General features: G+C 39.2%; 1 protein-coding gene across 1 annotated transcript; it reads right to left on the bottom strand.

Annotated features, from left to right (window-relative positions):
* Positions 1-23,732: 23,732 nt before the first annotated feature.
* TRMT9B (tRNA methyltransferase 9B (putative)) lies at positions 23,733-51,230 on the bottom strand. Its single transcript, XM_075149157.1, has 5 exons — positions 51,071-51,230; positions 48,149-48,346; positions 30,860-31,014; positions 27,632-27,805; positions 23,733-24,766 (listed from the first exon to the last, which is right to left on the bottom strand). The coding sequence occupies exons 3-5, from the start codon at positions 31,011-31,013 to the stop codon at positions 23,733-23,735; spliced, it is 1,362 nt and encodes a 453-aa protein (XP_075005258.1). The 5' UTR covers position 31,014; positions 48,149-48,346; positions 51,071-51,230.
* Positions 51,231-72,089: the final 20,859 nt, after the last annotated feature.

Raw genomic sequence — 72,089 nt, 5'->3', positions numbered from 1 at the left:
GCTGAGTGGGTGTACAAGTTGGGATAAAAATTCGTTAATGGAAAATCTGAGGCAGAAGGAAAGGAAAAGGCATTTTCCACACAGCAAGAGGTCTTTGAGGCTGTGGGACAATCTCTCCCTGAGAAGCAGCAAGAGCGTAAGTCATTTAAAACTGCGCAGGCTCAAACCCTGGAATCATTCCTGCATTAGCTTCCATAAAGTATCATGGAGACCTAAGAAAGGTCCTCTCTGCATTATTTGACACGATTACAGGACTTACAGGCCACCAGTTTTCACCTGAAAGTGTCAGGTAGTGCTGCCTTGCTGAGTAAGAAACAATATGGTATCAAAAATAAAGTTACAATTAAGTAACTCAATTATTTTGGAAGTTGCTAATGAGCAAGTCTTTCTCTAAGAATTACATTGGAGGTTGTGGAGTGCCGTTTGCTTATGTTTTATAGAAGTGGACATTCATTTAAATGAGAAGATGCAATGCCTGCCGGTTATGGGCCAAGAGCATGGAGATCAGGATGGGGAGGTTACCAGACAGCAGGGAGAGTCTTTTGCTTTTCTAACATTTAGTCAAAACCCAGAAAGATCTATAAGTGATAAGCACGATTTCCCTGTCAAAGCGTGAATCAAATCCACTATTCCATAGGCTTAATTGTTTTTTGTTACTAGAAGGAGAAGAAAAAGCCCTACAGCAAGTGTGTTGTATATGCTTCTCCAGGTACCAGTCTTCTGCTAGTCACTTTATTAGCTCAAGTAATAAAATGGTGGTGTGGTGGGTCTGAACATCACAGTTTATAATGCTAAAATCATACATCACAGCTTTATAACACACACAGCTTTATAACACTATATACTTTATAACATCACAGCTTTATAACACTAAAAATGGAAAAGCCCCTTAGGAAAGAATTCTCAGTGAATGAAAGAATATTACTATTCCAAAAATCAAATATTCAAAAGGTAAAGTGTTAAAAGTGCCAGTGCAGTTATGTATGTATTCCAGGGAGTGAAATTAAATAGCATTTTCCATGATATGATGAGATAAGCCTGTTATAAGCATAAAGACAGGACGGTATAGCCGAGATGGCTCTGGTTTGAGGGGGCTTGTGCCTCGTTTATTAGAGAAGTTGGAAGTCTGTTAGCAAATGAAATGGGAATTTCAAGAAAGGGTGGTCTCAATTAAATCACTTGAGCGTCACGTTAGAGAACTGTCATTTTTTTAAATAAGCCAGCTAGTAGCAGAAGTAAATCATGTTCATAACACAGCCCAGACTAAGATGGTGTGCAAGGTGTGGGAAATAGAGGAAGGGTTCTTCTAAAAGGAAGAAGAGGACCCAGTTGGCCAAACACTTCCGACATGTTTAGTGACACAGCAGTCTGAAATGTCTATTCAAAACAAACATGTCATCTGGTAAGAATTCTCTTGTGTTTCAGAAACAGTTAAAAGAAAATAAATTTCAGTCAAGGCATCGTTGTGAGCTGGTTAAACATGTAATCTTCAGCTAGGCTATAATTCAAGTTTATAGGAACACTGACGGTATGGTTAGCAAAGTTCCTATAGGCCTCTTTTTTACTCCTACCAATGTGGAAAGTTGTACAATAGAGCATATTTTAAGTAGTCCATTTAAACATTTGGAAAGGAATGCAAAGATGCTAAAATATTTGTTTTAACTCAATCATTTAGTCTCCAGCAGTCTATACTCTTTTCATTTCTCTCAATAGCTGCCAGCACCGCAGCAGCACAACAGAATGTCTGAAGAGCACACATGGGGTTTTTCACTGACCGACAGGAATGTTTGTTTTTTGTTGTTGAAACATAAAAAGGGTTTAGGGAATTTTGCAATCTTTGCCCTTAACATTTCTAAAATGTACAGTCCTTACTACCGCTGCCCACAGGATAAAAATTCTTATTGATGTCACCTACATCATTTATCAACTAGGGCTTCTAAAGCATACAACAAGTAATAAAGCATTCAGTAATGATAATACAAGTAATAATCCAAATTGATTTTGAATATCCCACCTCAGTGACATTCCTGCAAAGCTAGAACTACATTAAAATCAGTACTCAAGTATAAGCAAGAAAATGGTAAAACTTCACTACCCAGGAACAATTTCATTCACCAGCAGATAGCAATGAAAATTGCTTTGTGATGCATAGAAAAGCAGCTTTGAAAGCCTTGCTAGACCTTCTTAAAAAGAAAGGGAGGTCCATTAAGGTAAAGTGTCTGGGTAATCTTAAAGGTCTTTTCCAACCTAAACGATTCTATGATTCTATGAAAACAGCACCTGCCCTCCCTCTACATAGACACTATACTCCATTATCTAAGACAGGGAGAAGCACATACAGAACACTGAAACTGCGCAATTCTGGTGCTGCCTCCTGTAAATCCTCAGCAACGGTGAGGCATCCACCTCCCAGTGATGGGAGAAGCAGACGAAATCAGAGGATGCTCTGTCTTAGTGGTGAGAACTAACAGTGATTCTCTGCCCCCAAGGGCATCCCATCTCTGTGCCACGCTCCTCATCAGATGGTACATGCAGCATAGAAACACATATTCCTAGTAATGCGGGGCAAGTGTTCAATTAAAGTGGAAACAAATCACATTTAGAAGGGGTCATAATCACTCCGTGACTTCCAAGTCTGTAACGGTGCATTTCAGCAGCACTAGAGCTACACAGCGTTGGTCTGCAAGCTCCCTGATTTGGCTTTGGAGGCCTCTGAAAACACATTAAATTGTGTTTGGAGGCCTTTTAAGAATGACCTTGAGCAAGTAGCAAAGTAGAGATTGTCTATGCCTGAACCATAGTCTAAAAAAAATACATTCATGTGTGCTTTCCTCCCCTTTCCAGTGTACGACAAGAATAAATGCTTGTGTATAAAAATAGCATATAACCTTCTAGGTAAAGCGCTCGCCTTGTGGCGTTAGTTGCAAACAAGATAAGGCAGAATAGTTATTGAACTAGGTTCAATTCGTCAGACACATTGGACTGGGGAAGGAGGAAAGGCTATGCCCCAAGCATCCTACTGGATAAGGCAAGATTGAGGAGGGAATGAATGACCCGTCAAGAGCGGTGATGGAGTTCAGAGGCCCCGCCGCTGAGGAGCACAGAGGTTTTAGCAGGCCAGTCATGGCTAACAGACTATTAGGCATGTATTTGATAAGAACCTAAGCAACTGGCAGACCTTGGGGAGTTTTAAGTGTCTAAAGTTTTAGGCTTGGATAGAACCATATCCCCAGCTTACTGCTAGAAACAGAGCCCAGAAGCACTGATGCAAAATTGCACCAAGTTGTCTGAGGAAAGAAGGCAAACCAAGCTGATTTCTGGCACCTTCAGCTCTGTTACAGAAGTAATTATTTTCAGTGTATCATTAACATTTGGCATTCACTACTAGTCTTCAGAGATGGGCTTTTTGCAGAGCTTGGAGACAAATATATTTACAGAAATTCCTGTTATTTTTCTCATGCTTCAATTTCTGCACTAGCCACTTGGGCTTACCTCTGGATATATTTTTCACAAGAGCCTGCAGGAACTTTCTTGCGCTGTTTTCTGAACAGTCTTGCAATGGTCACTGTCAGAGAGAGAGCATTCAGTTAAATTGACTGGCAGCACGATCTGGGACATGACATGATGCTTATTGTGCTCCTGTTTATAATGCACCATGAAGAAAGGCAAGCCCAACATGCTTTTCTTTTTTAATTCCTTGAAAACCGCTACGTATTTTTTACTGTTTAAACACTCTATCTTACTGATTTAGAGATTTTCTATGAGGCTTTATACAACTTTTTTTTTTTTTAAAGCTTCTTTCCTGTGCCTCCTCTTCCTCTCTTGTTAAATTGCTAAAACAGTTTCCAGGGCCAGCCGCTTTGTGCAGTGGTTTGCTGGTTTCTGATGAAAGAGCTGCTGCCAAATTTTATAAAGAATGTTCCCTGGGGCACAGAGGGGAGGGAAGTATTCTTCATGGCCTCTGTTTTCTTCCCATATTGTTTAACAAACAAGCAAACTGCCCTGCAGTCGCTCTGACCCCTATTTAGACATATCCCTTTCAGGCAGCCACACAAATGAACTAGGAAGGAAGTGCCGTCACGGCCCTTAGAAAAGATAGAGGGAAATAAAGGCAAACATTGTGTGTCTAAACAAACAAGCTCACTCTGCTCTGCCCTTGTCTTCTGCCTAATTCTTACAGGAACCGGTCCCAGAAGCAGCAGTTGGGGCAAGAGTATTTCCCAGGGCTCGGTTCCCTGCCCGCTCCGTTCCCACCGCCCTGCCAGGTTTTGCCCCAGCCTCAGAGATGAGTGAATAATCCAAAAACCTTTGGCATAAATGGGAACTCAGCCCAGGCTCTCTGAATGGCTTAAGCCTGTCCCTCAGTTCTGGTTTCCCACGTGGACCTCGTGCCCTGTGTGCCTCGGTTTCCCTAGTTAGACTTCCCCAGAACTTCAAGGGGGAAAAAAAAATACGATTTTTGTGCTTCAGTAATCATAAATTGAAAGTGCAAGTTTTGCAAGAAGCTGAAACAAAAATACCTAGAGGCCAAGCTGAGAACAAGTTTTCCTTTGAGCTGCTTCTTGCCTATACACAACTCCAAAGGATTTCTAAATCAAATTACTTTTGATAGACAAGAGATGAAACAGATGTGCTATTAACCCCATTTTGTGATGGGGAGCTAGAGCATAATGGATTTTGGAACTAGAGATGCAACTAGAATATTCGAAAAACCACCTCAGTGGTGCATGCAAACCATAGGAACAAGTTTTGACATATCAGAGCTGATAAACCTGGTTTAAAGAATGCTTAGACAAACTGGAAAAAAAGAAAATACAGTAATTTAAAAGATTACGGGGATGATTTTTAAAGTATTTCCACGTTTCTCTGGTAACGTCCATTCATAGTAGTCCCAGCTTGCTGAAACCACAGGTGGATTACCTTAAAGTGGTCACTGAATCTGAAGTCCGCACTGGCTGACAAAGACGCGGCGTTGCTGTAGGACCACGACCCAGCACAAGCACCGCATCACCCACACACCCCTTGGGCTGCTGCAGGTGCCCTCTGCTCTCCAGGGCTCTTCTCAGTGCCGCAAACCTTGGGGCCACTTTTGCCCAGCCATCAGCTTTAGCTTGACCGAAAGACAAGAAATCCAATTTCAAACAAAATACTGAACTGATTGTAAGAGCGAAGTCTTATTTGAAGCCTACGCTCATGCTCTGTGGCTAACACAGATTTCTAGACTTTGTTTAAAATTTGCCAGAGGAGTGCATGGGAGAGCAACCCAAACATTTGTGAAGGATTTGTCAAGAGCGTTGTTTTGCCCTTGCTCCTAGCTCTTTGTCGATAGTGCCACTCAGAGCAGACAGAAAACAGAGCTGGATCTGGTCGTCATCATGCACGGACTGCGATAGGTGCGTATTTGCGCCTGAGGAACTACCTATCACTGTGATGAATGTCATCGTATTTAACTATCTCCTTAAAGCGATAAGATGCTGTAAGTTTTTATTATCAGTTGTGACCAGATTTGTACCATTAAACAAAAAAATGGATTAATATTTTTAAACAAATCAGATTAATGTTTTATACCCATTATCATGCTCCAGGGGGTCATAAACTGGGATAAAAAAATATACATATAGTTTGCAGTTGTTTCAAGCCATGAAATAGGGATGCCCTTTGTAAGGAAATGTTTCCTAGGATGCTGCTCCCTAGGTCTCACCACTCTCAAAATATTTTTTCTTTCTTTACCTTGATTATTAATCAAGCATACTGTATGTGATTTAAAGATGCAGTCTTCATTTCACAAAAGCACCAACAATCCCCCAAATGCTTCCCAACCACAGATAAGACGTTCCTGTTGCTCTCTGTAAAACACCGCAGGAGTAGGCTGAGGCTGAGTAGGCTGAGCAGCTTCTGAAATCATTCGCTGCTGTTGCAGCCCTCCTGTTTTCTGTATTGCCACTTTCTGTTCTGCAAACCTCCTGTTAGAGCCTGCAAGCTCTCTTTTTCAAGCAGTTCTCCACTGCTTGTGTGTTTTGCCTGGTTGCGATGGTTGCTCCATCCCACCAGAGCCAGCACTGCAGCCAGGTCGGGCTCAGTCCTTGGCATCTCATTTCCTTCGCCCTTCACCTGCCCTGATCTGATGCAAAACCTTTCACAGGCGTACGCACAGCTCAGGCTAGGTGGCCTATTTTGCTTATAGATTGCACCATGTTTAGCAACACTTGGAGGTAAGGGGCCTGTCATCACCCTCTTGGAGAGCTCGAGTTCTGAACAATCAGCCTTTCTCCTAAAATGCGTGAGTTTCTGCAAAAGGAGGGATTGTCCAGAAGTTTCTCTGGTTGGGACAAGAGGAGAACTTGATCAGAACTTGATCAGAAATGATAAATAAGCCTTGCTACTTATTTTCAAGTATGGAGATTAAGTTACTAAACAAGGCACCCACAAGTTCAGGATCATCAAACGGTATTTGTCTGTTCTAAGATATTTGACTATTTTTGTCCGAGAGTAAGAAACCTTTAGCTTCTGATGTGCCCTATACCACGACTCAGCTGCTCCGGGTGAACTGAGACCCACTCTGGCAATGAACTGGCCAAGCATACTCTTCTGTCAGCCTGGAAAAGCAGACGTTACAGCTCGTGTCTAAACCTGGTGTCTTCAGAGAAGACAGCTGCCTCACAGTGCACTGCTGATGGTGGCAAGTATTGCACCCAGTCACTTTTAATCGGGAGGGAGGCCAAACTGCGAGAGCCCAGCCTCTCTCCGGAGCTGCTTTCTACTGATACCGCCCGTCCAAGTGTTTGAGGATTACCCGCTGAGGGGTCAGCCACTGTTCAACAGGGTACTTCTGGGCCTGGTAAAAATGAACTTGGCTTTCAGCCATCTTTTTGGCTGTCATGTTTCCTGTGATATAGCTATGATGGGGGGAAAAGTACTTATTTTCTTTCTCGGTAAACATGAATAAGCCTAGGCCTACTGCTCCATGGATGGAGATCCCTCCTGTGGAGATCTCTTTCCAAATTGACTCATCCTGTGCTTTTGGTAGTCACCTATCGATTTCCTCAAGGTCATGCAGTGACCTCAGAAGAACAGTGACAATACGGATCCCCTCAATCAGGCTTTTTCAACAGCTAAATTTGACACTCTTCTGTGCATGTTCTAATACTGCAGCACCTTAGGATTCAATCCTGTTGCCCTTAAAATGAGGGGGGAAACACGGGACAGGACATTCAGTGCCAGCAGCTTTCCTCTGGGGAAATACTCTGCAAGAGACAACCTTACATTAAGTTTAACCTGTTTCCTGCCAGAGCCTCACTCACAGGAATGTTTCTGACTTTCTTTAATCGGACTGATATCTACACACCCCAATTCCACATTCTGCCCCACTGCCCTGCTCTCTTCTGATGTAGAAAACATACCTGCAAGTTGGGCAGGTGCCTGGCTCCAGCTGAAAGCAGATCTACCAGGTCCCTCCTCCCGCTTTGCAATGGCACGGGTGGTGGGGGTGGCGATCATCGGCAGCTTTACTTAGATTTAACTTAAAAAGGTTTATTATTTAAAACCAGCCACATACATACAATGACAAAGGAACATAGCTATGATTTCACCTTCTACTTTCCCTGCAGACAAACACTTTGCCTCAAGAGGCCAACTGTCCTCTGGCTGTTAGCTCTGGGACAGCTGGGAGGCTCGCCGAGGCATACAGAATAGCAATGGAGGAAGCTGTTCATTAAAAGATATCTCAGACCCTCCCTTGGTCATTTTTACGCATCACTGCTCTACAGAGAATAAGAAATATGCCCCCTGTGAGAGTCAAATGCAACACCTATAAATTAATCCCAGTCCAGATAAACCCGCTGAGCTAGCTCAGAGGGTATTTATAGCCGAGACACAGCTTCCTCAGGGAATTACAGTCTCCAAATCAGTGCAGTTGTTCCAAAAAAAATCTGAGAAAAGCTGCTTCTTTCTCCTTCTCCTCAAGCATAGTGAGTTCCTTTCACCACAGAATTGCAACTATGAAATTCACTCTCAAATGCAACCAGCTGGCTGAAATAACTTCTTGTTTGTGTGGCTGCAATGCCATGTCCAGAAACCCTGACCATCACTAACTACACAGTCATATTCACATGACAAAAATATGGTGGCATTAATAACTTGTGCTGGCATGCCTTCCCAATTGTCAGGGCTTTACATAAATATAGAACTTGGTCTATAGATTTGTTTCAGAGCCTTTTTATATCTGGTTATGGCTCCAGGCAGATCATAGTCTGTACAGACACGGTAATTAAGGATCGGTAATTCTGTCCAGCGGCCAGTATTCCCTGCAGTGAGAGGCATATGATGGGTTTTCAGCTGCTCAGCGTTTCAGAGGCTCACTGGAAGTCAGCTATGAGAAAGCTGCGCTGTACGAGGACAGAGCACCAGCTCTGTTTTCAAAGGAAAACAGCCAGCAAGCATTTCCATTTCAGCATCTCGGCAGGAGAAAGCGGTTGCCCTGAAGACCTCTATAGGAAACAGTTTTACTTACATTGCTCCACAGACGCACATGGAAAGCCATAGCTCCCATGTGTTAAACAGGGACAGGCACTGGGAGCCAGCACTTCCCTCACGCCTCCATCTCAAACAAGTATGCAGCCACACCGTTTCTTGGGAACGAGCTGGATACACACAGAAAAACAAAGGAGGGTTCTTAAATTTCTGAAGTACGTGTCATAGAAATAGCAAATAAATAAAACATCATAAATAAAAACATTTTTCTGGAATGATTTCACAGAGGTGAGAATTTCAACAGCAACACAGAACTTGACTGCAGCAGATCCCAAGTTTTATTCCCATACTTCACAGCCAAGGTTTCTGGCTACTGGGAAGAAAACACAGCTGAGCTAGAAATCATGGATGTTTGTGAATAGTGGGAAGAGAGCACAGGGTAATAGCAGCACCTATTCCAGCACCGAAGACATCAGTCTTGAGAAGCATTGCAATTTTAACACAATCAGCTAATTTTGTTGGGTTTTGGTTTCTGTAGGTTCTGTAGGTTTGTTATAGGCCAAGTCACACATGGCAAGGCAGGTGTGAAGTCCCCCATGGGCACTCCTGGCTCATCCTGAGGCCATCGGCCCCTTCCTCTAGCCCTGCACTGTCACAAACCAATACCCCTATATAAATAAGCTCTAAGAACCTTTTGGCTGAAACATTTGTATGAGCTTCAGACTAAAGGAAGAAAAGTGTAAGACTTGAAGAAGTATGCAAGAGCTAAACAATTGAGTTAAATAACTGGGGGTAGAGGGAAAGGTGGCCCTGAACTAGAGCCTCCAGCTCATACGGAAGAGCCTTCCCTAAGACACATGTGACATTCAGGTCCCAAACCTCCCACATTTACCACGCCAGGAAAAACAACCTTCTATCGGCTTGCAGCCGAGCTATTTGCAGACTCACAGCTTAGTGGAAGAATGGCAAAAGCCAGTTCCCGGTGACCTCCAAAGCATGGTCTATGTTAGATACACGACTTTAAAAATTGTTAGTATAACTCTGCTATTAACAACAGTACCTGAATACGTTTCCTGGCAAGCCATAAAGAACACCTTCCAAATCAGCATGTTTCTGGGAAGAGTCTTCCCATGTCTGATCCACCGGGAAAACTTACTGTTTACTACAGTACTACGGGCAATATGAGACAATTTTAACCTTCTTCAAGTCCCTGAAGTTACACTACGAGGCTCCTGGTGTTGGGGCTTGAAAGCACACTGTGAAGATATGAGCTGATTTTATTCTCATCTTCCAAGCAGGGAAGCTGAGCTGAATGAAGATGGGTGAAGAGAGTTGCTGAAGGACAGCACAGAGACGTTGAACTCCTGGCTCCCAGTTCCTCCTGCGAAGCCTTGCTGCTGCTCCCTGTTCCTCCTGCGAAGCCTTGCTGCTGCTTCCAGGAGGTGGCCCAGGTACCTCCTGGCTCCCATGCCGCGCTGCCCCGGCCCCTCTGCCAGCCCCACCGCTGACAGGCAAGAACATGGAGTGCTGTTTGCTTTTCTTCTAACTACCCCTCCTCTGGCACAACGGATTCACTCCATCTTTTGTTATGTAAAATGAGATACAGCTCTGGGTATTTCAGAGGGAAGAAGAGCAAGCCAAGAAGCCTGCAGGATTTTTGTAGCTGCCGTTGAGTCTGCCCATTCTGTGTGTCTTGTAAAATTGCACAAACAGACCCACAGAAAGATTCTGTTCTTTCTCCATTGTACATAGCCAGGCCCAAACCCGATACTTAAGCAACAAAGAAGAGCAATGCAATAAGAAATATCATAACCTAGTTTTTAGATTCTTGGGGGGACCTATGTTAAAAGACATTTTAATTCCTCCACCAGATTATTTTAATAACATTCCCATCACTGTAATGGCCACTGGGAGAAACCTGACGGCGAGGTGAATGGGATAGCTGCACAGCGGTGAAAAGAGGCAGCCCAGCACACATGAGCGGTAACTTGGAAAATAACACACAGGTAACACGAAGAGCAGAAGTGAAGAGCATGTGAAAGAAGGGTTTTTCTGCTACCCAGATTCTACTGGGGTAAGAGACCTCTGTGGATTACAGGAAAAGCAGGCAAAAAAGTTCTCTATCTGAGGAGTAGAGCCAGGGGTCACGAAGACAAGACTGATGCCGATGCCACTGTAGAAAATACACGCTGGACAATAAAATACCACATTGGCGGTTCCTTTTGGGTCTCTGCTTTGCCAGATCACGCAGCCCAGCAGCCACAGACCCAAAGCAAAACAGAGACCATCCCAACCGGCTCTCTGGGCAGCCTGGGGAGCCAGTCCCTCTCCCCTGCCACCTTTATGGACATTGCTCACCAGTTCCTCCAGTGAGGGCTTCATCTTGCCTGAGCACAATTAGTTTTTAACTCATTCCCTGGTGGACACAGGATATAAACTGAATTGATACCACAAAACTGCTGCTCTCTTTTAACAAGTACCTCTGACTTTTGCATTATGCCCCTTGATCAGATTTTCTCAGATCACTGTTCCCATAGGCACCCTGCCAGTCTTTACCTGGCTGGAGTGGAGAAGGACCCTGCAGCTCTCAGAGTAATGGTTTTACAGAGGTACAGAGGTTTTACCCCCTCAGGGATTAGCAGTCCTGATTTACACACGCTAATGCATCTACCCGGGGCACAGTAGGCAAGGTAAGAAGCTGTAGCCCATGTGCATGTAACCTGTTCAGAGCAGCTGCACGTGTGAAACGTTACTATAAACAGCGTATGTGGGACACAGACTCACGCAAGAGATGGGCTCTTTGGTTTTTATGAAGCTGGACTGAAAATGCTCTATTTGCTTTCTTTCTTCTTGCACTTTCTGTATCCACCTCTGGCTCACTTTGTCCAGTTGGCACGTCTTGCTCTGCACCATCATTTTTCTTTCCTTTCCTGTATGCCCTCCAGGTGCTGCCCTCCCCACAGCAGCCCCTGTCTGCTCAAGGCTGGCTCAAGAAGTGGTCGGTCATCTTCAGTTGCCATTATGGCCAGCGACGTGGGGCCAAGGCTACCATTAGGGAGAATCACGTCTGGCTTCCCTTTTCAAATCCATATTGACACACTCGTCTCTCTGCGTCTGTCTTTTCTTCTCTCCTCCCTTTGACAATCATTTCCCGGTTTATGTTTCTGCACTCTTCCTGCATCTCAAGATCTTTCCCAAGGACCTTACCATGCCTTGCACTGTGAACGGTGCTGTCTTCTTTTAGTGCAATGGCAGCTCAAAGGCTTGATGCTTTGGAGCTTCCTTGAAAGGTGTTGGATTCTGCTTTCCATCGCAAGGAGAGGTATCTGAGGCAACCTCCCTTTGAAAGGGTCAAATCCTCCTGCTGCTGGCTCAGGACTGACATGAAATAACCAAGCGGTGCCTCCATAGGCAGGGCCAGCCTGCCCCTTCTCTCGCTTTCCACTTTCCCCGGAATTGCTTGCTCATGGATCAGCTGTACCAGGTTTGGAGTTTGTGGGGTTTTTCTTGACTGCTGCTAAATGGAAAATGTAAAGCAAACAAGAAAACATAGAGGCACAATTAAAATACAAAAGTCATCCATTTGGTGTCATTCTTTCAAAATACTTCTGGTTGGTACTCACAAAAAAACCCACTATTTTTAGAGCAGCTCTGCATCTGCATTTTGCTCTCGATTCTTTTCTGCACAGATCTTATTTAACCAAAGAAATAGATTGACTGACACCTAGTGGAAAATTGAAGCTTTTCTTTCTCTTATTCTGCTGAGTGAAACATTTTAGGCAGTATTTAAATCGACTTTGTACATATTACCATTACTGTAGAAAACAATATTACCAGATAGCCTGCATTTTATCCTTATTTTATTAGTGTACACAGATATTCAGTATAACCAGACAGGACAATCAACAACAATTCATTTTAAATGTATACAGGTTCTTTGATTAATGAAGGAGTCTGTTATTAGACCACAATACCTCCCTTCCTCTCATTTTGCAGATCAGCAACACATAGCTCTGGGAGCCCCTAAAGTGCTAATAAATAAATACAAATTTATTCTCAAAACTCACAGTCTTCTGGAGTTGTTGTTTCTACTAAACCAGAATTATTGATTCCCTTATTAATGACTTATGTCATTAATATTTAAGAACTGAAAAGTAAATTTTTTCCTAAATTTTGATTTCTAATGGCCTTAGAGAAGTTCATCATATGGTACCATTTATTCTGACTAACGATAAGAATGCGAAGACGATTTTGCTTTGTCATTAGGATTTGTAGATGCTTTAGACTCTTGTCTCAGTGGTCGCCTAATGTTCAGCATCTGTGGAGGGATTTTGCAATGCAAGACAAATGCCAAACATAGCTTAGCTGACTGCAGAGTTCCCACAGACTGATGTAGGTACCATCACCCATATGTGCTTGTGACTAATAGATGTGATTGGTGCAATGCTGTGCTTTACAAGCCTTGCTGAGAAATCACTTTACAAGGTCCAGCTAGAGAAGAATTAAACAGAGGGGATTCTCTTGCAGGCAAAATCTCTAAATATAATTCCGTTCTAGTGAGAGGCTTTTGTATTCACTTCCTTAGGACAGCACGGCTGTTCTCCCAGTACCTCTGTTTGTACTTTCCAAAATAAGCTATCTAAACTGTCAGATCCCGACCCAGAAAATCCATATTCCTCTGCCTTGCTCCTCTGTCTCAAATGAGTGGCGTGTGGGTGTTTAGAGATAATCTTTTTTAATGAGAACTAGATCATATAGTAAGTAGCTGAGAATAAAACTTGATACTACCAGCAGTGCCATTTACACCCAAATGCCAGAGATCTGAATGTTAGGTTTGATAATGATTACACAACTTGATCTGAAGTCACTATATATCTAGGTTCTGAGAAGTTATGTATAAGCCAGCCCTTTTTAAGGCACTGCTACACAACAGGTAATTTTCCTACATAAAAGCCCAGACTAAGGACCCCATAAAAGCTTCTGCACTCCAGCCACACAGTGATCAGATCTTACTTCTAATTTTGCCTATCAAAATAATTAATCACATTGCATTACAGAATCAGTTAGTCTTCATGTTCTCATTCCAATTTGTCAAATACAATTTTAATAAGGCTAAGGCAAATATTAAAAATTTAATAGTTACTTAAATGGGCATTAAACTCTTCTGACTATGTTCCTACAAAGAAAAGCAAGGACTTTAGATCACAGCTGTAGATCCTGTGTTTGTATTCTGTCTTTCATAACACTTTTAGCTACTTTCAGTTGGCCTCTAGCTGGATATGGGAAAGTCATCCTTTTCTGCAGAGTTTTGAGTTTTTTTCAGTTTGGCTCATTTACCATCTCTCATTTTCCTCTGTCCCTACTTTTGGTCTCTGGGAACAGCAGAAACTACAAAATGTTTTTGATTATCCACTTAATCCCCTCAGGCAGTGTAGTGTCTTTAGTCTAGACTTCAGTGAAACTACATTTATTTGTTGAGCTTTTAGTTCTCAATTAAAAAAAAAAAAGTTGAGAAACTTCCTGTGGTCCCTTGAATAGACTCTTGGCCAGTTTATATGAGAAAAACACTGCCTTATATTTCACGTTCGTATTTTTTGTTCCTTTCCCTTAATATTTTTTTAAACTACTTTATGTAATTTTTTTTTCTCAGTTGTGGCATTCTCCAGCATGGTTACCAATATTCCTAATTATTGCTTTTTCATCCTCTCTCTCTGTCTTCCATTTCTGAATCCTTCCGACTTATTTGTTCAAACCTTTGCACTTGTTCTGAGGGGAAGCTGGCACACAAAGGCAGGAGACGGCTATGACGGCGTTAGCAACGACCTTGGCCTCGGCAGGAAAATGTCATTTCACGTTGTTCTCTGCACACACCCAACCAACCCAGGAACAGCCAGCTTTGGAACATACAAACTGTAGGGATCAAACCAGCTGAAACATAGCCCCAACTTGTGTGCTGGTATTTCCTTGATTATGTTACCTTTCCCTATAATCCCCTTGTATTTAAGAAAGAACACGAGTCTCTAGATATTAAAGGCTGCAGCAATGATTTTCATACTGTCAACTCAAAGTAACCAATGTGGCCTTCAGTGAACTAACATCTCAGAGAAGCCCACCCTACCCCTCAACAAGGATGCAGCTCAGATATGGACTATGCTGATGGTTGAACACCATCGTCGTTCATAGCTCGCTCCTCAGGATGTGAGGAGGACACATGAGTGTCTCAGAGCTGCACCATTCCCCAAGAGTGACATCTCTCCATTGATGTCCAGTGGGTCAAGTTTAGAAGTCTGGGAATGTGCAGTCATCTCCCCCTTGTTTCACCCTCCTTCCATTCCATGGTTTCACACAGGCATCCTATAGCCTGTTCCATATAGGGAACAACCCTTCTGACCCAAGCGCATAAAGATACAACTTTCTCCTACTTCAGTTTCATCTGCCAGTGATCCATTTCCATGTCATCATCCCTGAAATCTCCATATTTATTACCATTACGTGGCTATCACTGCACATGGCTTTTTCTTTATTTCAAACTTCAATGCAAAAATGTTAAAACTGTTTATGTAGCTGCTGTATTAAATCTCTTTTTGGTATTTATCCACTTAAACATGTTTTTTGATACTCTGTCTCCAGTGAGTTCTCATTTATGCTTCTTTATGCTCAATAAGCCAGAGCCTAATATGTTACCACAGAGACATGACACAATGCAGGTTGAAGGGCTCATGTGGGGAACCTGCTCAGAGACACTAATGTTTAATATTTCATAGATATGTCAATTCAGGCCGTATTTGAAAGGCTTCTTTGCACAGCACCAAATTACTTCACGTTTCCTGTAAGGTCTTTAGGAGAACTGAGGACACGTGGGGTTGCATACAGACATTTCCCTATACTGGCTCCAGAAGACCTGCATCCCAATAGCAGGCATGCACTCTCTGGGGCAAAATTCCCATTTAGGAGCTTGACTCAAATACCAGCAAAGTCAGTGGATGAAACTCAAAGCAAACTCAGGTACAGGATCACAGTTTTTGCACAGGTAAATTTGAAAAGTTTCCTTTTACTCCAGAATTTGGTATCTCCAGCTGAGCCTTAGGTATTTTTCATGGTGGCTAAGAATATGGATGCAAGGTTTCGGTGCTTTGAATATCCAGCTCAAGGAGCAGGTGAGAACATGTCACAGCCCCAGTCTGCCCGTCGTGCTTGGATTTTTATTTTTATTTTCATATTTCCTCATGAATCTCGGGTAGAGGCTGGAGAGAGAAAGGGAGTTGGGTGTGCCTGTGGCTCACTCTTCAAGGGACTATGGAAACACTCCTGGGCAACTGTGGTCAAACATTTGTTCCACTGTTAAACTGACTGGTCTACTATTTATTTAAGCACAAAGTAAACCTCCCAGGGATCTTTGTTTCTCGTCTGAATCAAAGAAAGGAAAATCCCAGGGTAAACAGGCATTTCTGAGAACAACTAATACAAAGACCAGGGAAGTCAATGGAAGACTTTGAATCAGATTTTGAGGTAATTACTCCCAGAATCAGGTCAGACTTCACAAGCTTGAGCAGCTTTCTGTTACTCTTTTAATGTGGTTCTCCTAACACCCTCCCCTTCTTCCCTACTACCTCCATCCAAACACGCCCTGGCTGGCAGCTCATTGGTACTGATGGCTTAGTCCTTTCTTCCTCATCGTCAAATGGTTTCTTTACCTTTCAGAAACTGCACTAAGCACTAGCTACCATTGTATTGTAATGTAAGTAAAACCTTTAACACATGCAGAAGGAAAAAAAAGAAAACAAAATGAAAAATGTTTCCATCAAAATCTATATACATGTTATTATTTAAAGCTCTTACTCAGGAGTTAGAGTAACCTTTTTAAATGGTCCAGTGGTCAATGTTGGAACAGCCAGTCTTCATAAAGTGGAGGGGGCCAGATCCCAGGAGGCAGTGAGCACTCTTGACTCTTACTGATGTTGATAGGCGCTGCTACTGCTCAGTACAGGCAATGACCTTCATCAGGCTATGTCATTGAATAAAACATCAATTTAAAGCAGCCTGGAGATGCTGTGTGTGACTTGATCTCTATTAATTTTATCACTGTGTCACCTCTGGTGTTCTCTTGGACACACTGGAAAGCAGCTTTGGCCAGTGAGCCACAAAACATTCTGTTTTCCCTCTTTTTAAGTAGAAAGTTTTAACCTCGTGTTGAACGGCTGTGCTTTCTCTGCACTAGAGCATTTGTTCTTTCCAAGTGGCTAATTCCTCCTTTCGCAAGGAACACTTTGTTTTACCCAGTCCAAATGTTCAGAACTAAATCTGGCCGTCCTGACAGTCCTGTGGTAAGGAAGCAGACCTGTCAAGGGTCAATTTATTCTCAGTAATTCTGACACGTAGTGTAGTCTCTTCTGTAAAGACGCAGAAGACAGACACAGAAAAGAACATGATGTTGCCTCACCAGAAAGCCTCCCGTGAATGACTCTTATTTTTATCCCACGCAAGAGGAACACCAGCTTTCAGTCTGACTGCGCACACACAAACTTCTCTGTCAGCAAATCGGTAAGAGGTGATGTTTTCAGCTACAGGGTGAACATCTGCTTGTTTATGCCCCCCTTCTTTATCTTTGTCTCTTTTACTCGTGACAGTTTCAAAATGACAGAAAGCCATACAAGCAATCCTTTCTTCATTCAGGAAAGAGGATTTTAGATGCTGTACAAACAGTAACAACAAGCAGTTAGTATTCTGCAGAAATCAACCTACTTTGTCACAACAGAAGAGGGCAACCTAATACCATCTCACTGTTCCCGCGTCCACTGTCCCATCCACATACCCCTCATCAAAGCAGAGTGTAGCACCTTGTCAACAGGGCTAAAGGGGATGAAGAATTTCTATCCAAGGATCCTTTCAAAGCTAGGAGCACCACTATCCGTATTTTCTTTCTTCTCCCACGTTTCCATTTCAGTTTGGATATGATCATAACTGCTGAAGCACCTCCTACTAGGGTTTTTTTTATTGTTGTTGATTTTGGGGGGCTTTGGTTGGTTGGGTTTTTTTTAAATCAGGTTATTTGGATTCTATTTAAGACAACTTTTCTCTGTTGGGCACTGGGAGAAGCAGCAGGCGCAGGTGCTGAATTGCCACAACAGCAACAGAGGCATCTGCTGACCTCAAGCACCCCAAGCTCTAGGAAGATATAGGCATAGCTTAAAGGGTTCAAAAGATACATAAGTGAAGACAATGATGAATAAAAAACAGCTGAGAAAAAAGGAGGAAAAAGAGAATTATGTGTAGATGATACCATTACGTTTTGCACTTTTAGAGATTTAAAGTGCCTATAATCCCCAAATGAGGTTTGCTATGATGCTTTGTGGTATTAAGGGTTTTTTTTTCCAGCTTTTGTTTTCAGCTGTCAGAGGTAGAAATATGAAAAGAGCCTGGAAATATCATCACAAACAGAGATTTAAGGATAAAAATGAGAAATACATACATATTTGTGGTAATCTGAGTGCCATATTTGCCATAGTTGTTGTTTGGCTGTATCTGTCTGAATAGAAAGGAGGAGGGTTGAAGTGGAGAGTCTTTGGAAGGAAATGCTCAGAAAGAAGAAAACAAATGAAATTAGAAATAGAAAGAAACAGAAATGAAATAAATAGAAATAGTGGAGCCCTTGATTATTAGTCAAGCAAAGGGGGCTGTGCAATCACATTCATCTGAATGCAGAATGCTAAATATATTTACTACTATAGTAGCAATCCAAGTATCAGGTAGTTCACTTTAGGCAGATCTTGACATTTATCTAAGTACCAAAGATGCAGGTATGTGCCTGGTACATTCTTCTATGGCATGCACATACCTAATGTGTTAAGGGGGAGTCTCAGAGCAATCCTTTTGTTACTCTGGATAATATACTTTAGTTACTGTACAAATAATAACAGCAAGCCATTGGGATCCATTAACTGCTGAAAATATGCACTTTTTTGTGCCTTAATACTTGTTTAATCTGTCCCTACAACCCTTTCTACATGCTTGTACCCGTGCAGCTATATTGGTAGGAGAGGTAACTAAGTAAAACAAATGCAAGCCCAGACTGTGGGCATCGTTGAGCAAGGTCAAATCAACCAGAGCAAACTGAAGCACTCAGCAAGAATAAAAGGAATCAAAACAGAACATGCTGCAATGAAGTGATGGAGATATAAAGGGAGGAAAAATTGTTATTCCTAACCGATCTTCCTCTGTATATGCCTAGCCTTGGAAGTGTACAGGAAAGAGCATTGAACTCCAAGTGGTGGGAAAAAGGTGCATTCCTCCCTCTGCACATGCTCATGAAGTAAAAGAGCCAGGAGATATCAACTAGAGCCTCCAGAAAGTAGGAGCAGTCAAAACAGGGACCTCTGCATATCCTAAGAATATCCAGCAGTGTTGATTGTGCTTTCTCTGCTGTGATTGCTCCCATCTTTGCCATTCCCCTTCATTTCTCTGTATACTTCTTATTTTTGCTCTTTTTCCTTAGCCTTTCTCAACAGTTTTCTTTTTTCTTTTCTGATTTAAATTGGTGCAAAAATAACATCGACAATCCAAAATAAATACTTCAGTGTTATCTTATACCACAAAGCTTAGTCCTGGGTGACTGTAAATAGATCAGAAGGAGCAGGAAATGTAGCTCTGTAGCAATTAATTCTGCTGATCATCCTGCTTTTTTATCATCAACAGGATATATAGTACTGATGTGGTTAAAAACCACATTTCATCACCTTTATTTACCTAGTTCAAATGACCACATTTATGGCTAGGTTGACTATGGCTGTGTAAAGTAAAGACAGACTCCCTGGCCTCATAGCAAATCACTGTGCTTACCTGCTCTGCATCATGCCCATGTGGTCTAACTTCCTGAGCAAACAGCACTAACAGAGTCTTCTCAAATTTAGCATTCATTAAGAACTTTCCCAGACACAGAGTTTCCAGTGGCTAATATATTTATTAACTAATCTGAAAGCACAGAAGTTCTGTAGGAAATGATATTTTAACCAAGTAGGATTTATTTTCTGTCGAATACTAGAGAATAGGTTCTATTATGGACAAAGAATTGATTACAGAGCAGTACCTAAGCATGGTTTTGACCAGCAGGAAGATAAAATCACGGGTAGCTGCCAGAATTCATATACTGTAAGAATAAGAAATGCTGAACTCACAAAAGAGATATACAATTTTATATATTTAACACTGACACACTTCATTTTCCTGGAGTACTAAAGTAGCCACAAATCCTGTAAAAGTGCTGAGCAAGAAAATGGGTAGACCAATAGATTCAACACAATGTCGATACTAATACAGCCCAACAGTGATATGAATTCAGTCTGTTGGAAGCATGACACGGCAGAGGGGACACAGGATAGAGCCATTATTCTATTCAGAATCTGCCCAGGGGGTTCACTAACAATATTCTGCTGGTAGAACATACACAGCTCTCCACTCAGCATTTTAAACTGTGTACATAAGTAACTTTTATACAAATACATACCAGAAAAAAATCTGCTAGAATATTTACAGCTTCTGTTCCTCACCTGTGCTTTTGAAATTCCTATACCATAAGCTTGGAAGAAAGTAAATTAGTCATCATCAGTACCAAAAAAATGATACTCCTGCACTTCCAATATAAATATTTTCATGTATTAAAAAAAAAAAAAGACAAAATATCATTTATCAAAGATTGCAATTGTATTAGTCCTTCAAAAATAATTCTGTTCAATGGTATCTCTTTTATTGCAATTCTCCATTTGGATTACAGTCTGTAAGAGCTAATAAGGTAGCAGCTTTTGTTTAGCCAGTTCAGAATGACAATGATACTACTAAATTAAATTGTAAAAAAACAGGGCATCTTTTCTCATGTAATCAAGACTTCTCCATGTGCCACTTAAAGCTAGATGAGCAGCTTAGGAGCAACCCTAGCCCACTACGGTCAGATGCAGGTTTGTTATCGGCATAACTGGGGTGAGAATATTGCCCAGTTGTCAGACAAGAAATGTAAGAACACGTTTGCCTTTTACCTTGTAACAGTCAGATCTTGCAGTCTGGACATTTCTGAGTGTTTTAGTGTGCAAGGACAACTGGGTTTTATTTATTTATTCATTCATTTACTACAGAGTTTTCAATGGTATATACACTTCCCTGAGCACATTAACTATGTCTGTAAGCTATTAAAGACTGGGATGACATGGATTCTTCTGGAAATTACATTTTGCTTAAGATGGGCCTCTCCAAAAAAGAAACCAATCAAGAGAGACATTCACCATGCTCTGAGTGAGGTAATCTGGCTTCTTACGAGATGATAAAGCTGTTACAGACCTAGGCAGCCTCCATAAATAGATGGGAGACCGCATACGGGAATAAAGGCTTGCTGTGCAGACCTCACATTCATGACCTCAGCTGACTGATTCCCAGTCTATAAAAATTATGTTACATGGTGAATATATGTCCTCAGAGGAAAACTGAATATTTGAAAAGAAAGCGGTTTACCAAACCTCCCCTCTCCTTCTCCCAGGAATTTATAACAATACAACTCAAACTTGTATGTAACACAACTTAATGGCATCAGCTCAAAACAAGAGAAAATCCAATACAGAAATAAATAATCGTGAAAAGCATCCCCAGTCAAGAATCTCAAATCGAACAATGCGTGGAAATTTTACAAACACAAAAGCTATTTAAAGTACCTCAGTGGCTTTGAGGTGACAGCTCTTATTCATACAGCTGATAGAGCAGGAAGTTTTCACTGGAGCCTGAAACAGAGATTCAGCCTCTTGCAAGGATAGTAAGCGTCTGTGTAAAGAGAATGGAAGCCTTTCCTTTCTTAATTTACCCCAAATTTCATCAGCCTGCTTGACTACACTACTGAATACTCCACAGATAGACTGCAGAAGTGCTGATAACAAAATTATAATGTTCCTTCTCCCGGTTAACTAAACCCAGCTGTCAGTTTAGATTCATAAATTTTTATAAATATTTTTATATATGTGTAATAGAGTTTCTGCAAGCTGGAGTTTAGGGATGAACTTTTAAAATTGGATATAGGATGATAATCAACTATCTCCTTCCTAAATATGGTTCAAATTCCAGGGGTGCTGAATATCCACTGGCATACCTCATCTGGAAGCAACTCAGTTTTCTTCTAAAATCCTCAAGCTCCTCCAGAAACTCCCAACAAATGAGGCAGGCCTCACCGGTCCGACATGAGCATGTTGCAGATGAGGTGTGGAGCTCAGCATGATCCACGCTGTCTCTGCAATATGCCAGCATGGGCATTTTTGCACTGAGCATCTAAAATTGGAGCTTAAGGATGCAGCTGGACCCAGCAATGCAGGGAATATTGCCAGTTTTCTGAAGTGTGGCTCGGGCACAGTGACTGAGAGCTGCAGCCCCAGGCTATATTGAAAGTAATATTTAGAGTGGAGTAATATTTCAGAAGTCTCAGATGCATAGTTCTTTGACCACGCTTTTATTTTCAAAAGCAGTGGGGAATGCAAGTGGTACAGACCCAGGAAGGATAAAGTACAAGGATCCTAAACTATAAGGAAGACAAAGATGATATTGTTCTACAGGCATCGCTCCAGTAAATAAATCTATAATACATTACCATGTGGCAATTACTCCTGGGCAGCTACATCTAAAAATACTCAGCACCATCAGCGCTTTCTACTGAACAACCCAAAATCCATCTACTTACGCAGCATAGACTAGAAAAGTTTGGTATTTCACTCCTGTTGCTTTGTATTCAAAGTTATTTTCTTACTAATAGGGCAGACATGTTATAATTATGTGGCTGTCTCAAACTACTTATCAAAAGGATTGATCTCTGGGGTGAATCTGTGCAGCTCCATTAAAGGTCATGAAATCACACCAGCTGAATATGCACCCTACACTAAAACCACTGACTGTAAATGAAGCCCCAAAATGGCCTAAACTTCGTGCTAACAAGGCAATTAGCCCAGTCCAGCCCTGCTTCAGTTGGTAACAATTGCAATTTCACTACTGATCTTCAGAAGCCACGTGGATTTTATCCACAGCACATATAACTTCACATCATAAGTCTCCCACTGAAAGGGGTGAGATTATTTGGGTGTAAAAAACTATATGAGGGCAACTGCTACAATCTAGTACAACTGGATAATGATGGGGCATCATGTTCGGCAAAATTTATGTCTTACAGGGAATGGGAAAGTTGTTTAAGCAATCTATTATCATTCAGGTCTCAAAAGATACATTTAAACTGTAGAAGACAGGAATTTGTATTTTATATACAAATTGGACTTGTATCCTCTTCCTATCTACATTATTTAACACACCATTTAATATATATTCTCATGTCAGTCAATGAGGAGAGCAAATATGACAGCTGACCAGATATGCACTGGAATTTTATTAATTTAATCTTAGCTTCCCAGGCTTATCAAAAAGATATACGTACCTCAAATATTTGATATTTTGTAACCTTTACATAATACTGATACTCTCACGAATCCCTCTGACTTCTATATACACATAACCAATGAAAAACTACAGCAAAGGAAATTAAGATAAAGTATTTGTGAGAGCTAACATATAAAACTTAACCTGCACCTGAGACACAAATTAAATTCTTTTTAAAACAAAAGTCAAAAATACTGTTAAAAATTTGTTCTGTCATTTGCTTCCAAATACAAACCTCAAATGACAGAATATGCAGAGCTTGTTTTGTACATAGTTTTTACCCGTTAACAACTCTACTCCAAACTAAGACCGTGATTGCTCCCAGTTCTGCAGCGTGCACGCTAGCAGTATACAGTCAAGTACGTTTTTAAATGTGCCTATGTCTCTACTTATAGGACTTCAAGAACAGGGAGTAATGTGACACATTTTCAGCGTTTGAAGAACAAGGCCTAAACTTTCTACTGAGAGGATATTTCTCATAAAAGATGCCCTGATCCTTGTCTTATAAAAAGTTTTATTTTTCAATAGAAAAGTATATTTAAAAACACAATTATCTGCTAAAAGCAATATAAAACTCTCCAGTTTTAACTTCATAAAAGTTTAACAAAACATAAATATCGTTTACCACTTACATTCCTATATACAGACCTTGCATTAGATAGTTAAATAGGTAGAGAGATAATAACTCAGAAATGAATGGCACATGACTACATGAGATTAAAGTTCCATGTCACACTGCACAATCACAGGAACACAAGGAGCAGCTTAAAATCCTCAGTCACTGAATTCTGCTTTGTTCTGCTTTGTTCTCTTTATGGCTACGTTCCTCTTTTCTCTGCAATAATGCACCAGTTTCCATGGTCATAGCAGGAAGAAAGTATCTGAAGCTCAGGCACGTTCTCTTCTACCAGACAGCACAGTTCCCCTTCCCGAAAAACATGATAATAACGCATGAAGGCTTTTGTATCCAACGTGGCATCAGTTTGGTCCCCAACAGACACTGCTGAATCCAGTGCAGAGTCAGTGGAGTCAGTTGTTGAAGTTCTTTTGAAAAACTTGCTGGCATTAGACTTACCAGCACCATCTTTATTACAATCGCAGCTGTAGTCCCTGTCTCCCACTGGGCCATTTATAAATGAAGCTTCTTCACTCTTGCTCTGAGCTACACTTTGGTGTCCTCCATTTAAACTTAAATCCTTCAGTGCATCTGTGGCTGGTGACCACTCTTGTTTTTTGAGAGGCAGACTTTCCACAAACACCTCATCATCTAAACTTTGTTCTTTTAACAGTGCCCCATGGTGACCTAAATCCAAACTGCAGTGTCGTGAATGCTGAATGGGTACAGTACTGTTTGCCCATTCTCCCTCATTCCTCAGAGGCTTCATTTTGTCAGTTTGCTTTCTAAGGGCTGATTCATCAAGGGATCTGGAGAAAAACCATGAGCGGAAAGATCTTCCTAGAGCACTGTAAAATCTGTTTTCTTCTTCAGAAATTTTCATGCAGCAGGCTCTGGATAAGCAATGGTCCGTAGTGTGGGAACATTTTGAATCAGTTTCTGGCTGCAGATTGGTTTGGTAGCTGCAATCAGAGATGACTAGCTGTGCAGGGTGTATGTCTCGGCTTTTTACAGCATGCACAAACTCACCTTTATCTCCAGATTGACTCGATTCTGAAAAATGCCGTGAGCACAAGGCCTTGTTCCAAGGAACAAATACGTCTTGTTTCTCAAAGCGACGATTCTTTTGTTCCATAGCCCAAACATAAATCATCATCTGGCCTCCGGGTATCAATACCCTTGCCATTTCCTTTATTGCTTTGATTCTTCTTTGTTTAGTTGAGAAATGATGGATCACTGCGAAAAAGGAAAGGCATTATGTATTGAATATTATTAAGGACACAGCATTTTCATCTTCAACCTGTTCTATGTGTTTAGTCATTTTAGTTGCCATATCCCAAATATCACTCACTGCAAGTCAGCAACAGCGCTGAATGTATTGGTGCCACAGTGCAAGTTTACCCCAGAATGATCTCTTTTACATTTATGTTCAATGGATAAAAATAGGAAAATCCCAGAGAAGGAAATTTATCTCATCTCAAAATAGGGATTCAAGAAAAGTCAGGCATATAAGCTGGAGGTTTCTGTTCCTCTACATCACCCATAAAAGATCGTAACATGAATACCTTTCACTTAAATGCCTGGCCTTTAGGTGAGTTAGGTAATATTAAGTTTGACTTTAGTTTTTGGGACACTTTTCAGACTTACCTTACTGAAAACAGAAAATCTTTTCACCATGTAACAAATACAGTAAAATGTAATATCAGTAAAAAGATACTCTGTATTTTTACATCAGTGCACTTTCAAAAGAGGTAGTGAGAAAATTTAGAAATATTTTCCATTGCTTTAATTTTGTAGAAAGGTATTGCGTTCATAGATTGTTTTGGAGGAAAAAAAATGAGAAGTATCTCAGTCTACTTTGCATGTCTGAGAATGATGATTGTTTTTACATTATGTTATGCTGTTAAAAAATAAAAAGTCAAATTCAAAATAAAACTATTGATCACTATATTTGAATTTTCTTTCCAGGATAATTTCCATATTTTCAAATTTCACTGCAATGTGAAATGAAGCTACGTTTCAAGATATCCACACTGTTTCTATCTTCACCTGAAGGAACCCAATTTTAACAGCCAGAGAATAGCTAAGTCAGCTATTTTCTCTCTAAATTCTCAAAACCATTAACTCGTACTGAAATTGGTCATGTTGGTCATGTTGTTCTATATATCATCAGTACCAGATTTTGTTCAAATCAATGATGTAAAGAGGATTGATTCCATAATTTGTTTCAAGTGGACTTGGAGCCGGCTACTTCTACATGCAAAATATTCAATCTACCCATATAACAACTTATAACGTTGTTATATGTTCTTAATATATGTTCTTAGCTGAAGACATCTCCATACCTTCAGAAAAATTAGATTATCTTTATATGTGCTGCTTGACAATAGCCAATTCTACTTGTGGAAATAGTGTTATTTCAACACCGCAGTTATGAAAAGTGTGTCCAACTAGCCCCATCTTTATTCAAAACAGTGATTAAATTACCAAGGGGGAAAAATGTAGCTTTTTTACCACAAGCCAAGAAAAGCATTCTTGGCAGTTGATATCAAGTAGGCCTTCACAAGCATCTGAGAATACAAGATAGCAAACTCTGAGAAGAGTTCCCCAGTCTATATGGTCAGTGTTTATTTCCAGGTACTCCTAACTCTTGTCAATATTTTCTCAAACTTTGCAAAAAAAAAAAAAAAAAACTATTTCAATTTCCTTAAGATAGGGAGAAAGGAACTGATATTTTATCTCATACTGGAGTTAGGCCATATATCACCACAAAATAATATCAAAACTGACAGAGACAGTATAAGCATGTGAGTTTAGTTCACCAGAAAGAAGTGTCAATCAACCAACAGAATCTGTGCAAGCTCTAGCTAAGCAATACATTTAACGGGTTAAATATTCTTCATGGTTAAAATTATATAATCACTCTGGTGGTTCTCCAGAAATATAAATCCTATAAACAGGATTATACTAGCAAAGCCAAGAAGAGTATTTGACTATGTACATAAATACTTTCTATTCTCTGGAATGGGATGAAAAACACTTTATTTAGAATTAGATGGACACAGGCATACCACATCTCTATTCAAAAGAGATTAAAATCCATTATTGTTAAATGTACAGAAATACCACGTGAACTTTTAATCTTGTCAGGCCTATAATTGGTTTAAACATTAGATAGGTACGCTATCCTTCAAAGTCAGCTGATCTGATAGCACTGAAATTATGCTACGAGACCTGAAATGTGGATAGGGCTTACTGGTTAACTAGCCAACACGAAAGCAAAGAAATATAGATACTGCTTGCATATTATTCACTCTTTCTTTTACCCTGTATATGTGAAAAACACATTTTAAAATACATTTCTGTCATAGTTCAAGTAGTTTGTTGATTACTACCAATAATAATTATCATGCTTTATATTTTTGCTCATACAGTGAAACAGCCTGAAAGAACTTCAAGCAAGAGTAGAGCTAAAAATGTAGACTGTAACTGGGTGCTCTAACCATTCCTCATCTACTCTTTTGCAGGTTATACTTCTCAAATTATGAGTAATATTTTCAAAAGGAGAGGTCAGAGGAGTTAAGATGCTGAGATGCTTCACTCTTTTTAGACAACAGGCACTTGTATGGCTCAAAGTTCTTATTTCATTATTATTCTAAGAGAAATTTGTATTCATAACATAATAGTTAACATGATTCAAGTTCTGCTATAGACAAAGCAAGTTTTCATTTCAATGCATTTGCTGGTCAAAACAGATCCTAAGGAGAAACGAAGAGTTTGTCTTGACCACGTAATCTCTTTAAACTGTGAGCAGCCATGTTTATATTAGTTTTTACTTGTTTAAAATGCATGCTGGAAGGAAATCTTTTCTCCACAGGGTGAACAAGACCACATAAAAACAAACAAATGATCCATATACTTCCCTGGTCAACAGTGCCTCTGTGCAATGGAACTAATTTTTTTTCATGTTTACTACATTCATTTCAGTAGTATCTGGAATTGTTTCAAAACAAATTTAACTGAAATGAAGACACATGGAAAGAAAAGGATCCAAAAAACTTTGCATTTGCTGTGGGCCAGAATGCATGTATGCTGTCTTACCTCCAATGGAAATGACTGCATTGAAGCACTGGTCCCTAAAGGGAAGGTTGAGGTTGTCACATACCAGAACTTCATCATCTTTCTTCCTTGCGATCTCTACCAGTGGTCCACAGTAATCACAGCCAAGATTATACACCTGACTGTTGACACTGAGATACTTTCCAGTTCCACAACCTAAAGAAAAGAATACTAGATCAGAAGTTGTATGTTCCAAACACTTGCTATCCCTCCCAAAGCAGTGAAAATAATGGGGAGGCTTTCCTAATTCTAAGGTTTCCTGGAAAACAAAATGAGAGCTTGCTCCTACTAGCCTAACTGCTGCAGGGTTCATTTGGACTGTTTGAAACTACATGTTCACACCCTTAGGAGTGTAACAGTACCAACATCACCAACAAAAATACTCATTACACAGCCCTGTAATAGCAGGTTATGTGTATTTCTTTGGGGAAGAAGGGTAAGTGCAGGTGGGAGGAGGAAGGAGTGGTCCTCTGCAGCCACTATTGCATATCTTAGAGCAAAAAACCAACCATGCTGCTTCACACTGAGCCTTTATATAGCCTGGTATCCTGTTTCCAACAATGAGCATAAATGGGCACCCAGAAAAGAGTAAGAACAGGTAAGCATTATGACCCTTTTCCTCAATACCCTTCCAGCTTCCAACTATTTTCTGTTCTGGGGTTTTCCTGAGGCCAGTGTGTTTTGTCTTTTTAGTGACCTGTAACAGGTATCTCTTCCAAGTACTTCCCCAGTCCTTGCTAAACCCCACGCAGTACTTCTCCAGTGCACCTCATTTCTCTCCAAGAAGTCCTAAACCACAGCTGTCACTGACACAAGTCAGAGAGGACAATTTTAGCTTCAGATACAGACTTGAAAATAGCCGTGAATCATAAAAATTCCTGCCATGTTGCAGGCACGTCCTCTTTCTGTCTTTGTGCCAATGCATTATAACGCATGTAAATGTAATGAACTGTTCCAGAATGTCTTCCACCTAAAAGTATGTCTTCTCAAGGACTGCGCTGTACTAAATTGAAATCTTTCAGAGTGTTCTTCAATACCGTATGCATAACAGGCACTTTTCAAAATTAGATTAGGAAACATTCACTGCAGTTATGGGTCAGTAGTGAAGAATAATTTCTGAAGGTTGACAGCCAAGCAACGGGGTAGCAGCTTGGCAAAGAGAACCATCTCAGTATTGGTAATTCAATTTAAAGGCCTGGAGTTATCTTTAGAAACATCACTGCTTCTTGCAGTGCTGCTGCTCTTGTTGACGTTAATGTGCACCATTATCTAGAGAGACAGCACAGGAACTGTTGGAGAACAGCACAACACTTCAGTGGTGAAAAAAGAGCATATTTCTAAAGCAAAAAGCAAGCACTATTCTTTGAAGTAACACTTGAGCGAAATGGAAAAGGTTCATATTTTTAATTCAGTTCAAGGAACATATCTAATAAAACATGAAGCTCTGCATATTGGTTAGAAAGCATAAATTCTAAAATTAGTATAAAGTATTATTGGTTACTGTGTTTGCAGGAGGAACACATTTAGTCAAACGTACATTAATTTAGAAGATTCAGTTGCTTAATACATGGCTTTTGGTGGAATGTTTTTTAAACACAGTGAGTTTTTAGAAGTATAGGGTCTTCTCTGGAATGAAGCTAGTGACAACACTCTCAGTACTCTAAAAATCTACATTTGCAGGAGATTCACTTTAAATGAGTCATCAGGAGGTGGATTCCTTCATGAAGCTGTTAACAATGGCCATGCTACTGTCACTTATTTTGATGAATGAACAATAATAATGCAATTAGACAAAATATTTTATTCTGCTACCATTACCATGCTTCATGTAAAGCTAGCAAACAGAAATAGTTTAATAAAAGGTGGTATTAAACAGAAAACAAAATTATCAATTGAACATCTCATTTTGAAAATTTTGGTGCCACTAGGCAACCCTCCTCCCAAAATACATACCAAAAATAAACACAATAGTCAGATCCCTGTAGATCTCATTAAACCTCATAAAAGGAGGTACCTTGTGTGCCTTGATGGGAATATTCTTATTGGCAACTGTAAGCATCTACCTCCTCTCCAGATCTATCACATGCATTTAAATTCTTTCAGTTGAAACTGTGACAGCGTGATCTTAAGCTTTCAGTAACCACTGTGATGCCTACTGACAAAGCCTCAAAGAACTTCAGCTAAGCTTCAAATTACTTCTACTGAGGTGACAAAAAATTTTGGCTGAGAAATATCATGTTAAGATGGCTGTTGTATGAGTGTATGCCATAGATTATTTCCTGAGATTATTAGTGAAAATGGTGCAGACATATAAAAGAAGATACATATCCAAAATAACAGCAATCAAGTATTTTTGGGGTACTGCTCAACAGCAGCAGAAGAATTATATACTATCTTTTGATTATAGCCTACAACATCTTCAAAGAATGTTTTTTTCTGATAGGATAAGGCAGATGCATAATTTATTGTGTACATTTATTACACTTTGCTGCATAAAAGCATTTTATTAGTCTAAACAGTGAGGAAAATCCAGTGGTGCAAAGGAGCATCTTGTTTGCAATGATGTGCTGTATAGCACTGAAATCATAACACAAACACAAAGCAAACACACCAGGATCTGGAAACCCCTAAAAAGTCTGGAGGTGCAACAGAAAATCAAGATATAAATTGAACATGTAGGGAAGGCCATAGCAGAAAAATGAGGTTTTGGTGTCTGTATTAAGGATCATAGGGAGATTCTCGGACCTTAACTTTTTTTTTAACAGTGGTCACATCAGATTTCTCTTATGTTAAAGCCTTGATAGGAGGAGTTTTAGAACAAATGAAAAGCATTAAATTTTGGATCAGCAGTACTTAAACCAAGAGATCTAAAGAAACTGAAATATGAAATAATTGAGCCATTAACACAATTTTTTAAAAAGGGCTCCAGGGGAATGACAGACCACTAAGTCTGTGGGGAAACTGGTAGATTAAGGCTTAGCTCAATCAAAATAAGTCAAAAGTCATATTTACTGGTTACCTGATACACTGCCAAGGAAATAAACCAAGTGGTATAGGGCATCTAATATGAGTTTAAAAACAATTTTAAAACAATCTTTAAAACAAATGTAAACAAGTTTTAAAAACAATTGCTCTGAAGGATGTATGATTAACATATAAACTAACAAAGTGTATAGACAATCTTTCACACCACCCCAAGGAATGGCTTACCTATGTCAGCAACGAGACTGCCAGGCTTTTGCTCCAGCAGAAAGTTTCGAACACGAGGCCATGCTTTGCTCTGCAGATCATTAAAGTAGGCAGCTGTATTTTCATACACACTATGCACGTGCTGCTTTTCTAGCTGAGTAGCCTCATGTTCCATCCTGAAAACATAATGAAGAAAGATTATGTACAACAAAACACAAACTGTTGTAGCGTAGACTTTACATTTTATAGACATGCATAATTCAGGACCTTGTAAGTTTACATTCCTAAAATCATTACACCCATCTAACAGCCATCATATTTATAAAGTGGTCTTTACTCAAAGGATCTGATTTTATTTCACAAAAAGTCAAGAAAAAATTTGAATGTATCATCTTGCCTGAGAAGCACTACATAACTGCATGTGCCTATTCAATAATATGCACATTCCTAAATAAGTTCACCAATGTTGTAAAAGCTTATCTAGTGCAAAACAGAGCCTGTATTCAGCAGGAGTGCAGAATGATTAAGAACAAGAAGTTAAGAATAGGCTTTCCAGTTGTAGCTAAGGTGAGTAGGTAGGCAAACTATTAGTATGTTATTTGATATACAGCCTGGACCCTGAAACCAAAGCCCCTAAATCATACATAATTTGTGGCTTATCTAATCTATGCTCTAGAAGTGATGAGTTAGTTGAAATTTTTCAGCAACAAAACCATAATTTCCCTGCTTCCACTCTGCTGTCTTCATTTCTTAGCAAAGTATTTCAGTTTAATGATTCATTTGAAAAGTGGCATCTTCTTAGACTTTCAATATTACTCCTAAGCTCATGTAAAACACCAAGTGGATGCAGACACTGAATCCCTTTATATAGAATCTTACATCTTCCTTAAGATTTCCCCTCATCCAAGCAGGTCAGACTTTAATATCTGATGGAGGCTGATGAGATTACATTTTAAAGTGTTAAGGCATTCTCCAAACTAATTCAAACTGCCTGTTTATTCAGGAAATATTCCTTCCCATTATTAAAACAGAACTTATTTGTCCAAGTACTCAGCAGAGATTAAAGCCTGCTTCCAAACTTCTGCCAAGAAACTAAGCAATATGTTATCAAGATGAAATTATAAAAGTGACTCCTTTGGCTGCATTTGAATATGCAAAGACTTTAAACACACAACAAGTTCTTCTTTTGCTCTCCTTGATTTTCAAATAATATACATTTTAAAATCATAATAAAAAATGTTTTTTTCTGTCAGTTTCACTGTTGAAATAAGTTATTATGAGAAAAGATTTAAAATAAAATATTGTGTACAATAACAAATAATGCGAGCTCTTCAAAACACCCATCCTACAAGCACAATCTTTTTAATTTAGAAAATGGGTGTTAATCCCACTGACTAAAAAAAAAAAAATTAACGTACTTCAAGTTAAGTGTGTGTGAGCCTACAAGAATAGTATGTAAGACTTGATCCATTTCACTAGTTTTATGTACTCTGCTGTGTAAGAGGTCAGGCCAAATGGTCACAATTGTCACAGTCTATTCTGACTGTAGTATCTATGAATATCTCGCTTCAAAACATTTTTGTTCAATGTTTTCACAATCCTTACTTTCTTTTTTTCTGGCATGTTCCACAATTTTCTTTTATGATGCATTAGCTAGCTCACCTTTTGGTAGCTGAAAATACATATATATACACACACACACACACATATATATATAAAAAATTCAGTAACAGTATAGTAAATTCCACATTTTCAGTGTCATCTTGAAGAGTGGAAAACTATAACAGACTGAACAACAGAAGTAGACAATATTGAAACACAAACTTGAAATTATATTACATGGGCCAGAAGTTACTCAATCACAACTTTTCTCAGAATGTCATTTCAAGTTATGTCGTCAAATAGGATGGGTTAGTTGCAGTAATTTCAAATAATTATTCCTTAGAGTCAAAAGCCCATTATTTTTTTACTATTTGACCCTTAAATAAAACAAATTGGGTGATTCATATCTGCAGCTATCTTTCTTCTCATGCCTCAAAACATACTCTATTTTGTTGTTAAACTGTCTAGAAATCCTCTATTTATAAGTAGAAATTCCAAAGACTAACAATCATTTATTTTCTTTTGCCATGTGATATGCTCTTTGCTCTAGTTTATATCTCGTGTTTGGTTACTATGTGGTTCAGTGTTTCCAAGTGTTTTTATCTTTCCACTTGAAGCTCTTCGTTCAGTCTTTGCAGTTCTTAAAAAAAAAAAAAAAGAGAATGTTTTCAATCATTCATACTGAATTCCAAATGCTACAGAAATTCCAGTTTATGCCAACTATAGAAGTAGCTCTCTGAACTGAAGGTTAATTTGCATGTTTTAATAAACACAAAAGACAACTTGGACTTGACTTAGAAGATGGTAAGAATTTTCCCATTGATACAATGGTATATTATACTTTTCCTAAAACGTCTTTATTGAATACCAATGTAGGCTGAAATTTGGCTTAGTTTCCTACTGAATCACAAGACCATTAAGTTTTTCCTTTAAGTCTTTCCTTTAACTTTCTTACTCACTGGGACTGATACTGAGTCTTCTGCTATATGGGACATGCTAGAGACTCATGTCTTACAACACTGCATTAGAGGTTATTATTTTTAGATATGCTTAACAAACATTGTCAAGATAATAATTTGGTTATAATCTTAGAATAACAGTAGTCTACTAAAATACAAATTATTTCATTTACCGTTTCATTACAATTTCCATTCCTGCTGATTGTTTATATTTTGTAGTTAATTAAGTCACATGATGAAATTAGACTTGCCAATTTGATTTTCCAGTCAAGATCCATAACACCATCAGGTTTTACTTTGCAGCACTGCAGGGAAATGTCCTAGCAATAAACTTCTTCATTTCAATGTTTACGAAAGGCAAGAAACCTATGGAGTCTGACCTGGCCTGCAGCTGTAACAATTTCACACAAGTCTAATGTCACTGAAAACATCAGAAACTTAGAACTATGTAACTTTACAAGCCAAACTCAATACTTCTACTTCTCTTTATAAACAAAAACAACCATTATAACTTTTTTTGCCTTGAAAGTACCAGGCAGTGTGTCTGTTGCGCATAAATGGTAGAAAATGTTCAGTTCATCCAACTTCTGGATTGTAACTTCCAGGATAACTGCAAAGCCTGTTTTGCAAAGGAGGTAATGAAAATCCAAGATGTCCAGAAATCCCACTGCTTCAGCATCTGCTCCAGTTCTCATTTAAATTACCTGGAAACTGTCCGATAAGCCAGCACAGAGGAGAAGAAGAGCAGAAGCTGGTAATTATGGACACCCTTTCCCCATGCTCAATTCTCTTTTCTTGTGCGGTAGCTGATGCTCCTGTCAAAGGGTTCACGCAGAGACTTGGTGCAGAGTGGGGAGTGTGCAGTAAATTGGCACCCAGTTGTTCAGCCACTCTGCAGCAAGTCTTGACAAGTCCCCAAAACGTGGATGCAGCTTCAGAAATGTGAGACTCCTGCAAACAAGCAGTTTGGGTAACAAATGAAGAGGGGGATTCTCTTTCCTTTCAGGGCTTCCTGGTCGTCAAGGTTCATTCATGAGACTACAACAGGCCCTTGTTGCAGCTGATCTTTGAAGTGAGAAAACTGGATGAAAGTTGTAGTGTCATTTCTGTTGAACTTGCAGGGAAATGGATCACCAGACCATCACATGGAACTGTGGCATACGAAAAAAACTGTTTGAAAGTAAATAGGTTATAGTCCATTGACTCTTTCCTACATGCCTGCTTTCCTTCTTTGTAAAAAAAAAAAAAAAACCACCAAACAAAAAAAAAAAAACACCAAACTAAAATATTACAGCTTTCCAGGAGATAAAAGGAATTGTACAAACATATGAAATCATATATTTTCATAGCTATACATGTCACTAAAGCTTCCCTGACTCCAAGGTAATCTAATTTCTTCCTTTTCCATTAACATTTTGAAACCTTTTAGATAATTAACTTTTCAAGGATACTGCTTTAAGGAAAGTCATGTTGCTTGGACATTTTCTATCACCGTCAAAGTAATAAATACATTTAAACATGTGACCTTGAAATGACAACAAACAAAAATTAATAATCCCAGTTTCCAACATTTTAAAAAGTCAGGATTTTTTTTTTTTTCCACAGACTTTTTTTGTTTGCTTGTTTTTGAAAGTGTCTGACTTGCAATTTTGACTAACTGTATTAAATACTTTATCCTCAAATGGACAAAACAGTTGCTGGCTCCCAGATGCAAGGGGTGCCCTAACATTGAAGCACAGGAAGTAGTGTTCAGTCCAAAAATTCTACCTCTACCACAGCCTACCCAAGGCTTTCCACACCTTCCTGCAGTTCTTCTGAATCCCTTGCAGCCCTTCTCATCCACCTCAAGTTATCCCTCGCATCCACCTAAGATGTTCACATCTTCCTCCACCTATCTTAGCATGTGCTATGTCACCACCACTATTTTAATTTGATGTATAATATATCAAATAATATGTGAAGTCTTGACCTGGCTCATGTTCAGTTCCTCCTTGCCTCTATTTCAGGCCAGACACAATACCCAGAATACATTCCAAACTTTTTGTCAATGGCCTCTTGGAAATACCCTGTGATTTTCACAGTAGTCATCAAATCCTGTATTGCTCCTATTTGTCTTCAAATCAATTGCTCTTCATTAATTTGAGCCACAGGCTTTCCTTTTGTCTTCTCTCTTGCAACTGCCTATTTTCTCTAACCCTTTGATGAGCACCAGGAATTTACTCAACTCAGTTTGAGAGTCAGATATGCAAGATTTCAGCCTATTAATGAGGGCCCCTCTTAGCTACACTCTTCACGCGCTGATGGGAATTCTCAATGCCATTTTGGAAGAGGAGAACTCCTACTTGAAACACCTAGGAAATTCAGCACAGTTGTGTCTCTCTCTGTTGCTACAGCAACATAAATATTGGTTACGCATGCAACTCCAGCTATGGATGCAATAACCTAATTAATCACTGGCCTTCAACCGAACAGTATAAACCACAAGGGCCAGGTCTATGTCCCACAATACCCTGCTCTCCAGCAATAACACGTGCAGCTGTAGCTGATACTGACAGCCAGGTAAAAAGTGAGGCAGTCCAATTTGCATTCTCTCCCTTCGTCTACAGAACAGGAAGAACTATCTATACAGTGAGCAATACTTTCAGGTTACTTCCAGCTTCCTTCAGACTCACCAGTCTTTTCAATCAAATATAAGTAGCCATGGAAAGCTAAGTGCACAACCCTAATGGTCACTTATAAACCATAGTCTTTTTTTCCAAGCAAATACAAAAATCCAATTAATCTCCAACAGCAAAACCTCATTGCAGCCCTTCTCAAAAGCAGACCTAAGATTTCTTTATCAGACCTTTTCTTACCCTTGGGATTGAATTTATAAATCATTGTAACAACCTCCATTCTGATTGACAGTGCTTTCTCATTTCATTAATGAAGGCAACAAATAGGAGCATGATGACATACTAAATTGCTTCCAGATATGAATCATTATGTAAAACAGCTTTATTAGTAAATAAAGGATAATGAAACAAAACAATAGGAATCCTGCAGTGAATAGTTAAACTAGCTGCAGTGAAAGTTTAGCAAGATGAGATGATTTGCTTACATAAGGCTAACAACTCCGGTAATTAATTTCACCCACACATGAACTGTTATAGTCCCATGAAAATGCACAGCCTGAAATCAGAGCAAGGGGAACTCTCTGCAGCATATCCAAAACCTTACTGAGCTGACGTCCTAATTCGGGACCCTTCCTCCAGTAAAATTTGGGAAATTCTGAAGTGAAAAACAAAGAGCCGAGACACATTTGACAAGAATCACTGTTATTTGAAAGGCTTACGGCGAACATAGCGTTTTAAAGCAATCTCATTAATTGAAATAAAGTCACTATTGTTGTAATTTTTCTTACTAAAAAATTGAGAGAACCTTGCCCTAATGAAAGATTGAAAGCACTGAGGCTGTTCTTTCAAGATCTTGAACTAAATAAGTTTATGGTGCAAGCTCTAGTTACTCAAAATGACAACCATTCACCATCACATTCATTTTGTTAGCTTTACTTTCCAGTCCAGAGAAAACCTAGTACTATTCACTGCACATCCTATTCTTGGATCAGTTAATCATTTAATATTCCCCTTGCTGTTTTGCATTTAGGGTCATAGTCTATGTAGCTGAAAGGTTGCACTGTGAACAGATTTATTTCACTAAGTACATAAACTCCATTCTGTAGATAGGTAACATTCTGCTAAGATGACAATGCACAATCACATACCGTTTGCCATTAAAAAACACTGAAAGGAGCATACTCGTGCTGAAGTTGCACAGTCCCTTTAAGTGTCTGTTCATCTTTACTATCATATCAAAACTCATAAATCAGCTCCCAGCAAAGAGGATCCCTTCCTACTGGGGTCCCACACAGCCAAAAAACCCTGGTGCTAGATGTGCACTGATGTGCGTCTTCAGATCCTGTACAGAAACACTCTGCACAGACGCTAGAAGAGAAGGGAGGACCAGGAAAAATTTGGTCGACTAAGCGGGAAGAAAAGACCAATAATAAGTGGTGCTGGGAAGACCAGAGTGTTTAGGTTTTTTTCTTCTTCTTCTTCTTCATTAGTCATGTTAATTGCCACCAGGCAGCCAATACATCAGTGACAAAGGGAAAAGAAATTAGGATGGAATGGGGAAGAATAAGTTGGGACTTTTTAAATAAGTTCAGGGTTTTCAAAACAACTAGTCTAATAAATAGTACTTAGGGAACTGATTGCACCAACCTCAGATTTGCCAGTCTCGGAGCTACCAGAAATTAGTTTTGAGAAACTGTGGGCAACAGGTACAGTCCTCGGGCTCTTGATAGTCTCATAAACAAATTAGGGACAGTTGGTTTAGATGAAGTTGCAGAAGAGGTTGGTACCATTTGGAAGAGAATATTTAGAGTGTGGTTATCAACAATTCACTATCACACTGGAAGGATAAGAGAAATTTGTTTGGGAGTCTGTTTTGGATACTCCTCAGTGATCTCTTTGCATGATGGATCAGAGAGTAGCATTATATTTGCAGACGGACCAAACTGACAAGGGTTCAAACACCGGATGATGGTATTTGAATTCAAGTGTTTCGACAGATTGAAAAAGACAAAAGCAAAGCATTTCATTTAGCTAAGAATAACCAACTGCACAAAAAAAGGCTGAGGGAGGCAGGATGGGATGACTGGCAGCAGTTTTACAGAAGTGGATCTGGGCGCTATAACATTTCACAGATTTAGCACCATGCATGCTACGGTGTTATGGTGGTTTTTGCAACATACTTTTTGCAAAGTTTTTTGCAAAAAAAACAATACCAGCACACAGAAAATAGGGCAGATACTTGCAAGTTACATAAAACTGTCCTTCTACTACATTCAGCACTGCTGATATATCAGTTTGAGTATTATGCCTGATTTCAAGCAAGAAGTATGTAGACCCACTGGAAATATTACAGAAGAGAACAACAGTGATCATTGTAAATCTCTAAGAGATCAGAAATCAAGTCAACCTCTGGGAAAGATGTTTGTTTCCTGGATGGACCTTGTTGTCTCAGGGCAAGAGAGGACCATCTTCTCATACAAGAAGGGCTGTTGCAAAGTGGGTGGGAATAATCGGTTTTCCAAAATGAAGGGTAGACAAAAAATAGTGGGCTTAAACTACAGCAAGGAAGATACAGGTGAGGCATTTTAAAAACAAGAAGGACAGAAAAGCACTGGAAATTATTTTGGACTGGGTAGGTCATGGAGCCTCCATTAATGGGGTGTTAAAAACATAAATTAGTTAAGCACCTGTCAGATGTAATTGATGAGGCTTTGGGGAATGCCCTGACACCTAGCCTTGTGATTGTGTGTCTGTGAAGTACAAAACTTCAATTTTTCAAGTTTAAGCAAGATTTCAGTGACCTGCTGTAGAAAAACAAAAATGAAAGGCTGCTTCACAATGTTTATTACTCTTTAACACAGGGGTTGTTTCTACAGCTAAATTAGTACAGGTATTAAACTAATTTCCTCCTGAGTTTCAGCAGGAAACCTGTTTGTTTCCTAAGAGTCCTGCATCAGTATCTCAAAGCCCCTGGCCATGCTATGCTTACTTATAAGCTTTAAATGTAGCTATTTCCCCTCCTTGGTCACTGTATCTCTCAAATACTTGTAAACAGTTATCTTGCCTCCTCTCCCTTATTTACCAGCAGTTAACCAAGCATTAAATATTTAGTACTTTTCATCCTCCCTGATGAATCAATCTAGGTGGTCTTTTACAAGCAGTGTTGTCATTCTCTGTATCCTCTCCATATGTCTGCATTCTTCATGCCAAACTGTATTCATAGGAATATTTGATTTCTTAATGTCATCCTACAATTCTGGAATTATAGCTTTCTAAATTCCTTCTGCTTCCTCACACTCTGGGTTTGCATTTAGAGTACTATTCCAGACGGATTAGTTTTAATTTATGCAGTGTAATTCTCCTTTTTTTCCTGCCCATAGAGCTCATCACTGTCAGTACTTACATTGTACTTGGTGGTACATACAAAGCCTCCCCAATTAAAACAATTTACAAACTGACTTAAGTAAGACATTCAATTACTTGAAAATACATCTTCTGCTGAAACTTAATATCTTAGTGGCAGAAAGATAAGCAGCACATTATCAAATAGGATCCCAAATTAAGGCTGTCAATAGTTACCTTTGATCCCAAGATTAAATATAAAATATTGCACAATCAATGACAGTAATTACAGAAGTAGTAAGTGGATTCTCTTGGTACCTTTTATAAACTACTCTTGATTACCGCATGTTTATTATAACTGAACATATAATTCCCTATCTTAAAATATTCATATTTATATTCAGTATACAAACGTATTCGGTGTTCTGTATACCATCCAAATACAGTTTTAAAAGAACAGGTCTTGTGGCAGTCGGTATTAGGTATTAAGTTATCCTCAGCAGATGACCATCAGAATGAGAGCAAAGACAAATGAGAGCAGAGTAACACATTTTTATTATCCTACAAAACTCAAAAATCTGACTGATCAGTTTTTGGGTTTTTTGTAATTATTAGTCATAGAAAGTCATGTATTTATATTTGCTTTCTTGAAAAAAAACAAAAGGTGTCTTATATGTCTTTGAGGTTACCGCTCAGAGACAAAAGGTTATCTAGAGTACTATCTAATAGTAATTGGGTGCTCACACAGCTGACAAAGGCATCTGAAGATACAGCAGTAATCCTATCAGGATTCAGAGTTAGACTTAGACACAGAAAAATTGCATTATGTTGTCATTAAAAGGTCGATGTGTAACCCTCCATGAAGTGTCTGGCCACTGCCACAGACACAGATTCTTCCAGTCATAGCTGTAATAGACTGAGCAGTGTGAAGGTTCAGCATCCCCGTGGTCAAGATCCCTAGAAAAGATCCTTCATTTCTATAAATCACCAGAGTTTCACTGAAAAACTGTTTCATTGTAAATGCTTTACAGCATGAGTGATACCTTTTTACATAACTTGGTATTTCTAAGCCCTCTATTTTAAGGCAAAGAAAGGCCTTTACACAAAGCAATTTTTCCTATTCAGCATGGAAAAGAAAAGCTCCCTGAGACAGGTGAAATTTCATAGAAACACCACTAAAGTTCTCCATTTGGAAAATATTTTAATACCATTGCCTTTTTAGATGTGGGTTTTTTTTCTCAAAATCGATGTTTTTCCAGGAAATTATTGTCTGATGGGGAACAAGAGTTGATACCTACAAAAAATTAGTATCTGGAGCATCAATAGAAATATTTTCTTAGAAGAACTTGGGTCTACAAGTAATGAATTTTTCTGAAATGATTACATGTAGATCTGAATGTAAAGTTTTCTTCAAAATGGAATATTTTTCAACAGCAAAAACACAAATCAAAATAGACAGTGCTTTTGGTCCAACCGTGTTATGTCTAAACTTTTCTGAGGAAAAAAAAATCAGGCAGGACTCTGTGTCACATGAGTTTTAGTCAATTACATAAAGCTTATGACACAAATATTTATTTTATTTTTCAATAGTTAGACTTTTTTTCTCCCAGTAGTTCAGTTTATATTTCTATCTCCATTTATGAAGGTACATACATAACTTTTGAAGAACCAGTGTCTTTACTGTTAAGCACTTTTAAACAAAAGGAGTTCATTTTTCAGTTAAAAACTTCAAAAAATTACTTCATAGGCATATAGAAGTTCCTAAGTATTTTTTCAGTATCTTTAATCTCTACAAATTAAAGAGCTGTGCAGCCCTCCAGCCATGGTTTTCTGCCACAAAGGATTATTCTGTATCTATTATTACCTAAAAACATGCCCATGTAGATCCTGGTACTGCAAAGACATCTGCTTAACTTTATGCACTGTAAATCATTTTACTGACCTCAGGTAGCCTATTAATAATAAAGGCAGGAATTTGCATATAACTTTTTTCAGAACAGAGCCTTATGCTATTTGTGCCATCTCATATTCTGGTTCATCCATTCAGAAGGGACGGCAGAACACCTGCAAATCTGAGTGTTTACATGGGAAGTGTTTATCATCTGTTCCTTGAAGCAGGGCTGATTTCAAACTCTGCATTGGCTTTATAACTTCAATTATGGATTAATGATTGTTTTACCTTAGAAAATGCAGAAAATGATGAATTTACTTGTATTTTTTCTTCTCACCAAGTTCAGTTTAGCATTATATATCTGAAAATGTTTTATGCCTTTGAAGATCTCCTTGCCAGAGCCAATATTAAAATGCACAGCCACAGTTACCTACATGTATCTAATTCACTCAAAATGCCCATCTCCATAAGTTAAACAACAGCAGTACCACTGAAATATCTCAGCATGCAATCCATTACAAAAACACAATGTGAGAAGGAAAAAGGTAAATAAAAATATGCTGGTTCAAAGAGATGCTCTATAAATAGCATATATAACTGAAATAAATATATTGATATACTAGACTGAAAACAAATTACAAAAATGAACCCCATCCCCTCCGGGGTCCATTATGGAGGATTAAAAAGTCCCAAGAGGACCTTTTCTATTACTCATGTAGAGACTGCTGCATGTTTTTCTTATCTGTTTCTCGAGTTTCGTGCTCAAAATCATAAACTCCAGAAGCACGCTTCACCTGAACAACTGTATCAGCAGGGAATGTCATCCTGTGCACTACATCAACACAGCACTGCTGCTGAAGTAATTCTGCTCCTTCTTTCTTCGCAAAAGAAAAGGAGTGGGTGACCTGACTCCCTGAGCCCTGGCTGCTCCCACTGACATTCAGTGGGAATGAAAATCCCTTTACAAACATTCATTAAGCAGTGAACGCTCTGCAACGCTGAGGGCTCTCCGAGGATTTACAAAGGCAATACTTAGCTATTTCGAATTTTCTAGGAAAGGAAAAAAAAAATATTAACTATTACGGTTTAGGATTGCTCCAGATCATTGCTTAGGACGGTTTGCCAATGCACAGCGCGTACTTCATTTTTAATTAATCAGGCGACTACAGAAAAACTTATTATTTCTGTTGCAAGTTCCCCCCACGTCTCTTAAAAACTACCCTTCCCAACTGCTACGCCGAATTCAGCGCCAGCATCCGTGCTAGTTCCTAGGTCTGCAAGCCGCGGCTCCATTCAGTTAAGATGGGGAGGGGGGTGGGTGGGTAGAAAATTAGTTAAATCTCGAAATCCTTCCGTCCCGGGGTGGGTCAGCGCCCTGGGGGCGACTCCCGGCTCGGCGTGCAAGCGTTTTTAAGAGGATCATCTCAATTTGCAAAAATCCACCGCCGCCAGACCTCAGCGGTGCTTTTTGGGGGGTGGTTTTAGGGTTTTTTTGTTATTATTTTTTTCTTTTTTTCCCTAAAGCCAGCTCGGGGCGAAAGGAGCGGGGGCTGCCTTCTGCATCCCCTCTCTGCGTAGCGCGGCCACCTTCCCCCCGCCCCGCTCCTTACCTGCACCCGCGGGGCGGCGGCGGCTGCATCCCGCCGCGGAGGCGGTGCTTGGCCGCGCCGGGCCGGGCCGGGCCGGGCCGCGGGGGTGGCCCCCGGCGGAGAGGCGCGGGGAGGGCGAAACCCTCCCCGCGCCTCTCGGCGGGGGGCCACCTCCGATCGTCGTCCGCAGGCAGGAGGAGGAGGCGGGGAAAAAGGGCCGGGTTATTAATTCCCCTGTTAACTCTTCTCCTTGTCTCATCCCTTGGGCGTCTTCTGCGAGGAGATGAGGAGGGTGGTGCTGATGGAGATGATGGGGGTGGTGGGATGCTCCGTCAAGGGGGGGTGGGGGGGAGCTCCTCTAAACCGAGGTTGATGGGAGCCGTGCTGTCTCTGCTGGTGATAAAAGCGGCCAAGGAGGATTAGCCCTTGCTCATTTAAAGGTTAAGCTCAAAGCTAACCTTTGTGACTAGGTCTTGCCTGCAAGGCTTCCCCTTCCGAGAGTGTTGAGGGTGAATAATCTTTTTCCCCCCCTACTCCAGCACCGATTCCTGTTAAAGCAGTCTAAAAATGGCAGATTGTTTCTATACTTTCACATATTTATAGGTGTTTATTAGACAAGTACACAGAACCCCAGCCATGCGCCAGGACCCCAATACTATTAGCGCTATAAATGCGAGCTGAAGAGATAATCCTGTCCCAAGACCTTATAAATTATGTATAAGAGATTACAGATAGAGAAGAATGCGATGAAACAATATGAGCCAGTATGACAGGCAGGAAAGTCGGCACAGCATCGCACAAAGTACTGAAGGTACTGAACTATTTACTGTTATGTGTAGCCTTTTGCTCAAATCGGCTTTAAAAGTACCTGGAGACAGGATTATGGGGAAATAGTGGGAACATGATTGTGTATTGATGCGATTTTCAAAACTGCCAAAATGACTCAGGAACATGCATTCCTTTTATTTTGACAATCCCACCTGAACTAAAAAAAAAAAAGCAACAGTGACACAGGAAGATTATAAGAACAAGCTGAGAAAAACTACACTGAAGACATATGAACCTAATATTCTATTAAATATACCAAAGTCATGAAGTAATGATGAAGCTCTTGGTCTTTATTGTCAAGGTATTCAACAGTCAGGGCTGTTGGCTAAATCATAATTAACCTTCTTAACTCCGTCAAAGAGCTTTGACTATAAGACATGACTGTCCTTTACAAACATTGTGTTGACTTGTCCCTGTTATTCCATACTTCCACGTATGTCTGCTAATTTAATTCCGTAATGTAGTGTCAGCTAAATTGACTGGTGCAGAAAAATTAGGGTCTGCCATTCCCAGATTCTCTCAGAGATCTTTTTTGCAAGATGCTATTGTATTTGCCTCATTCTGCCTTCGCGTACCAAGCTGTTTTCAGCAAAAGGCTATACTTAACAGTTCATAGCTCAGCACCTGCAGTTACTTTGTACCTGAGTTTCCTAAAAATTCCTCAAGTGTGAATACCATCTGGTCCATGTTATTTGTTGACATAATTATTGACTTGTTTTAAAAGCTCTTCAGTTTGAAACAACTGCCTCAAATTTAACCTTCTTAGAAAAAGATTCTGATGTAGACTCTCTTAAAACTCCCCCGTGGTGAATTCACACAGCCTTTCCCCTTACAACCTAATCTTTTCTGGACGCTTTTTAAAACCATGATTATCTATTGGTCCTATAGACTCTCTGGCAGACTTCCTGCTTCTGATGCATTTGAATTAGATGTTAGTCATGTAGCTTAATGCACTTCAGGAAAAAAAACATAGATATTAAGGTCTCAGCATGGTATACAAATTTAGGCAAAATAAAAATAGAATACTTTTTCCTTTGAAGTACTATGCATCTACAATTACATAATAAATTGCAGTCCTTAACAACCCCTCCTCCCTAAACAATTAAAAGACCTCATCAAAATCAATTTTTTTCTATATTAAAAAGAATTTAGGTCACTAAATTAAGTGACCGAAGGTTGGGAAAGCCAGAAGGCTACCCATGAAACCTTAATTCAGACCTCTTGTGCGTGTGCATTGCAACCCTGTACTTAATTATGAGCTTGTCTGCAGAATACCAGGCTCCATTTGGAACATTTGAAATTATGTAGTGGCAAGCATGTGAGACTGGCTAATTATGTCTCCTCCTATGTTCCCATTCATTTATTCCTTTACTTTCTGGGGTCTCTTTTCTGCTCATCCCTTATCATATCTCATGTGGAAATTTCTCTTTCCCTGGTCTGTCTGAAATTCTTACCCTTAGATAAGCACTTTAGTAGTGAATCAGGTAAAGGTTTTTACCATAGGGTCACAGAGATTGCTAATTATTTCTTCAAAGATCATTTGTGATTTTTCTCCAAAGGTGAGAAAAAATTAAAAGAAAAGGAAAGAAAACAAAGATAGGAAGAAAGAGAATGAAAAACAAGGAAACAAAAGTTTCCAGGTTGAAGTAGAAGGGAAATAAGGAATTGAGGTCAGTCTTCATGATACCATAGAGCTTCCTTCTTACAAAGGATCAGCTGTCAAATTACAAGCTTTACAGAGAGAGACAGTGTAGATGAAAGCAAAAGGAAGGCATTAAGTTGCCTGATGGCTTGGAGGGGAAGGATCATACTGTATTTATAAATAATGCTGCACTGTCTCAGTAGACATTCTGAAAAATTGATGATTTTTTTTTAATTTGTGACAAAATATCTGCTTTCTATCTGCTTCTCTTGGAAGAAGGCCTCACCAGTCAAAGCTATTGTTTCCTCTCTACACTAGGTATTACAAAGAATAAACACTTTTCAGAGGATTATTTTCTATGGAGATGCTTGAGATGCAATCATGAGCTAATAATCTTTACATCTTTGGTTGGTGAATTTGGTCTTCACATAGAATTATAATGTTACTTTCAAACTATAATGTTGTTTCAAAAAGTTTTCCAGCAGAACTAACAAAAACTGGAACCAGTGGTGTTCGTGACATTATCAGTAAGTTAGCATTATTACAGTGGACTAAAAGCAGTATTTCTACTTCATGGGAAATTTTAGACCTGAAACAGGCTAAAGCAAGAACTATTCAATATTCTTTTTTTCTGGAACATGAAAATTCAAAGAAAATTTGAGCTAGAAAAACATACTATTTCCTAAATGAAGTGGGGTCTCTAAAGGCTAAAGTTCCCCAGTAAAATTGAGTATAAGCATATTTTGTTTGCCAGTCAATATCACAAAACTCACATTTTCAAAAGAAGTGGCTAAAAATGGTAGTTACTCTCCTGAGTCCTTCAGTCTAGATTTAGAGACTTTCTGACCCTTTCCCATGCACTTTCTTTGCAATCATTGGCACTAGAAACTTGATTTCTTAAGTAAAATTAAGATTCTCTCCTTCTTATTTGCTTCCAGGAGTTTTAATAATAAGAAATATCCTCAAAATTGTGATAATACTGTGTGCGGAGCCATGCTGCAGGGTATAATGGATTTACCTTGAATGGGATAAGAAAGTAGAACTAATTTTTTGAAGGCAAGGCATGTTACAGTCCAGTAAAATTAAACACTCATGACTTCAGGGACATAACCTGTGCAGATACTTTTTCACATATGCTTATATGCAGGCAAGCTCATATTGTGGGATATTTTTAATGCGTGGCCTTCATAACCTACCACACAGAGCTGCTGTGGGGATTAACTACCTAAGATTTGTAAAGTGCTTTGAAGATTATAAGGCATTAAGTTGCATAAGTGCTAAGCACTATTATTTAATACTTAAGTATTATAACCAAGCTTTACAGGGCAACTCATGTTCACCTCACTAGTATGAGTCTTTGTGATTTCAATATAGTTGTTGCAAGAGATAAAGCAAGCAGAACTGACCACAAGAGAGTTAAATTCCTTTCTTGTTTCACTATCAGAGACTAAAGTGAGATACAACTTAATGGTGTTGCAGAAAATTTAATTGAAAAATAATTATTATGAAATGCAAGAGTAGATCCAAGAAATCCACATAAAAATGCAGGGCTCCTTAAGGTGCCTGTTCTGCCATCCTTAATCTATGTCCTATCCTACCCAAGTAGACCCACTGACTATTCTCCAGGAAGTACAACTCCAAACCCCAAATCCATAGATGGACCAAATACATCAATTATATCAGCTGAAAATCTTGCCAAGTGACAATAAGGATGGGTAAAATCTGTACACTGGTAAGTTGTACTTCATACATATTTTAGCTTTGACTTGCATCAATTAAAAATTATTTAAGTTAAAATTTTGGAAGAAAGATGAACACAGAGAGACTGTTGTCTTTATCAATCACATTTAGAACATCTTTTTTTGATACCGTTTCTTTGTTAAGTTTCATTTTGGTATCAACCTTCCTTTCCCTTGTTTTGTAATGTCAGTTTTCAGTAGCGGAAGTAGTTGTTGGGGTTTTTTGTGGTAGCAAGGGACAGAGCATTTGTTAATAAAATAACAATGCCAAACAGAAACAACATGACATATTTTTATGCCTAACTACGTTGGAGACAGAGGAATACAAGTTCCCATGTACTATAGATGTTAGGGTGGCATATTGTCGGACCCTGAGTTGCATCCCAGCATCCTGAAGCCATAAGACCCTAATTGGCATGCAGGGAAGGAGAGTTGGATATATTTACCTTACAAGGACTAATTATTATTCAACGGCAGTCTCTTTGCAGGACAAAGCACTCAGATAGTACTTAAATTTCTTGCCTCTGCAAAAGTGCTGCAGACATTTCACAAGGACAGGCTTTTCAAGTATATGCATTTCCTCTCTGTGGCTAAGAACAAAGATTACTTTCCTATAGTGTTTTGACATTTTGATCTGAATTGAAGCATATAATAAAAATGCACTTCACTGAATGTCTCCAGCATGAGCTGAAATTCAGCTTTGGAGACAAGTAAAGGTAAAAGAGGGCAAACAGAGAATGAATAGTGCACTTACACAATAAACACAGATGCTTGTCCTTTCCTGGGTCAAGGAAGCTGCAGGCCTCTAATCCTCCTACTTCTCTTTGGAAAGCATAAATTTTGCTTCCTTTATTAAGTTATTAGCAATCATTGTGTCACAGGACATCAAATTGTTTGTCCCAAAACTCACATAAAGTCCATGAAAAAGCCAGAGCTCCACTTAGCTTTCTAGATACTGATCCCCTTCCCAGACTGCTTTAGCCATTCAACTTAGAAACAGCTTAAAACAGACTAGAACAGTGCAGTGCACATTGTTCAGAGAAAAGATTTGTCTACATATAGTGGCAAATTTGACTCTACATATTCAGTTAACAGAGTCTTACCAGTCTTTTGACCAGCTATCCCCGGAGATGTGGGAAGCTGGAGGTAGTATTCTTCATTCAGACTCAGCTCCTCAAGCTCAAAAGTGTTCACGCAGAGATTCAGGGCTTCTTTGTTCTCATCAGGTTTTACAGGTTTTCCAATCCTTTATCTGAGGCTCCACTCACCTCCGCTGTTGCTCTCCCACCTCAGTGTCACAGCTAAAGCAAGAAAAGCAACTCAGCTGTAATGTTCTTTTCTTTTGTCTTTTCAGGAACCTTTTTCTTGGATTTCCTTACTCCTTTCTGTTTTGTTTAGAGTCTTAAATTGTACAATGGCAGCTACTCATTATTCATTCTAGACTCAAATTATGGGTTACTTATGCTGTTGCTCATACCAACAGTAAACTACTTGACCTGCATTAGTGTTCTTAATGCTTCTTTTGGCAGAAGTGAAATTGTGTTTCTGAAAGGGCAGATATTTACCAGGTGCATTACAAATCTAGTTAGAATTTGAAAAAAATACAGCTGGATCTTCTGATGCCTGAGTTACTGAGTTTGAAAGATACGACTGCTATCAATTTTATATACTGTGCAGACCATGATACACACAGTTTGGAAACAGGTGTATGTGGCTCAGTTTTCATGTGATTTTAGTATATTAGGCAAGACCAAAACACTGTAAAAATAGAACCATCAACAGATGTTTTTGAATGTTGCTTAAAACCAATATCTGGTGTACAGGACAGAAAGAAATATAATAAGCGAGCACCCCATTAGTCTCTCCATGCAATGGATCATGCAGCACTAAAAGGCAGTGCATATGTGTCATGCTGGCAGTAGCCACATGCGGCTACACAGTGGACAGTATTGAAAGATGGCATGTCCACAGCCTCCCCATATTCACAGCGGACCAAGATCCATTACAAGAAGACCATGTGCATCTTCTTCATCTTTTCCTTTCTTCAGATAGCAGATGAGTTCAGAGTATGCTGAGCCTTAAATATTGTCTTTCTCTGCTGAACTATCTACCAAAAGTACTGTGAAAACGTCAGACTTCTGGTGCCCTGAGGTCCCAGCAGAAACCATTTTCCTAGGGCTGTAGAGCCCTCTGTCTATTCTCTTTAGTCTCTGGGGCTCCTATTCTTCCCATACATACCCACATCCTGTAATGGTCAGGATCAAAGAAACCAATGCGTTGGGCTCTCTCATCTCGACCCAATGCGTTGGGCTCTCTTTTCTCATCCATCAACCCATTTCATGGAGGGGAGGGGGGAGGAGGTTAGTCTAATTTAATTCCTTCTGATCACCAAGGAGCAGAAAATATATGCAATGCACTCCAGTTAGACCCTCCTGTCCAAACTGCATCAGAGCTAGGAAAAGAGTCTCATGTAAGCTGCATATGTGTATAGTGGGGATTTCTATCCCAAGTAGAGAAAAAAGGTCTTTCTTGGCAAGAAAAGCTGTTAACATCAAGGAGTCTGAATTTGACTTCTTAATATTTCTAAACTTATTCCCACAGTATTCCTCCTGCATGTTCACTCCAGTGAAATGCTGAAAGTGTTCTTCTGCTCCTTTATATTTAAAAAGGGATTGATGGAGGCGAGTTTTTTTGGAAGCAGTTCTTTGAATGGCTCATAGATCTGTTATATTCCAGGACCTTTTTTCTGTTCCTTTACCTTTGCCCATTTTTAAGTTGAAGTAACAGAGTGAAATGTCTTATGCTTCATTGCAAATATCAAACTGATTTCCTCTCCCTTCTTTGCAAGTTTAATTTAGTTTTATGAAAAGATATCTGGGGGAGAAAAAAAAAAAATGAAGAGAACCTTACTAAAAATAAATCCAAGCAAAGAGCATGTGTTCAAGAGTTGCAGAGTCCTCTCAGTCTGGAACAAGAAACTTTTAGTCAAAAATGTGCCTTTTTCTCACCCCCATAACAATTAACCTAAAATTAAGTAGGAGCTTCTTAAGATCTGCAGAAAACTCCTCCTATTGTTATGGGTCCCCCAACAGGGGCATGGGATGGTCAAATCTCTACCCCTGTATATCACCTTCTCACCAAAAACTTCTCCCCCGACCACTTCATTCCAGAATCTACCTTCCTGCACCGCCTTATGAGCAAGAGGAAACTCAGATCCAGCAATGCAAGTGGAAATGGAAGTGAGTGTTGAAGAACAATGATGTGACATTCTGGAGAGCACACTACTCTCCTAAATCTCTGTCCCTCCTGCCCTGTGCCTCCTCCCTAGCCCACAGAATTGCAGGTGTGCAGGTGTATGAAAGCACCCCTAGGCTGTGCTCTGGATAGGTATTAAGTTAATTATTAGGCCCTGGCAATCTTACTCTCTTTCCATATCTGAAACTTTTCGATATGCTGTCCCAGAAGGAGAAAAATCTTGGGGAAAATCCTGACAAGCTGCTGGACTGCTATTCCAGCCCCTTGTGGTTTCAGGTTACTTGAGGTTTAGGCAGAAAAGAACGCAGCCTCACTCAGAAATTTCTCTTCTTCATTCCAGGCAACAGCTCCCTTACAGCCTTCCCTCCCAAGCAGACCCATGCGGAACAAGGGGACTCACTGCAGTCGCAGGGGGCAGTAAGTACTAAGTTGCTATCCTGTGGGCTACAGCTTTCTCAGGTGGTGGTTTTAGTACTGGGAAAGGGAATTATGGAACTAACTGGATTTTGAAGGGAGTTGCCTGTAATTTCCAGCTGGATCTTTACCAGAGGTTTCCACTTACTTGTTGACAACAATTTTTTCTCTCTTTAGAACAGATCACCTTTCTGAATTTCACTTCTCATCTTGAAAACGCACGTTCTTTAGTTTACTAAAGCTGTAGGTTCACTTTTCTTGTTTCTCTGAAGTGAGATCCTGATACGAGTAAGATCACCCAAAATACATAACAGAAATTTAATAGACTCTGAAATGGTTAACCGTTTTAGACTTACCCATACAGCTCACTTTCTGAGGACTTTCAGATTTCCCCTTTGGAAGTAAACTGTTGTTACACTAACACCACCGGTGGGGAGGAGAAGTTAACATGGTTCTCTGTTGATCTCACATGGAGCTTTTAGGCCTTGAGAGCGTGACCACTGGCAGGAAAAGCACCTGACATGAGGAGTAGAAAGATGTGGTTAAAATGTAGTCCCCTCAAAATCTTCAAATCAAAAAGATGTGTAAAATGTTCTTCTTGAGCACTAGTAGATTTTAGGTTAGCATCTCCATGTGTTGACAGGAATTGTAACAAAGATTTGAAGGGAAATGGCTGATCTGTACCAGGGAGGGACAGAAGTTAGAGGACTGAGGTATGCCACGCTACATTCAAACCGATGAATCGAACAGGCCACCTGCAGCACCCCTACTCCCTGGCCATGATGCTGAGTGTTATTGCATGGGACAGGGAACAGGGAACCGCCTTTTAGGGAAAATCCCCAGCCTGTGCTGTCCTCTGAGCCAAGCTCAGGAATTGTGTGGTGAAATCCTAACTGGCATCTGCCAAAATATTGCAGAAAGCATGCTACCAGCTAAACAGTTTGGACAATCAGAGCACAGTGGTGAAGCCCAAGCTCCTATTTTTTTTTAATCCTTGCCAGTATAGATGTAGACCTAGGTCCTGTTTACCTGAAAAGAATCCTTTGCCCTGCTATCATGGGCAATGGCTTCTCTGATATGGCTTCAGCTCAGGCATGCCTACCCCTCACAAACAAAAGCCGTGTAAGAAAAAGAGATTTTTCTTTTCGGATCCAATGGATGCCACTGAGGCAATTGCTAATGGCCTTAAGAGATGACAAGCTCTGAAAGCAGCTCACTCGTGGAAAACAATGAGTTAGTTGAAAATCAGGAGGAGAAAATGGAGGTGGATTAAAGCTATTGCTGTGTGCCTAAAAGAACAGTGTGGCAAGAAGAACGTTCCTGCTCTACTTTCCTATTTTCTACAGATAGAAAATGTGTTTCTGCTTGTATAGTATTATGATTGTGTATCATTCATGATCCTTACAGCTATCTCATGACTATCTTCATACTGTAATGCAGCCTCTTCCTTCTCTGCATCTGCTTACACAGTAAGTTGTTTTGCTTTTACCAGTTTAACCACTACCAATTACACTTGTCACACAGCTGTGCACTAGTTCTGCACCCACAGTGCAGATTTTTAGAGCTTGATAAGCACATCTCTGCACTTAAACTTGGGCAATGTATACAATTCGCCCTAAATCAGACAAATGGATGTTGCTGAGCCATCTGTTTGAAGATATGTTTGGTTATATAACCTGAGCTACAAGTATTTCCTCACAGATGAAGATATTTCAGTTTAGACAGCTACAGAGAGGGGCCTGTGCACCTGAAATATCCCCACAAGACCGGAAAATACAATGCAGGAACTGTTCCAAGACCCGTGCCCTTCTGCAGCAGTTTGTGGAGGCCTGGAAGGATCCCCTCAGTCATCACAAATGGCATTGAAGTCTATACTATAACACTGAAGTGAGCCCTAGGATCTTCATTTGAGTGAATATCTAAGATCCCTTTAGTCAGTATGAGATCTACTCAGACCTATTCAGCTGGAGTTCAGAAAGCAGATCAGATGGCAAAATATAGGGATGCTTGAATTTATGAGTCCTATCCTTTCCAAAAATTGTTGGTTTTTTGGTTAATTCGGGGTAAGACTCACAAGACCAGACTCTGTCCCCACATTTGTACATGCTACCAATGTGAGATGCTCATTGAGATTGTTGTGTTGCTTTAATAAATGCTTACAAGGAGCCCAACTAGAAACTTGATTTTCCTTGGTGTACTACATACAGATTAAATTTACATATTTGTGGAAGCATGTAATTTGTTGGGTTTTAATAAAATTTTAGCCATCTATACTGCAGCATTAGTAGTTCACTTGAATTACTGCAGTTTGCTTTATATCATTTATTCATTTATAATAATAGAAACAAATATTCATCAGAAATTTTCAGTGCTCTTCTCTAAGAGTCATGATATTTTGCCTAGTTTCTGTTTGGTATTGTTACAAATGAAATGTTTTTGCTCTGTATATATGTCTCACTTGTTCATTTCACTGTATTTTTCTGTTCTAAACAGACTCTCAACCTGTACTCATCATCTAAGCATCTGAATCACTTTTTCATATGAGGAGTATAGCATCAGTCAGCAGTCCCATGATTCTGCCTTGTCTATTTTGCTCTGCTCTTGCATCCCAAGCTCATACCTGAGACTGAAGATGAGTTTAGTGGACACTCCAGCGCAAAAGGCCCCCTACCGCAGGACATAGCAGCTGAATTCAGCACTATGGCAGGAACGTATGGGGTGTCACACCTTTTAAGCATACCCAAAGCCTCGAAAACCTTTCCATGAGCATGGGTGACCTTATTCAGGAGTCTTGCAAGAAAGTGGTCCTCTTGTGGAAGAAGAACATGTGAACAATCCCTTCCAGAACTGCTGGCATGCATTCAGGACATACAGTTGTCAAGATCACAGGATCACTGTAAGGTGGATGCAAATTGTACATTCTGCTACGTGCAGGCCTAGGTCAAACATGACTGACTGGCTGGTCTCAATGAAGGCAGCATATATTTCTGAGATGACTGTACACAGGGAAATGGAGACAGGTTCCTGCATTACTCCTCCAAGCCCCAGGAGTTTGATTTTATTTCTGTTTTACTTCTGAGGATTTTCAGAGCTCTGCAGAAAAAAAATGATATTTCAGCAATGGTTATCTGCTTGTCTACTCTGAGTAGGAGAGATGGCAAGTTTTGAAAGAATTTGCGTTGCTCAGACAAAAGATTATTATTATTAAGATTATTGTGTCTGAAACACAAACCACTTGTTGGACCATGGCGGTCATGTTCTTCATGCAACACTCTCCACTCTTAGTGACTATTATCTTGACAGGAGATCCCTGACCTCCAGAGAGCAGACTGTACATTCTCAGTCCAAGGCTGCCACTCCTGTAGGACGTTGAAAGATAAGGAGAGAGAGGGACAGGATTTTCATCCATGGAGAGGCCCTTCTAATCAACACCATAACTTTATAACATCTTCATAAAGGAAGCCATAGCTAGCAAATTTTGATTCTAGCTGCTGGGAAGTTTTATCCACCTGGTCCCAGTTTGGTTAGTAACATGCCACTGTTGTGATGCTTCACTGATTACCCTTGCTTCCACAAAGGAAATGTAAATGCAAGTGCTCACATCTAGCTGAGCTTTCTGTCAGAGATAACAAGGCTTCATGGAGAGGAAGACAACATCAAACAAGCACAAGATCATCAGCCACGAGGAGAACTGCCATTCCTGTGAAAATCAGAGCACCTTCTCTCAGAACTAAGGTGCAATATCTGATACCTCCATCTACCTGCAGCTTCTTCTTAAACAAGCAGCTCCTTCTTAGCAGGAGATGCCTCAAATCAGCATGCAGCCAAGCACAAGCCATGAGCCTTAAAATTATATTACAGAACTGGGTGCATTCCTTTTTACCTATGCACATACTTGTGATGATTATGCTCACTTCTACAACAAGGAGCAACTCTTTACCATCTGGAGTCAGGTAAACAATTAGTTTAAATAACTTTGAATACTTGATATTTTGTATAAAGTCTGGCAGAGAACATCTGAAATACAAACATTTACATTACACTTACACCAGTTATTGGTTTCTGTCTCTTGTGTATGAAAGCTTTATTTGTAAGTATTTTCATTTTCCTCTCAGTTCTTTCAAAACTATAACACCTCAATATTAGAAGACTCTCTCCCTAGAATTTCAAATTTAAATAAAATGAAGACAATATAACCCTTTGAGTTTTTCTCTAGCCCACACAAATTCTCAAGCCTAATGTTTAAAGAGCTGTTCCTTTTGGCATCATTGAAGCATTGCAGCTTATTAGCCTTCTCATTCCAGGAATTTCAGAGAGGTGATTTTAGCAAATTAAATCCCATAAGCACAAATCAAAAGATATTTGATTTGCCATCTTGGTAAAAGTTTTAAATGATGAGTGGAGCATTCTGTTTATTTCCATTGCCAATAATTTTAATTTGTTAAGAATTTAAGAGAATACTAGCGGACTCTTTCTTTAGCAGTTTATTTGCCAATATTTTGTTGTTATACAAAAGTAGGACCTTACAGATTCCTATTTTATTTCTCAATTAAAAAAAAAAAGGATATCTCTGATGGATGCACCTCTGCTAATTTGGTACATAAAGCTACCTGTCTGACCACGTATACTTACCTACCTAACAGTCTAGACTCTCACATGGATAGCAGAGAAAGAGAGAGAGAGAGAGACAGCTCTACAAGGCAGTTTATCCCACTCTAAAAAAAGTGGGATGACTTGCCTTCCAGAGGTGCCTCATGCTGTCTGCTAAAGGCTAATTCAACAGGCTAAATTGGAGCACATGTTTAACGTTCAGATGGCTATGGTCAAGTAAGAGGAATATAGCCCCAACAAAGCTATGTGATTTGACTAAAAGAGGCGACCAAGGGCAAGACTACTGTTTTATACTTCTTCCAAACCCAGAAAGATAGCAAAGAGCAAATGCAGGGTCAGATTTCACTATCACCACTCACATTCAGTAGCATTTTCTAGTTGAATAAGTTGTTACTGGCTTCCAATCCAAACCTGCCTAAAGAAATTTAGCTTAAGTTAAGCAAAATCAGGCTGTTTGAGAGTGAACATATATTACTGACATATTCTGTCTTTGGATGATTAAAGGGAGAGACCAAGGTGTTTATCCAAGAACCAAATTTAGACTGTCAATGAGAGTTGGCTACATAATACATCTGATGATCTGGACACAAGTCCCAAGTCTCCCTTGTTGTGTATAGTGCTATATATCTGCCTGATTACAAGCCTGAAGAAGTGCTTCAGCTAGTTCAGATACTTGAATTTTAAATATAATGTTCATATGAATTTTTAACATGCCATGAAAACCTGGGGCTCATAAATCATTTATAATAATGCATGAAGGCACTCTTTGTCATCTCTGACTGATTTGTTCCTCAGATCAACAAAAATCCTTTTAGAACTTTGCGATAAGCTAAAATACATGCCTTTGTAAAATATGCCTCTTTAGAGATCCAGAAGACCTGGCTCTGTTCTGTAAGAAAATCTGCCAAGGAAGAAGGGGAAGTGGTACGTATATACTTCTTAGGAAGGACCATCTCAAAAAAGAAAATATAACAACCATAAAGGCTAGACAGAGGAGGTTATTTTCCTTGATCATAAGAAGGATGCTGCTGACCTAAAGGGATGCCTGACCTAAAGAACGGTCTTTGCTGTCCTTACTGTTGATGTGGCAAGTTTACTGTATTCTTTTGTTGGAAAGGAAAAAAAATGTGACCAACAAATTTTTCTCTTTGTGAAGAACAGGAACATGGGGAAATATCACATTCTTTGGTCGTTATTGTTCAAAGCAGTTTAATCAGAAAAATGTCACCTACAAAGCTATCTACAGATGCATGAGTAATTTCATTGTAGACAGCTATGTTCACTAAGTACAAAGGCATCAGTGACAAACAAAGAAATCAGAGAAACAGTGTGTGAGTTTTCTCATCTTCTAGCAAGTTCCCACATTTCTCTAGGAGTTTTCAGCAACATTTCTGGAAAGCAGCATCTTCAGTTGTAGCTGCAGATAAAAATGTCTATTTTTAGGGTCTGACAGAACAGTTCTGTTCTAACTTCCTTTCCCTCTGGTGGTCTCTGAGGCACAATCTCTTGTCCTACAGTCTTGGGCTGCTTTTTTCAACCCTTGCTTCCTACCATAACTATGAAAGGTTGCATTTTCAGGAACGGCCATTGCTCTTGGGATCCAAGGAATTTGTTTTTGCATTGTCTGCCTGTCAATATATTTGCAAGTCCCTAATGGCTCTGACATCAGTATTCAAGCTCTTCGTTCACCATCTTGAGCACAATTTCAATACACAGGGCTTAATTTACCTACGAAGGAGATCCACACTCGCAGGTAGACTGCATTCTTCACTTGAGCTAGCTCACTTAAATCCCAGTCTAGGTAACTTTGCACTGAACCTCAGCAGGCACTATAGACATAGCCACAGTGTTTTCTTTTCGGCTCTCTGTGACAGAGGAAAACCAGCTTTATTGAATCCCTACATATGACGCTGAATTTTTGAAATCAAGGGATTAGGCTTTTCCAGGAAATTATCTGTGGATAAAGTGCCAAATAGTTCAAATTTGGAAATCTAACTCCTAAGGAAAGGTAGAATTTTTTCTAAAACCACAAAATTCATTATTCGCATCTTCTAGTAGCTAGCTGAGGACAAGATTCATGTGCTATCTTCTATGAATGCCATCCTTACGTGCTTAAAACTCACCATATGGATGAGCTTTGGCAGATGCTAAACTGTTAGTGCCATAAGACAGATGAATGTCTGAAAGAGCAGGGCTTTCAATGACAAGCACTATGACACTTACATCTGCCTCAAGGAAGCAACCCCTTTGTATTCTTAGCCAAAGTCCCTTTGTTAAGGGACATTACCTTCTGTCTTGATTTCACACTGTTCTCTGCCAGAGTATTAGTCTAAATTTCCTGTCCTGCCCCATTACATAAGCTTCCTCTTAAAGCTTACTTTAGCAACTTAGTGAGAGATACATCTTTTTATAACTGATATGCAGCAATTAGAGTTTTACACTTCAGTCTCATTTTATCATTTCTGTAAAAGTATCTGAAAGGATTAATAAGATTTAAATACTTTAAACAAAATACAAGGCATTAATTTTCTGCCTTATTTCATGATAGAAATTATGCACCTAATTATTATAGAAAATTACCTACCAGTGTATCTGAGTCATTCTCCATGATGTTATCAAAGTTAGTAACAGCCTTACTGGGACTGTCCAGGGAATAAGAAATGCTAATTATATTGTTTGGTTCTGACTGGTCTGATAGCACTTTACAAAAATAAAAAGCTATTGTATGTAGCCTATTTAAATCTAAAGTAATTGGGCTGCATGAACAGAAGTTTAGAAAAACCCTAATGTGGAGTTTGCTATTTAAAGAATCTTGCAGGCTAATTCAAACAAAGAAAAATCTTTCTAAAATGTGTGCTTGATTATTTTTTCAAGCTTTTCTGATTGATTTGGCATGCAAGGGAGTAATAGAATTGTAACCACTGTGACAAAGTTGTCTTGAGTAGAAACTGACATTCCTGACAAATCGTTTTGATCTTTTTATTTTTTTCTTAATGTCCAATAGATTTGAACATAAATATGTAATTCACTGCTGAACAAATGATAGTCCTTGGACTTTTTATGAGACTAGCCTGGAACTGATGGAATAACAGGACTCTAAGATTTATTCTTCTTTAAACAAAAGAAGAAATCATATCTTATACATCATCTGCCATTCAAGCCAGTGTTTCTTTGCCCTGTCTCAACCAAAGCAGACAGAATTCCTAATCTAACTAATTTTTCTTGATAGCCTATCTGCTGCACACACAGCATTTTTTCACAAAAGAGAAGCAGTGAGGAGGATTTTTATTGCAATATGCTATGTCTTTGCATATAAGCAATGAGCAGGACAGCCTTTTTTAGAGACACCCAGAAACTTCTTGACAAGTATGACAATTGTTAGATATATGCAGCAGTTGTTTCTGAAATGGAGGGAAAGGGTCTCAACCGGTTATATCCCAAAAATCCCCTGGAACTGAGAGAGTTAGAGAGCAAAGAGGTAATGGTTATAAATACAGGAGGTAATGAGGATGCTGTAGCTGACTGGTAGCAAAACTGAACTCTACAGGGAGCTACGTCTCAGTATCTATACCACACCTCAGGTATGAGCTATATGTTCCTGTTTTCTGGCAGCTGAGGATCTGCTGGAATCCTGCTAGTGGTGGAGAATACACAGGCTCTTTGCTTTTCAAAGTACAATAAGAGGACCAAATTTACATATTATATTCAATTCTTACATGAAAATATGTCATAGCAAGAAAGAAAGATGTCAGTTTGACTGTGGTGTGTGTCGTAAAGTTTTTGATAGTATTCCAAATGTGTTGTTTACAATATTTCGTCCTATTCTCTGTGCACTATTTTAATTTTAAGAAATCCTATGGTTCCTCTCTCTTTGGATGTTGTCTGGGAATTACTAACGAGTTCTTATAAAAGTTTTTTATAAAATATCCTAGGGTTTATTGAAAGTCCTGAAAGAAAGTTTGGCAATGCTGAAGGTAAGCAGCAAGGCAACACATAACAGCTACATATTACAGAGCCTCAGTGCTCATCTAATACCTCAGCTGCACCTTCTCTAGTCTCCAAAAATGTAAGCAAACCCAATGGCAACAGGGTTTCAACAGCAATTTAATACCATTTATTTCAGTGGCTAGATCCATGAGAAGAAAGGATCTCTCACACAACCTGTACACAGAAGCCAACTTTGCTTTCTCAGACTTAATATATTGTGCTTAAAGAGAATGAACACATTTATTCTAAAATATTTTAGTTATAAAAAATTTTATCTTCTATCCTGATCCACAACCAATACAATCATCAAACCCTTTCCCTCATTTGCTGTAGTATTATTGCCTATTTAACAATGTTTTACTTATTACTTATATAGGAAATTGCCTGGGCAGCTTCAGGAGTTCAGGATGTGGGAGAGATGTGCAGCAGTAATGCACAAAGCCAGTGATGCAGAGTCACTTGGGCATCCCTGCTTTATATTTCCCAGTGCACTGACTGGGGCCACAGTGCTGCTTCAAGCCTGTTCTGTGCGTTAACACACCACTGTCTAAGCTAAAAAGTATAGAAGCTAAAAAGCAAAGTATAGAAAAAACAGATTGTCATCTCCTTTCCCTACAAGGGTATGGGGACCACCACCACTTTGTTCATGTCGCCCTCAGAGCTTCAGAGCTATCGCTGTTGACCACTCTGTTGGCAGGTCTACAAGGGCCAGCCCTGAACTTCAGCTAGGACTCCAAGTTGGAGCCAGGTTAAGCTCATTCAAAGACATCTGGGTGTCTCTGTGTTGCACCTCCCAGTATGCCTGGCTTTCAGAAGACCTTTGACCAGCATGCAGCCAGCTAGCATCCAGCTGGGCCTCACAGCTCAGGCTCTGCTCCAACTCAAAGCATCTGTTATGCTCTGGATGAGCTGTCCCTCAAAGCAGAACAGCTGTACTCCTGTGACAGTCATCTCAACTAAAGCACTTGCACAGATACACTGCAAGCCAACCCGAATAACAGAGGCAACTGTAACGCCTCATTTCATCCCAATTCCCAACTGTCACATGTTTCTGACATATACATGCTTTAAAAAAAAATGGCTTCAGGCTATCTTATAGGATTCAGGTCCCATTTCAGGTTGTGTCTAGACTCACTATACACAAATAGTAGACTCCTATGGCCTCTCTCAGAAATGTGTATATCACACAGTACTGTGTTTCCTCCCACAGATCAAAAAAACCCTCCCAGTCAAAGTGAGGGAACTCACAAATTGAAATGAAATACTGTATCAGACTTCAGAACACCTTCATTGACGTGGGCAGGAGGCAGCAGATTCCTTCCCGCTGCTTCTCTGAAATGTCACGCTACACTCCTGATAAATGTACTGCAGCCCTACAGTATGGACACAAGGCCACATTTGGACACAAGGCCACATTTACTCACAAGAGGGAAATATTATATTCCAAAGTCAAAACACATCAACGAATATTTTGCTGCTTTTTGTATCTGAAAGCGTGAAGGAAGGAGTAGAATTAAACTTTGAAAGTTTAGATTTACTCTCTGTTCCTATTCAACCCCCCTGAAGTCATAACTACAAACACTGAAGAAATAACTACCGACTTTAAAGGACTAAAAAGTTTCAGAGTCATGATCTTAGCTCTCTAACTGTTGAAGGATAGACACTGTTCAAGTGAAGCAGCTCACGTGCATGAAGATTTTCATGTGTGTACATTTTGCAGAATCACAATTTGGTGAGTGAGACATCCTAGTGAATAAGCATCTCCTGTTAAAATCCTTCTAAGCAGCTGTGTGAATGGCTGTTAGCATGATTGGAGGACAATTCCTCCATGAGTTATCTTCAGTGTTCTGCAAAATAGAAATTATATTACAAGAAGATAGTAAAAACATTGAGAAAATGAGTCATTACACCTAGAATTGCAGGTGATATGCACTGAGAAACATTTGGATATATTTCTAGGGGGTGCATCAGGATTACTGCTGCCTTCCTGGGGAAAAAGGTGATTCTGGCAGAATAATTATAACTACAAGAATCTTAAAGTTGCTGGTTCTTACATTGCTGTGATTCTCCCACATGAGTTTTGAAAATACCTAGTATTCTACTCAGTTATATAAAATTCCCTTTAGATGGCAATCCTTAAGAGATTTCAAGGGAAGAGGGGGTTTTTGAAGTCTGTGCTTACAGACATGAAAAATGTTTTGCCTTATAGCCCTCCCTGTGCTGCTTAATTTCAGGGCTCAATGCTGCTATTATCAACTAAATTGCATATTGCATCTACTTTAATAAAAACAAATAAATCTTCTGGAATGGAGATATTCAAGCACCTCAGAATTATCTAGGGTCTTTGTTCTCATTATACCAACATGGTTCCCTTAGGCCCCCAAATACTGAGAAGAAATAAGGCCTAATGTCCGATATTCCCATGAGTTGATCCTGCGCATACAACACCTGTATCCCTACCTATCCCACTGTAAACCAGAGAGAACTGCACTGAGAACAGTGGGGCTAGAATAAGACCTTCCACTGCTTCTATTCCATCTGTGAGGTTAATTAAGAATTTACCTTCCGATAAAAAAGACTGATATATATATCTGATATATATATATATATATATATGATCCACAGGCATTTTGCCTTTGCATAATACCTAATACAATTTACACACATACATGTTTTGAGCTGTAGATGAATAAATGTTGCTCACCTGCTGCTACTTTAAAAGACCCAGAGTTCCATGACAAAAAAAAGTCAAGAAAGTTATCCACCGCACACCAGTTTCTATATACTGCAGCTGACAGCACGTTGTCTTCAGTTCCTTTACTGGCAAAATTATTCAGTTATTTTCATTGATGTACATAAGAATCTTCAATAATCATCATAAATCCTTGAAACCCTCAAGGCTTTTCTATTTTTATTTTTCATACATGAAAATATTGATGATTTCCGTAAATAAAGAAATCATCAAGTAGAATCCAAAGTAAAGTATAATTTTTGCAAACAGGTTAAAGAATGAGTTCATTTTAAACAGACTTCCAAGGAGACTTCACAGAAATGTAATGAACAGAATACTTCCAAACTCTGCAACCATTGGCAATAAATGCCAGTTTAAATCGAGGGATCAGTCATTCCTATTGTAGAGCCTCGCTGGCATAAAACTAGTGGTTCCATGTCCGGGCTGGAATTTGGGGATCAGGACTTTCCCAACATTTGTCAGGCTTACAAAATTTCTCTAAATCAGCTTACATTTAGGTCAAATTACTCTCAAATTGCACAAAACTTACACTAGGATCAACAATATTTCTAAATGTGTTTTGAATAACAACATTGGAAATTGTATCAAATATAAATAAGCACTGTAAATTATTTTAGCTTGGAAGAGTCATTATCTGGCAAAAGCAAACTGTGTCTTCAGTGCACATATCCAGCACTGTGCGTGAGGCACAGTAAGCAGCTTTCTGTGGAAGCCAGAGATGGACTGATTTGTCTCTTACATTTTCTACCTGTATTTTGCAAAGACTAAATTACCTGGATAAACTGTGATCGGTACAAGATTGAAGATCAGAGGGAGAAATGGCTTTAATACATTAATATGAGCAAAAATAACTCATTAATTTTACTATTGCTACTTAAAACGTCAGCCATAGTAGACATACTATGTAGTGCTAACAGGTCATTGCATATTATCTATCATTTTATTGTTTAATATGCAATTTTTATGTCACATGGATGTAAAGAAATTAACAAACAATGATAATCTAACATTATTTCATTCTAGCTGAGGAAGAGTTGGTTCACTGTTTAAAACATTGTAACTAGTGATATGTATTTTCTTCTGACAGGCCGAGATTCAACTAATTCTTTACATTAATTTAAATATATTGGATAATACTTGAACAAAATTACCATCAAGTGGAAATTTAAATCCAGACAAGTTAAAGAATTAAAATCTAGCAGATCGTAATGAAATAATCCCTTCTACAAGGATTCATTTCTGTTCTACCAGGAACTTTGGCTGATCAAAAATTCCTGAAACTATCTTTTCCCATGGCAAAACTACTCTCATGCCCCATACTATGTTGGGGTGACTCAGATACTACTAATAAAGAAAGTTGCTTCAGATTTTCAAGGTACTATATATATCTTCTAATTATTTTACATAGCTTTTCATTAAAAATCCACATGCTAACAGCAAGGGTCCAATTTCTTCTTTTATTTTAAATTATCATGCAGTATTGGAGTGGAGAAGAGAATTCTGCACTTCCAGTTCCTACTACCTGCCACTTGTTTTATATTCTGAGCTCGTTCTGTCATATACTTTCCATTGCAGGTTTTTGAGGGGTCCTAGATGCCTAGGGAAAAACTCACCTTTAAATATTCAATTTTCAGTAATTAATGAATGAGATCTTGCCTGCATTGAAGTAAAATGTAAACCTCTTTTGAATTTAAAGGAGACAGATTTTAGCCCAACATAGAGGATATGGCAAGTAATTCTTCTCCAATATAATCAGAGAATAGAAATATAATCTCCAATAATAATTAGAGAAGACTTACACTCAAAGTTAATTTGGTTTTTGACTAATATGCTTTTATATATGAATTTATCATTTAAAATAATCAAAGACTATAAATAATACTATGTTCTGGATGTTCAACAACACTTTTTGTTCTGCATCAGTTCGTAGGAAGTGAGTAAGAAAAAAAGAGGGAACAGTTTCAAAATGACTATCGATATAACACCCAAAAGGGAAGGGAAGACCAAATAAATCTAACGCTTAGATGCCTTAAAGTGACTTCAAAGTGAAGAGGGAATTATGCCCTATTAGGTTTATTTACCATTATGAAAATGGTCTAAAATGTACTAAAAAACAGGGAGATGTGCCTTTGGCATCATAACTACAAAACACGTTCGTAAGAACCATAACAATTGGAAAAAATAATGAAAACACACGAGTGGAAAGGAAAGAGCTGAAAAACTGAGAGGGGGAGGTTTTGCTAATATCCATTTCACATCAGAACATCATGTGTATTTAGTTATAGCATTACAAGTCCTGGGCTTCTGTTCAAGTGTGAGAGTTGATGCTAGCTGAGCTAGGCAACAGACTGTACCGCAACCTCGGATTAGGTTGTTTCAGAAAGAGCACAATTTGTAACACCATTTATAGTGTGACTTCCTTTTCTCAACTTAAAAGTCCCCCGTCTAAAAAGGGACAATTTCAAAAAGCTCAATTTCAAAACAAAATCCTTTGCAAGTCACCCTTAAGTCCACCATCAACTCTTGTTCTAACATAAGGGTTTCATGTAAGCTTAGCTGCTTCTATCAGCTCTCTTAAGTAAGTTCTCTCTCTTCTGGAAGAACAAGGACAATAGATGCTTGTATATTCAATGATTATTTGCCCTTAAGTTTCACAGTGGGGAGACTCTGAAGTTGAAGTCAAGGAAACTGTTTTTAGTTTGACTGGGAATGTAACGTGTATTAGGCTCCTTATGTCTTCTAAAAATCTCCTGGGCTTCCAACTCTCGTATAAGTGGTCACACAAAACATACATTCATGATTAACACACAGCATCCAAGCAATGCTTGTTGGTAGATGCTGTAACATCTAATACTGCAACACTCTGCTTGGATGGTTGAGGTAAAATAATACATTTGTCTAGGCCCAAAACTGGTTATGCTCAGATTCTTCACACCATAAAGAAATGCTGGATAGTAATCACATTATATTCTCTGTAGGTTGTAGTCCATCTTCATAATGGGATTTCACACATGCATACCACCCCTCCAAGGATATGGACTAGTTCAAACAGGAGATCATTCAGGACAGTCCTATGTGCTGTTTTATAGAGCAGGTTGAATGGCATCATTACAATAACAATACTACAATAACAATAATTGTTATCTATCCACATCCATCTATCCTACTAAAGCTGTGTCTTGAACTGGAAATTTCTAGGCTAAAAGCCTCAGCTGGAGTAAAGCATTTTAATAACAGGAATCACAAACTTATTCTTTTTCATGCAGGAATAACCACCATGGTTACACTGGTTCAAAAATCGGAAGCTGAAAAATCACAAGTCTATTAAAAATATAAATTTAAGGTTTTCTTATTTATTTTAGATAAGATACACCTCAGAATAGAAGCTTAAATAGCTGCATAGTACTTAATGTCCAAAGTTGCCATATGGCATAACCTGCAAAGATCTGTCAATTATTTATGAAAATTGTTATCATTTTTTAAGAGAGAAAATGTAGTTACTAGGTTCAGACTTCAAGATTTTGAAGTTAAAATGGATATTTTAGACTATACATTAAAATTATGATATATAGACACAATGGTACTTTCCCATTTTTAATAAAAGATATTACCTCACTATCAACTTGGCTTTCTTTAGCATTCTGTCAGATAGTTTTCATCCTTTCTCAATGTGTGGACTATTATGATTTTTCAACTGAAGTACAAACACCTTTAAAAATCTTTTATGACATAGTGTTCAGAGACCACCAGAAGTAATCTGATCGCACCCCTCTGTACATCACAGGCTAAATAATTTTATCTACTTCTCTAGCAAGCCCAATTACTTGTGTTTCATCAAATCTCATACTTCATAAAGCATCCAGTTTGTTGCAATGGTTTGTCACCCACACTGGTAAAAATCTGATTTTACATCTGATTACAGGTTTGCTTGGTTTTTGTTCCCAGATATTGGTTTCTGTGGTGCTATATTTTTAGACTTAAAGAGCATATTACTACCTGATGATATTTTCCTGGAACTTATGTGCCATAATCAAGTCACCTTTCAGTTATCTTATACTCTTTAATTATTCCGTTATAAGACATTTTCTCTAATTTTCAAATAATTGTTGCAGTTCTTCTCTGGGGCCTCACTATTTTTTTCTGTAAACACCGTAATTCCATTATCAGTTTACAATCATTTTACCAGTCAGGTAGACTTGTTGACTTTACCTACTTGAACTTTCTCAGGTACTGCATGAGTCCTGACTGCGAAACTGTCCTGAACTAATCTGAAATAGCAAAAATTTTTGTCAGAGAAGCAAAATAATGTATGCGCAGTTGATCAAGTGCAAAGGGATATTAGTATACACAAGTCAGCAACATTAGGAAGGTGGAAGATAGGCTAGATACAAGTCCTTCAGTATGAATACTCTTCAAGAAAAAGCATTCATGACTAAGACTCATTACATAAAATTCAAATCCCTCTTTCTTTTGTGGGAAGTAACAAATGTCATACACAGAAGTCATATCACCTTTCTACTCCTACTTTACTAGTTTACTACTTAAAAACTTCCACTGGTCTTTTTCAGAGCATGAGAACTGGAGCATTCATTGTATTGCTCATCTACTACATCTTTTCAAGTGTTACTATTTTTCACACTGCCATGCTCTAGAGGCTTGTACTATTTGTACCTAGTATATGATCTCGCATTTTTTTGTATTAAACATTTATTTTTCTTGAATAGCCCACTTGAGAAAATAATTCAGACTGTTTTATATCAATTATTGTGATATCTGCTAGTTTCATCAGCACTGATTTCCAGATCATTGATGATAATATTGAGTAGTCTATTACCTACCCTTAAGGAAACACAATAGGAAAAGACTCATTTAGCAATGATTGCTGTGAAAGGTAGCTGAATCCAGTGAGCTTCATGATCCAGGGGATTTCTCCTACCCCAGCCCAATAGATGTGAGGCCGTTGAAGTTCCATGTCCCAAAGTCCAGCCGCTGTCCAGGCTGAGCATGTATACTCAGTAAGCACATACGCACGCAGAAACAAACTATACACACACAACCAACCCATAGACCAACAGAGAGCAGTGCCCTTACCAGCATCCACGTAAGCACAGACAGTGCTCACACAGACATGGACAGCACGGGAAGCCTGATCCTGTTACTCCCCTGTTGCTGATCAGGATTGAAGTTCACCAGCACTCACATACACGCAGGTCTCTTCAGACACCAGCCCTAGACACTCAGACTGTGCATCTGCTGGCCTCCAGGCCCCAGTCTCCCCCAGTTGTTGGCATCTGGACCTACAGACCCCGGAGGTTCCCAGTCCCAGCCCAGCAGCTGGCAGTCAGACCCCTCCTCCTACTCACCGGCTGGTCCAACTTGAAGCTCACTAGGGCTCACACACAGAGGCTCAGAATAGAGAGTGCACACACGCAGGAGACAGTTAGAAATAAGATTAATAAGTTAGGACAGACTGAGGTGATCAAGTCCAGAGCTCAGTCAGATAAGTCCACCAAGCAGCTGCCCACTTGACTAGACCCTTTTATCTCATTTTCCCTCTATTTTCCTACATTTGTTCATCTCCAGCCCACCTTGATCACTCTCTTCTCCTGCCTTCGGTCCTTCCCCTAAACAACCCCTAGGAAATTTGACACAACTCTACAATCATCTTAAAACATACATTTTACTTAGTCCCTAAATTCTCTCCCCGTACTTCTCACAGCAAGTCCCATACCCTTTTAGGAAATTGCTCTGTTCAGTTTGCATGGCTTTCTAGGAAGAGAGGTTTTGATTGATTCCTCTACATGGGCTTCAGGCCAGGGTCAATGGGAAATCACTCTCCTTTGATGGTCTTTAGGAATTAGCTGATGCAGGATGCTCTGTTTCCACTGATCAAAGTAGCAGGGTTCCTCCACCCATCATTGTTTCTCCTATTCTTACTGGGTTTTCCTGTTTAATGTGATTAGCCTTTAGTCAGGCAACCTAAAACTCCTATTTGTAAATGACAGCTACCACAATTATCACTGCATTTTGAGTTTTTTGTCATGAAGTTGCTTTTCCAGTTTACTCGCTTTTAGTTCAATGACCTCCAAGGTCGCTGTTTTTCTGTCAAATGGGTCCTACTCCTTTTTGGTTTTTGCCAGAAACTCCACAAAATTTCCCATCAGAAGAACAGAGCAATGGCTGGAATTAAAAAAAAAAAATTATGTTTTTCAGACCAATGAAGTTTTATTTCAATCTATTCTACTGACTTATGGACTTATGAACTTGTCACAGCTGATAATGTTTTGATTCACAAGTCACAATGGATCCATTTCAGCCCCACATATCATGCTGAAAAAACAGCATGACATTATATACTGCCAATGGATTCCAAAAACCTTTTCTTTTGAACAAAAACTGTATCAGGATAGACTAATAAGATTGGGCAAAATAGCTTTGAATAGACATATTCTGAAAGGTATTTTTTAAAACATACAGATTTGTCACATTGTAACAGACTACAGTTTAGATTTTGTTGCCCTAGGCTTTTGGCAAACTTTAAGAAAATGGGGAAAGGCTGAATTACAAGCTATGTTTTTTGCGAAGAGCATTAATATATAAAATGTGCAGATAAGCAGGAGATGTTAGTCTCTATTCTATAAAGCTTGTAGGTAATTAAGGAAAGTAATGTTTTTGGACTTATACTTCCATTTCAAAAGATACTTTTTCCCTGTTCCACTCCACATTCCTTGTCTCTTACTCTCTACCTTTTAAGCCCTTCTCTAGTTTCTATTTAGCACTCTTGCTTTTTTTTCTGCCACCACCTTCTTCTCCCATTATCTTCACATTCTTTCCTTCTTCCATGTCCTTCTCCTGCACTGCATAGCTAAATATAGCAGAGCAAGCAGGGACCTTCCCCTCCCACACATCTCATGATGGTGGCAAGGCTTGATTCCATGAAGTGTCATGCAATACATGGCAAGACAACTGGAAAAATAGTAAAAAACAATCACTGATACTGATCATCCAAGTGTCTGATGACATCCTTCTTTTGCCTTTCCTGATTGTGCTGGGTTTGACTGGGATAAAGTTAATTTTTTCCATATTAGCTTGGGACTATGTTTTGGATTTGTGCTGAAAACAGTGTTGATAACACAGGGATGTTTTAGTTATTGCTGAGCAGTGCTTACACAGAGTCAAGGCCTTTTCCTGCTTCTCACAGTGAGTAGGCTGGGGGTGCACAAGAAGTTGGGAGGGGACACAACCAGGACAGCTGACCCCAACTGACCAAAGGGATATTCCACACCATGTGACGTCATGCTCAGCATATAAAGCTGGGGGAAGAAGAAAGAAGGGGGGACGTTCGGAGTGATGGCGTTTGTCTTCCCAAGTAACCGTTATGTGTGATGGAGCCCCGCTTTCCTGGAGATGGCTGAGCACCTGCCTGCCGATGGGAAGTAGTGAATGAATTCCTTGTTTTGCTTTGCTTGTGTGTGCGGCTTTTGCTTTCCATATTAGACTTCCTTTATCTCAGCCCACAAGTTTCTCATTTTTACTCTTCTGATTCTCTCCCCCATCCCATTGTGGGGGGAGTGAGCGAGGGGCTGTGTGGTGCTTAGTTGTTGGCTGGGGTTAAACCACGACACAAACAGTCTCTTCAAAAGTCATTTTCTGAACTTTTTCTGAAACATTTCTGAATATTTTCTGAAAGCCATTTACTTGTACTCTTGTAATTGTCTTTTGTTTTCTTAAAAATGGGGTTTAGCAGAGCAAAATATTTTTCCAGGTTATCCCAAATGCTGAATGGAACCTGTATGATACTCTACTGCTTTAGTGCGAACTGTTCTAGATTCCTTGCCTGTGTGCTATGCTCTGAGGTTTTCTTAGGGCTGGGGACATTTTTTCTTCAGAAATCCTTCCACATCTGGGGAAAATATCAATAGGAACGCTGGATTGATACTCTAGAAGGACAGCTGCATTAATCAGCCACTTGTGTGCTAGGTAACTTGACAACTCATAGTAACTGGTCTGTCCCTCAGTTTCCCCATCTGTAAAATCTGCATGAGAGTACTTCCTGTCTTTGGTGAACTTTCAGATGAAAAGCACCATATTTATAAAAAAGCAGTGACTTTTATCTTCTCTAGATCTCCCTTCCTTTACTACCATTTTGCATACCAGTCCAGAATGAAACAAGAGTAGATTAAAAAAAAAAAAACACATGCACACACAAGCAAACAATTTTGTTCCTTTTCAGGGCTACGATAAAATCCTGTCATTTTCCCACTCATCCTTAGAAACAGACAAGAAGGTATAAAATTGCTCTAAAAATAGATTAAGAAGTACATACATTCTACAAGATATTTTCTATGCAGGTTTTTTTAAGCAGAATATGTCAAAATCAGAGCTGACCATGTGCTGACCATTGCAGTCCATGTACCTGTTTACCCATTTTCCCAAATTCTTCAATGATTGACAGACTTTCAGTTCAGAACAACCCCTATGATTATGTATCCCATCTCCACCCAGAAAAGCTCAAATGATTTCATGAGTGATTCCCGTCTCAAACTCTTGTCTTCTGTGTGTTCTCCAGAACTCTTGACAGCTTTGAATTTGGATATACAAGGATTCAGATTTGCAGCTAGTCTGAAGAGAAATGCTTTCTGCATTGCACTAATCAGCACTGGTGTCAGAGATACAGCTTCTTGTGTTTCCTACTTTTACATTGCTCTGCTGCCATTTGCATTCTGAGGTGTCAGTACAATTTTGTTTATAGACTTTAACAGCGTCAATAAATGTTTAGTGTCCCAAAAGCCTTTAGCTACCATGTCCCATATTGTGAAATTAATGCCACACAGCTGAAGACTTGTCTTGAATTTGTCCTTGCAACATTTCATTGGCCTCCCTCTTATTTTAAGGTCATGAAAAATAGTTTTGGCAATCTGTCATTTGACACATGTACCGGCATAATTAGCAGATGGCCTAACCTAGATGAGCCTGCTGGAGCATTATTTTTATGCTGAGTATTTAACAGCACCCTGAGATTTTACTGTTCAGGATTTTATTCTGCCAGCAATAGACAATGCAGCAGCACACTTTGTTTATTCTCAGTAAGGTAGAGAGGTAAATCCTTTTAAAAGGCAAGCTTGTGGCTATAGAGCATTAGATTTTACTCTGATCTAGAATGATGGCATTACTTGCTTGGAGGGCATTACCTTCCAAAATTAACTTATCGTCTCCTGGCAACCAAACTGCTCTCACTAGAGTGCCAAAGAGCCTTTTGCACTGACCTGACAGAGTAGGTGATGTTAATTCTCTTCATTTCCATCTTGAATTAAGGCCAGTGGAAATACGGTAACTACTTCCTCAATTTTTTTTCTTGCAAAAGAAATTGCTAAAAGTGTTACACAGATTCTACTGTATTGTAATGCAGAGGAAGATCTGTTCAAATGATGTGATGTAATATCTCTAATTGTATATATTCCTAACACTATTAAGCTTGTCAGCATCTGCTACGACACAGGATAAGCCTTCCTGTTCACTATCCCACTTGCCTTCAAACTGGCATTCAATATATGTCCAGGTTTTCTTTATTCAGTCCCCACAGATGTTGACATCACCGAACTGATCAGAATCTCCAATCTATTGGTAAGAAAGCACATCAGATCTCTAGTAGACCTGGAAGGCCAGATAAAGTTATTGATGATGGCAGGCAGATGATCCCAGGAAAGGAGGGCAGAAAGAGAGAAGTAGCTTCCCTGCTGATTCTCTTGTAGGTGCTTTTGAAACATTGCTGAATTTTTGGTTGGTCATTTTGGATAACCCTCTGTGTTGTGTTCTCCTAACCAGTAACAGCTGCAGTATTACATAGGCAAAGGATATTGAAGCCTTTCTGCTGCTGTACAAAGTCTTAGGGAACAAATCAAACTGATGAATATGTCAGTAGTATTTAGTTACATAATTTTGTTTCATTGCAAAGAATGAGACTTGTGACTTTTTAATAATCTCACAGGACTGCACCTTGAATATTTTTCTTGTGTTGGTAAAAA

The sequence above is a fragment of the Calonectris borealis genome, chromosome 4 (genome assembly GCF_964195595.1).
Source record: "Calonectris borealis chromosome 4, bCalBor7.hap1.2, whole genome shotgun sequence".
Lineage (NCBI taxonomy): Eukaryota > Metazoa > Chordata > Aves > Procellariiformes > Procellariidae > Calonectris > Calonectris borealis.
Note: the sequence above shows the minus strand (reverse complement) of the source record. Positions and strands in the feature narration are given on the sequence as shown.

Bases quoted from the DNA above. Each gene is read 5' to 3' on its own strand.
- TRMT9B (XM_075149157.1), bottom strand. From the start codon at position 31,013: ATGGAACATGAGGCTACTCAGCTAGAAAAGCAGCACGTGCATAGTGTG. The intron at 27,806-30,859 runs GTAAGCCATTCC...TCTTTTCTTTAG, and splicing joins CAGTCTCGTTGCTGACATAG to GTTGTGGAACTGGAAAGTAT. The intron at 24,767-27,631 runs GTAAGACAGCAT...CCTTTTTCGCAG, and splicing joins TGCAGTCATTTCCATTGGAG to TGATCCATCATTTCTCAACT.